This window comes from Armigeres subalbatus, chromosome 3, assembly GCF_024139115.2.
Source record: "Armigeres subalbatus isolate Guangzhou_Male chromosome 3, GZ_Asu_2, whole genome shotgun sequence".
NCBI classification, from domain to species: domain Eukaryota; kingdom Metazoa; phylum Arthropoda; class Insecta; order Diptera; family Culicidae; genus Armigeres; species Armigeres subalbatus.
The window spans coordinates 409,067,403-409,132,494 of record NC_085141.1 but is presented as its reverse complement, the minus strand read 5'-3'; the positions used below and the strand labels follow the sequence as shown (position 1 = coordinate 409,132,494).

Sequence of the window (65,092 nt, the reverse complement as noted above, 5' to 3'; positions counted from 1 at the left end):
TTTTCCGCACAAATAAAAAAATAGATACTGAATAGCTTTAACCGAACCGCACTCGACTCGGTGAAAAAATGAAGACGAAAAAAAAGCGCGAGGTTTTGTGACAGTTGAACCGCTTAATTTATTTGGCGGTATGAGTGTACCGGTAACACACACATGCCCAATCATTCTTAAAAGGAACTTGGGTGAGGCGCTGGATGAAATTGTGGCTTGGCTAAGGTGGTTTGCGTCCTATTCAGGTATATTCCTGTTCGCTTTTAGACATCCTTCCATGTGGGGTGTGGGAACCCAACGTTGGGTATTCTCATGTTTACAAAAGTTGAGTGAAATTTACCCAACTATTGGTTAGTTTCTATTTAAAATTATGTATATTTTAACTAATATTAGGTGGATTTTATTTAATTTCAAGAAAAAATTACTTAATTTTGGGTTCCCACGCTGAACCCCCGATTTGAGTGAAAAGTACCTAATATTAGGAACTTTTTTCTAACCGTGTATGGGAAAAAACCCAAGTAACCACTAAAGCCCGCAGTCCACTGTTTGTCATAATGACAAATATTTGTCAAGTTGATCCGGACATCTATCAAACCGATTAGAAATCGACATGGATATCAGGCTGACTTGACAAATATTTGTCATTATGACAAACAGTGTACTGATAGCTTAAGGCTGTGAACCATTTCACAGCATTATTTTTAACCAAAGAGAAATAACCATCGGAGTGTCAAATTTTAACTAAAAGTTAAACGAACCGGTGGAATGGTTCACAGCCTAAGCCGTTAAAAATGACTTTAATTCAGTTCTATAGTCACCTTAAAGATATGCTAACAGGGCTAATAAGATCTAAATTGAGCTTGAGTGCTGCTCAAAAGCCGCTTTTGGCGAATTATTTGGCCAATATAGTGCTTGTCCCTACTATTTTCCATGCCTATGCGTAAGTGTCAAAACATTTAGACGAGTTGGAAATTGAACGAAAAAAAAAAAAAATGAAACGAAAAATATTTATTTACATTCTGATACGTTCTATCTTTTTCTTCCCGTTGGGTGGGACTCGATGGATCTTTTTGTTATTTTGTTATTAAAATCCGGTCTTGAACTTATGCTTGGACGATGGATTTAGTTTTAGTTGGTCGCCGTGCCATCTGATCCATCTCCAAACTAAGTGGATCTATTGCTGGGAAGGGTTAATAAAGAGAAGGATTCTATCTGCTTTCATGTCAATGGCGAGGAAAATGTAAAAAAAAGTGCAATTCGTGTACGACTTATATATTGTCGGGCCGCCACCAAACCGGACCGCGCGATTGAGTACTCGCGCTGCGACGCGAGTCGCGACAATTTGAAATATTTCATTAGTAGTGCGCATCATGCACGCATGGATGTACTATCATGCGCACTAATCAGAAATGAGTTGCGACGTCTGATAACTGCAGATATTTCATTTTATTGAAAACAAATTTTCGATTTTCTACTATACACGGAATACTATTGAATATAATGAACCACACTACACTTTTCAAGTAAAGCCTATTTGAAAGTTCCCTTCAGCGAGCCTTTCAGGTGGTGATTACTACCCAACAAACAATTTGAGCTGAACAAGCTAGTTTTTAAGCTGAAGAAGCTTATTTGCCACGAAACAAGCTCTTCTTCAGCTTCCAATGTTTGTTGGGTATAAGCTAAATATAAAACAAATCCACAGCTCCTGAAACAAGAATCATGCATTTCCTATACGTAAATGGTAAACATTATCAATAACATTGTTATTGTACATAGCTGATTTTCAGAACTATCTGTTTCAAATGCGACGACATAGCTCTAAATTGGTAATGAAGGTTCTCTTATTCGGCTTGTATATCTACAGAGCTGATTAGCTGATAGAGACAGCTTTTTAAAATTATGGGCGTTATTGTTTATGATTTCACCCAAACGTCATAGATGATAGCTCTAAATTGGTAATGAAGGTTCTCTTATTCGGCTTGTATATCTACAGAGCTGATTAGCTTTACATCTAAGCGTTATATACCGATATACGGCTTCTTCTGCTGCTTGAGGCTTATACAGTGAACGTTCGCTAATTGGAGTTTTTCTAGTTGGGGCGCTTTTTAGTTGGGGGTTCGCTAATTGGGGCGAAACCCAATTAAAAAGCAGCTAAACGTCAGAATGTGATGTCAAAAACGCGTTGACGTTTTGTTTCCGTGTTTGGCGTGATCGATATTTTCTGGCGCGTAAAATTTTCTTTTGTTCAATGCAAAAAGTAAACAACATTGACGCTTGTCAAACCGCCCCAATTAGCGAACGGCATTCGCTAGTTGGGGTGAGGTCGTGCCCCAATTAGCGAACGATCACTGTACTGCCAATAAGCATTTGAAAAACATATATAGAGCTTATAGGCACTGAAAAGCTGTTATATGGTATGAATACGGCTTATTAAAGTGCTTAATGGTTTCTTGGGAAACGAGACGGCAATCCTTGCGGCAATCAAAAACTACTCACCGCACTGAAAACCAAAACTACCCAAAAGTGGGTCCCGCATAATCATGGACCATACGTACACTGAAAATAATCGAAACGCTCGATCCAAGAACCCTTGCACTTGAATGTCACTGTAGCAGGAACTAATAACCCGGTCCCGGTCCCGGTTATTAGTTCCTGCTATAACATTGTTTATGTTTGTTGCAAACTAATATTTTAGTTTGTTTCTACCATACTTGAGGTTGTTCATTATTGTGATATGTTTGATATTTTTAACTTCAATATTAGGTTGTTTCAACTAATTTACCATGTTGACCCAACCAGAGGTTTTGTTTGGTTTGAAAGTAACCTAAAAGTGGGTTTTAGATAAACTAAAAGTTTAGTTTGTTTTGTTTTACCAGGAAGACGGAGCACAATAACCAAAATACCAAATTATCGAACGCGTTCTTTGTAAAATCGCGGATTTTAAGTGTTTTGCAGTTCTGGTTTTTAAATACAGGCATGGACGATTGATACTTCGAACTAGAGGCCTAGTTCTAGAGAAACGCGGATAGGTATGTGCCGCCAATCGAACCGTCAAAAAACAGCAGCCAATCGAGCAGGAGACCGGTCAAGCAGCCAAAATGTTGGCTCAAATACTGAAAACGGCCAAATTCGAATTTATGCCATTTTTAAGTAAACAAAATTGAATGTATTTTACAATAGCTTGCAATAATATATGCAAGTCATTTATAGATTATGAAATGAAATTCCATTGTTCATTGGATTCTATTGTTATGTGATGTGTACACATAAAATAGCGGATTGTGAGATTTTATCTACATAAACCATTTCTTCCTTTTCATTTGTTGTTCTTTGATGAAGAAGATTGAATGCAGTGTTGGCAGAGACATATTTTCTATCCGCGTTTCTCTTATTCAGGCCTCTACTTCGAACTATTATCGATGTGAGTATGACTTCTAATGTGAACCACAATCGATGAATTTACGTTCAATTTTATGTTCATTCCAGGCGTTCAATATATCCGCAGGTCGATCATGATCCACTACAATGACTAGCAGGGGCTGCATTGGAGAAAAACCCCGGTTCCTCGTAACGAACTTCCATTATTTATTTTGCATGCATAATAAATATATACACAGAAAGAAAAATCATTTATCAAATTAAAAAAACCGTTGGTTAAAATGAAAAGTTGCGTTGGTTCTTTTTCGTAGAGAGTCCCGTGTGATTAAAATAAAAGTACGAAAACTTTTGTTACACCCATGCTTCAAAAATGGTATGCGGCTCTGAAAATAAAAGTACAAAACTTTCAAAATGACAACGTAATTGTCAAATCAAAATAGTAGAATAAAAGTTGAATATTTTCAATTTGAAATGAAGTTTTAATTTCACCAGAAAGGTTTTTTTTATCCCTCCTCCATTCAAGTTTTCTTTTCAAATTCAATTGAATCAATCGATTTTTTCTTATTTTATCAATATTTATTCATCTGGGTTGGTTTAAAAACATGCGAGCAACATGTCCTTGGCTGTCGTGTCCACCTAGCACCTAAACCAGCCCGAGAACCAGTCATCGCAGCTCGATTGAAACACTGGGTGCTTTTTTTAAACATGCCATAGTTCTTCTTCCCGTCAAAAATATCAAAGTAAATCTGTGAAGCAAATCAAAAACAAAAGTCTCGCATGAAAATCGTCATCTCAATGTTAACAAAATAAATTAGCGTACAAATTCATTCACGCTATAGCGAAGCACCAGATTTGGGTGGCGATTTTGAGGAATCAGAATTGGTGCACATTGGTAGTATTTACATCGTTTCTTTTAATTAAATATTTGACTTACCTCTTCGTTTCGGAATACCAGCTCAGGGATTTCATTTATTCTTGTCACTGCACAGAATAAAAAGTAATAAAAACGGCGCGAACACCACAACAAAGTTGCGACTATCAAAATTTATCGAAAGCAGCTGTGCCCAAGATGAATACACCACTAGGTGTTCCAATTTGCCAAATTCACGATTCAGCCATCTTGGATTTTAGTATGGGAGAGCCAGCCGGTTTGTTTATGTTTTGCACCGAAAATGAATTTTTCACCCCCGCCTTCTTCTCGCCCATAAATTGGGCAGATTGACACACCTAGCTGTGTATTCATCTTGGCTGTGCCTGTGGCGTATGCTGGTTTCCTTGCCAATGTTTTGTTTTCATTTGCCGCTGTCATGCACTGCGATGAAAATAAACAGATAGATGTATTTTTGTGTTGACAGCTAAATAATTTTTAGGTGGAATGAGAGAACTTTAATTTGTCGTTGAGAACAGAAGAAAAAAAACTTTTAAAACAAAAAGTAATTTTGAATGAGACGTATTTCACTTTCAGTTTTAAAAAAATGAAGCACTTTTTAAAAGCAAAGTGTAAAACTTTCTGTAAAACCACGTTTGTTTTTTGTGTGTATATTTAATGGCGATATTATATGGATATGAATAAAATAATTATCTTAGAATTTTCTTTTTTGTTTAATAAAAGAATAAACAACTGAAACCCAGCATAATTACAACCGAAGCATTGATAGATTCAAACTAGAATACATTGTAGTTTTAAGGCAGATTTTGGTAGTTTCAAACTAAACTGTTTGGTTGAATCAAACAAAATTTTGCTTTATTTTCGTAGCTGTCAAAATCAAACAACCATAATCATGGTTGTTTCAAACAAATATTTGTTAAACCTATCTAAATAAGCCGAGAAATAGCAACCTACAATTTAAGTTTATTTCAACCAGCGTTCACAGTTGAATCAAAGTAAATCATTGTTTGGGCCGAATTCAACCTAATCTTTTGGTTGAAGCAACCTAAAAATTGTTTGTGTTTACCAAAAAAAATTCTCCGTGTCGTTTAAAAAAAAAAAAAAAATAAAAGTCTATAGTATACGTAGACTTTTGGTATACCCCCCGTCCCCCTTCGTACACTGAGCCAAAACATCCACCTTCAATCGACTGATTTGTGTTTCCCTTCTTTTGAAATAGGATTCCTTCCGCAAGCGTATGCTGTCTCACGGCATGTGACATAACCACGTTGAACCGAATGAAAATCATCCGAACAGAAAACAATGCTTAAAACGCTTATTGAATGATTTGTCACTCAAATTTCAGATGCATCTATACTGAACTTGAATCGTCGACATATCGGATGATATTCGTTTTGGTTCGGCTTCACAAAGAAGTTCATTTGGTATTGGAATGCATTGGGTGCATATGAAGGCGCGGATTGGTTGAGTGCCTGCCACTGCCAGCAAAAATAATCGCCATGTTTTGTTTGAACTCCTGCCAAATCAGTTCGTTGGTCCGCTTTATGTTGCATTACAATTAAATTTTAAGTAACTTATACATTATCATTGGGCGTTATGGTAAGATTACGGTATTGTCGCGCTTATCTTTTTCTAGACTTTCGCGGCGGTCTTACTATCGCAGGCTCGACTGCGAAGGTAGACGTCAAGACAGCCGCCGGGTTAAAAGATAGGGAAAATTTTCCCTCTCAAAACAAAACCACGTGCTTTTCGCCAAATGACAGCAGTACTCGATTGTATTAGTGAGAGGCAACCGGAGTCACTGAGTAGATACATGGAGAGTGTTTATCATGACAAGTGCATACGGTGGGTAAGAATTTTATTGACTCTGTCGTGTTTAGTGACTGTTGCGATTACCTGAGAAGCAGCCAGCAGGACGCCGCAGTATTCTATATTTTCTCGAGATGCATAATACGTATAAAAAGCATAATGACGCAAATAAAAAAAAATGCATGAAATAATATAACAACCCGCATAATTGTGGACCATAATTGGAATATCTCTCATATCATTCATGCTGATATATAACAGTATACCTACTATACTGATTGCTGTTCATACAAATTGTAAACTAGCCTCAACATGAATGGTTCTAACAGCATGGTATATTTTATTTGGCCAATCAACTATATGGGTAATAGGCGGTTAAGTATAATTAACATACAAAAATGGGCATTTTTCAGTACATTTTATCGATTCACAACATGTGATACGGTTCAGTTATAATCCATGTTTTTAGGTGAAACAATAAGGAATGTAATATGTAAACAGTAGAATGATATGAGAAAAAAATTTACACACCGTATCTCTTATCTTTCATTTGTAGGAAAAATGTTATTTTTTCTTTAATTTAATATAATACAACAAACACATTACATTTTAAATATGATTTATTGATAAAAGTAACTTAGTCATATTGTATACACTATTAGGTACTTGATTATAAAGTAGCTCCATGCGTCAGGAAAGAATTTCCGCCGGATTTTGGTCCCCGTGTATTTTATATGGAGCCCCGTGTATTTTATACATGGGAAAAATCCGCGGACCCAATCCCCGCGGGGGCATGAGGCCACCTTGAATGGGAGTGAGTGGAGAATCATAATCAACCGAATCCACAGTCGTTTTCATCCACAGTTTTAATTCGTCATGCTTGTCATCGGCTTGGCTTGAGCTTCAGTAGAAAAAATGTTTAAGAAATACCCAAGGGAAGATACAATGAGTTTTTCTGCTTCAGGATATTGAGCCGGCTAACGGTTGCTGTTACTATGCTGGTGTCGACATCAGGAATTCCCGGAAGAAGTCCATATGCTGCGCCATGAAGGCCAAATAAAGACCGTATTTTTATAAATCAAGTACACGATACGCAAATAAAATGTGCATGCCGTTTATAAATGTTGTTTGTTTTATATTATACTGTACAATAAAAAGCCAACTAAAACTAATAATCAGTTTTCAAATAGAAAAACATTATTTTCAAATTCAAATAATTTCAAAACTATCTCGAAATCATCTGATAACCGAATGCATTTCATTTTCACACCATCTGTGTTGGGTAATGGATAAGGGATGACTATCATACGCGAGTCTCGCGAGCGAATGAGAGCTGGCAAATGACGATCATCCGTTAAGGGGCGGGACCAAATACGGTATCAGTTGTTGTTAGGATGATGATTCGGTTCAGTGTAGACTATCGTAGACTTTTTCGAAACCCCTCCCCCCCCCTCAAGAGTCTACGTAGTTTATGGACAGCCCCATATAAAGTTGTTTGAACTTAATTTTCATAAAAATTTACACGTTCGATTTATGTTTTTCGGAATGTAGATTTTTTCAATCAGCTTACACCATCAAGTCTAGTGTACTTCACATCACTGAGATGTTCTTTACAACCTCAGTTCAAATGGCAATATTTATGTTAAGATCCATACTCGATACACCACGATGTGGTATGTATATCCATGAATATCCATAACAAATACACGTTCGACTCGTGTGTTTCAAAATGTAGAAATATCAATCCAAGTTACACCATGAAGTCTGATGTATTTCACATTACTAATATATTTTTTTACAAACTCAGTTCAATTGCCAATGTTTATAGCAAACTAGTCGACCCGGCAGACGTTGTCCTGCATAGTAGGCGATAATGCGCGTTGTGAACTGCCCATGCAAAGTTTCCATACGATTCTTAATTTCAGTTTTTCACGATTTACTCAACTTTAATCGTAATTTTCGCATTAGGAAATATCATATGAACCCGTCGGAAACTTTAACGAATGTTTCTGCTGAAGAAATGAAAAAATCCATCCAGCCGTTTTCGAGTTATGCGGATACGAACACAGACCATTTCATTTTTATATATAAGATTTCATACTTCATACACCACGATCACATATGTTTATCCATAAAATATTATAACTAACCTGTGTTGGCATTCAAACGACACCATCAAACGACGAATATTTTTAAATCGACTGGAGGAACACTGATACAAGGAGAACCAATTCTTTGCTTTTCTCCAGACTGCTTGTTGGTACCGCAGCCAGTCAAGCTCTTCTCATTTGGCCCGGAACTGCAAATACAGTAATCCGCTTTATTCGTTAGGTATCGTAAAGGTATGTTTTAGTAATTTCTCCTTAATTGGGAATCGGAACCCTTTCCAATCTGAATTTCAAATGCTTTGGAAGAAGCTACTCCCGAATCATCATGTAAAAACAACTTTGCCGTTCAAAAATTTCTAATCTCAGATGAGTAAAGTATCCCTCCGTTAATCCGAACAAAATTTGATTATTGGGATGGGATGGAGTAACGAGTCGAACTCCGATTGTCTGAACTAGTTTAGGATTAACAAAGGGGTTCTGTATTTGATCCACATATCTACATTAACAATGATTAATCTTATTTTCATCTTTAACAGATCCAGACGCTTCTAATGACATTCACCACTGCGACCTGCGACCACAGCAGCGGATAGAACTACATTCAGGTCTATCCATGCAGCAAGTGGAAAATTCCGGAACAAAGCAAATTATGTATTTATGTATCAAAGTTATATGTATTTTTATTATTAATATAATATTTACAACTTTATTCAAAAACAAATATTTTCGTTCAGAATACGATTCATGTTATAGACTCGAAAACCAATGAAAGGACGTTGAAACTATGAAGTTATTGTTATTTTCATTGAGTTTTCAGTCTATGGTGGGAATCGGATCTGAGCGAAAATGGAATTAAATAACATCACTAGTTAATTTTCGTTATCTTTGTAGATACGTATTTCAACCACAACTGTGTGGTCGTCTTCAGTGTCTTGTACTTGACTCGACTTCGAGTCGAGTCAAGTACAAGACATTGAAGACGACCACACAGTTGTGGTCGAAATACGTATTTGCAAAGATAACGAAAATTAACTGGTGGAATTAAATGGACAGTACTTAATTCGTCTTAGACGGTTTAATACATTCCACTAAAAGAGCTTAATATATTTTCTGAACATCACTAATTATTTTTGAGAGAAACACGAAATTCATCGGGTCTCAAATAAAACTAAACACAAATTATTACAGAGTTAGGAAATTTCAGTAGGTGGATTAGCCAATCAGGAAATTGGCGCACTAACGCGGCGACATCACGCCACGCGTTGCACCAATCAGGTGTTAGGAAGTAGGAATGTGCATAGTATGCACAATTAGACTATAAAACAGTTTACCTGAGTCGCTCAGGCCCTCTTTTATCATTGTAACGTAAGTGAATAAAGTGCTGTGTAAACGCGAGTAAGTTTTTAAAAACCGGAAACTAGACGAGAAATCCCTAACTGGTGTCAGAAGTGGGATACCGCGTGTGAAAAGTGGTGTTAAAACTAAGTGTTTAAAGTGATTAGCCGAGACAGCGATCCAGAAGCAGTCACGCTTTGCATCAATCGAGGATCATCGATAACGCAGCGACACAGCCAACGGGGACGACATCGAGCAATCCGCCACGTAGCACACATTCTCCGAGCCGGAGGAGAACTATATCAAGCATTCAACCTTTAATGCTATCATCGATTATACAGTAAGTACTAATCCTTTTATCCAACACACTTTATTCAAAACTCGCACAATAATGGCTAAAACACGTGCCGATGAAATTGAGCAGCTCAGGGCCACAGTGGCTGAGCTTAAGTTGGAAATGTCCAACAGAGATAACGCTGGCCCCGAATTAGAATTGGAGGAGCTCAGGACGGAAATGGTCGAGCTTCGATCTCAGCTGGCGGCCGGGTCATCTCAGGGCAGGGATGCTTTTAGGCTCCCCGACCCATTTAAATTTCTCTCTGAATTCTCAGGGAATAAAAAGGAGCTATCCGCATGGATAGAGGAAGTCGACGAACTCTTTAATGATTTTAAAGTTAAAAATCAACAGGAGGATACTCCCTTAGTAGCCTACATATTAGGGCTATTAAAAACAAAGTAAAGGTGAAGCACGCACAGTTTTGTGCGCGAACGGAAACCCGAACACAATTGAAGGTATCAAAAGGTTCTCATCGAGAACTACGGCGACGAAAAGGATTTTATAACAAATCTATCGACGCTCTTCCGCATTAGAAAAGGTGACAAGGGTCACTTAAGATTTTATAACGAGATGAAGGAGACTAACATTCGATTGAAAGCCAACCTTATCTCAAAACCCTTCACGGCACATGAAATTATAGAAATTATCACGGTAGCGAAATACCTAGATAACATTCCAGAGCCGCTTGGCTCTATCATTAGAAATTCTAAACCAAACAATCTGGAGGAGGCGCATCAAGCGGTGCTGCTGAACCAGAACGCGGAAACGCGAACTAAAACGCAAACGTTTTCAAACCAAACCAAATTTCATAACAAGCCTTTTAAACCGCTCAACGGGGGAACGAGCGGCTCCCATCCACCGCAGACCAGCGCCCAGAAATTTAACACCCCGCCACATAACGCAGCTGTTAAATATAGAAAGCCCTTCTTTAACAAACCGAGGGCCGAAACAAATAATACAGAGGAAACTGAGCCGTATGAAAGAGAGGAAGAAGAAGAAAAGAAGAAGAAGAGCATGAATTTGTGGACGAAATTAATTTGGAAGCTGATGAACTAAATTTTCACGCGGTACGCCTAATGAAGAAGAAAACTTGAATTTTATTCCTTACTTTAGATTTCCCACAAGCAAAGGCTATTTGAATTTCCTTATTGACACTGGGGCCAACAAGTCGTACATAAATCCAGAGCACGTAAAGCGCGCTTCTAAACTTAGGCAACCTTCGATTATTAGTAATAAAAATGGGAAATTTGCAATCGACAAGGTAGTACACGCTAATTTCTTTCAGGAAGCATTTGATAAAAAACTTCCTTATCATTTGTTTAAATTTCATAAATTCTTCGATGGCCTAATCGGCTACGAGAACATTGCAAAGATGAAAGCTAAAATCGACTCTAGCAATCATCAATTAGTAATTGGAAACTCGAATTTCTCACTTTCAAAATATTATCCATGTTCAATAAACTTTCATGAGCAGTCGGAGAATATGTTTGAGATATGCACCACTGCTGATGGTGCATTCCTCATAGAAGACGAGTTAAACATAACAAAAGGCATCAGGTTACAACCCGGACTATATGAAGCCAAATGTAACCGTGCCGTTGTACATTTAGCCAGCGACAAAAATATCAGGGTAAATGATATACAACCGCTCGAGAACGAACGTTTCTTTTCTAAACCAGAATGAAACGCAAGTTAAATTAAACTTCCCTTCCGATCATTTGAATAAAGAAGAGAAGCGAGAACTGGTGAAAGCACTTAAGCCCTACAGGGATGTGTTCTTTAATGAAGAACAGAAGCTCACTTTCACACATGAAATTAAGCATAAGATTGAAACAAATGATGAAAAGCCGATTCATCAAAAGACGTACAAATACCCCTATCATTTGAGAAAGGAAGTATCCGAACAGATACAGAAAATGCTCGATTCGGGTATAATTAGGGAATCATCATCTTCATGGACATCGCCTATCTGGGTGGTACCCAAAAAGATGGATAACTCCGGGAAAAAGAAATACCGGATAGTGGTAGATTACAGGAAGTTAAACGAGAAAACTCCCGCAGATCGATACCCTATTCCGGAGATCAGCGAGATTCTAGACCGGCTCGGAAAGGCCCAATACTTCTCAGTATTAGACCTGGCCAGCGGATTTCACCAGATCGAAATAGACCCCAAAGACATTCCCAAAACAGCATTCAATATTGACCATGGTAAATTCGAATTCGTTAGAATGCCATTTGGCCTAAAGAATGCTCCGGCTACATTCCAGAGGCTGATGGACTCTGTTCTTCGAAAGCACTTGGGAATAAGATCCTTCGTCTATATGGACGACATCATAATATTCTCATCCTCCTGAAAGAACATGTAAAGGACATCACGAAAGTCTTAGAGACATTGCGTGATGCGAATCTCAAGGTACAATGTGATAAGTCGGAATTTCTCCGCAAGGAGGTCGAGTTCCTTGGTCATGTTGTTACCACAGAAGGAGTGAAACCAAATCCTAATAAGATAGAAGCCATTCTAAACTGGCCTCTACCAAAAACCCCAAAACAGCTGAAATCATTTCTTGGAACTGTCAGCTATTACCGTCGCTTCATACCGGGATTCGCTAACATTGCAAAACCGCTCACGAGCCAGCTGAGAGGTAAAAGCAAGACTGTAAATTATGAGTCCGCAGGTTTTGAGAATTCCTTCAAAAAGCTAAAACAAATCATGTCTACAGATTTGTTGCTAGCCTATCCAGACTATGATAAACCATTCATTCTTACGACAGATGCCTCCAACATTGCTATCGGAGCAGTACTGTCACAATTAGAAGACGGAAAAGAGAGGCCGATAGCTTACCTCTCACGCACGCTGTCTAAAGCAGAAGAGAATTACTCCGCGACTGCCAAAGAACTATTAGGTATTAATTTTGCTGCTAAACGATTTAGACCCTACCTTTATGGGAAACCGTTTACAATTTATACTGATCATGAGCCTTTAACCAAAGAGCTTAAGCTTACAGACGCCACTGGACGAGTTACTCGTCAGAGGCTGTATTTGGAACAGTATGATTTTAAAATCGTGTACAAAAAAGGGAAACAAAATGTGGTCGCAGATGGTTTATCCAGAATTCCCGCTATCGAATTGAATTTACAAGAACTGACCAATGAATGTTTTCCGAACGATAAATTATACGGCCCTGAAATAATCAACAGGTTTAAAACCAACTTATCATTCGCGTTACCGGCGATAGCCGTAAAAGCCCCCACATCATGTGTAAAATTTTCCCTGGCCAAATAAGACATGTCTTTCATAGGTTGAACTATTCCAAAGAAGAGTTGGCGGACATCGTTAAAAAATATCTAAACCCAGATGCTAGTAATTGCTTATTTGCACCCCTAGAAATAGTTCGACTTTGTGATGAAATCATAAGAACAAACTATAGTAAAAATTTAAAGGTTCATTATTCTAACCTATTATTACCCGATATCGTTTCAGCCAAGGACCAAGAGGAATTCATAAGAAAAGCACATAATTTCAACCATCGCAATCACAAACTAACATACGAGGAGGTGAGGAAATCCGCTTACTTTCCTGGTATGCTAGGAAAAATCAAAGCCTTTGTTAAAAACTGCGAGGAAAGTAAATTCTCGAAATACGAAAGAAAACCGTTCAAAATACCGATTTCAAGAAGGATTTACGATGAGCCTTTTGGAAATGTCTTCATCGACGTATATGTAAAAGAAACGCAGAAATTTTTGACCATCGTAGATTCGTTCTCAAAGTTTGCACAAATATATCACATTCCAAATGAAACTACAGATGAATTAACGGAAATACTCGTCGAGTATTTCAAAACCTTCGGGTTGCCGAAAATGATAACATGTGATCAGGCAACAGGGTTTCGAAATGCTCGATTTAAAGAATTCCTGGAAAGACAAGGAGTCGCTCTTCACTTTGCTAGCGATAGTAGAGGCAATGGAATTGTGGAACGTTTCCACAATACACTGCTTGAAATGTACCTAGCAAATCGTAGAAAAGTTGAAAACTTGACTCTCTACGAAGGATTAGCTTTGATAACAGCGCTCTATAACGATTCGAGACATAGCGCGACTAATTTGAAACCTCGCGAAATCATATTTGGAACTAGTTCATCACTGAAACCTGCCGAAATTAACCTTGCAAAACAAAAGATTATACAAACAGCACGTGACAACATCAAATTTATGGCAACGAGACACAACGAAAACATAAAAACGACGGACGCACAAAATTACGAGAATATAGATTAAAAACAAGTATTGGTTAAAGGAAAGGCGAAGCCACACCCTTCTGGCCACCGATACAGACTAATAGATATAACGACAGACAGACAAAACTATTACTGACCAACAAAATATAAAAACACACAAAACAAACGTTAAAATGCTCTGACATATGGCAATTCCCTTTACAGACTATGTTTTCTGGCGACGGTGACTGAAATTTCTACATGTTCACGGCCTTGGGCAAAATCCTCTCGCAATTGTGACGATGGGCAATGCCAGAGTTAGCAGCAACCACCTTAGAATCCTACATAAAATAGATATGAACATTATGGAAGACGCGATTAAACGAGTTAGATCAGTAACTAACGACAGGGCTTTAAATGATGAAATACTAGGACCTCTGATTAAGTTAAAAATTAGTAAGCTGATAGAAACTCACAGTAAATTGAAACCAGTCACTTCTAAACGAACCAAAAGATGGGAAACCTTAGGATCAGCATGGAAATACATTTCCGGTAGCCCCGATGCAGAAGACTTGAGAATCATAAACACAACCACTAATTCCTTGATAGACCAAAATAACGAACAGATTAGAATTAATTGGCAGTTTGAAGATAGGATCCGTAATATGTCAGCATCTTTATCAAAATTTATTTCAAGTGTTACGACCGAAGTAGTTAATAGAATGAACACAATTAATTTGCTTTTTAACATAGACGAATTGACCAAACATTTAGATACCATAGAAGAAGCAATCTCATTAGCTAGGGCAAATATCCCCAGTAGCCGACTCATCACCGCACAGGAGCTGCAGCTGGCTAAGAATCTCATCACGGATAATCTTCTCGGTTTGGATTCACCAAACGACATTCTCGATATCGCAAGTGCTTACGTCCTACACAATGCTCAACAGATCATTTACGTACTCAAGATACCGAAGATAAAAGCCATAAACTATGAACTATATTACATAGAGCCAATCATCTACAATAGTTCAAAGATCCTCGTCCAGTCAAATTATTTCCTCAAAGGTATCAAGTCATATTCAGTCCAATCACCCTGTCCAAAGCTGAAAAATCTCTACATCTGTCCCACTCATCAACTAAAGCTGGCAGATCAGTGTATTACAAAACTAATTAGCGGAAATTCAGCTCACTGTTCTATGGAAAAGGTATATAAACAAAACCCAATCAAAAGAATCGACGAAGTTAATATTCTCATTAACGACGGAAATATAACAATATCATCAGACTGTTTGGAAGAACCCAAAGTTTTAGTCGGATCATTTCTAATACAAATCTCTAATTGCTCAATATACATGGACCAGGAGGAATACGTCAACAAGGACACCGTTATACCAATAAAGTCCTTTTACCAACCACCGGACTACAGGTAAACACCACTAAAACCATAGATCGTATGCCTTTAGAATTTTGCAGAACTTCCACATGGAGCATCGCGAAAACCTTCGGAAACTAAATCTAACCACAGAAAATATCCAAGGAAGGCTTGACATTCTCAAATTGATCTCTTTCGGATCGATCTCTGCCACAACGATTATGATCGCCGGAGTCATCTTTATTTGGCTGTTCAGAAGTATCATTCTATGCCAGCGTAATACTAACAACGAGGAGATAGTGCAACCAGAACCCAGAGAAGAACCAAATCCCATTCCAGAACCCAGGAAACCGAGGCTTATCCCACAATAACAAATCATCTACGGACGACCGCAGCTGTTTAGTATCGCGAAAGTCGAGGACGACTTTCAAGTAGACGGGGAGTAGTTAGGAAATTTCAGTAGGTGGATTAGCCAATCAGGAAATTGGCGCACTAACGCGGCGACATCACGCCACGCGTTGCACCAATCAGGTGTTAGGAAGTAGGAATGTGCATAGTATGCACAATTAGACTATAAAACAGTTTACCTGAGTCGCTCAGGCCCTCTTTTATCATTGTAACGTAAGTGAATAAAGTGCTGTGTAAACGCGAGTAAGTTTTTAAAAACCGGAAACTAGACGAGAAATCCCTAACTCAGATATTTTCAGATGTAAAAACAATTCGAAATTATGGGCCTACAATTTGGATTCTATTCGTTTCACACGTTAACATCGTGTGGATGGTTTATTAATGGATGATCAGATTCGAATGAGCGAAGTCGTAAGTTTTACACATGACATTTGTCAACATGCGCAAATGTATGTGTCAAACACAAGGCCTGGTCGTGTATTTTTTTTTCAGATTTTGGTTGAATGGATATCACCGTGTATTTATTGTCGGGCCGGCACCAAACCGGACCGCGCGATTGAGCACTCGCGCTGCGACGCGAGTCGCGACAATTTGAAATATTTCATTAGTAGTGCGCATCATGCACGCATGGATGTACTATCATGCGCACTAATCAGAAATGAGTTGCGACGTCTGATAACTGCAGATATTTCATTTTATTGAAAACAAATTTTCGATTTTCTACTATACACGGAATATAGATGAGCGAAGATAAATCCACTGTCTCCAAACGAACTGTCAAACGTGTCTCCAAACGAGCATGACGTCACGATTTCAATGGAAACGTTAAGGGCTGTGACGTCATATGCGCGTGTGCACGGGCAAAAAAATCGACTCAGCCATGCTTTCGCTCATCTATAGATTCTACTATCTATATTTTCAACTATACACGGAATATTATCATCGCAATATCGCAATCATCGACATCATCACCTGCATGCGCAACATTTATTAGGGTCTCGCCGACATTTCTCACCAACACGAACGCAGGTTCGTGGTTGCAAACAATCCCATTTGATTTTGCCGTGACAGCTGCTCGTGGTTGCAAACAAACCGAGTAAAAGTGTGAGTGAAACGTGCGTGTACGTACACGATCGCTGAAAGCCTAATGGGTGGCCCTTGTTTGTAATGTCAAAAAAAAGTCGAGCATTCCACAAAAACAACGCGCATTTTCTTCATCCCGCAGTAATATTTTTCCTAATTGTGAAATTTTCCATGAATTTTCTCGTTTTTCCGATTATAATCGCTTGTCGTTAGAAGTGTTGGTGCTTATCTAACAATTTTTGATGAAATTTGCACTGCTTAACAACAATGGGCATCCGCAAGTGCTTGATTAAAGAGTGCCCTTCGAGCTCGGCACGCAAAGAAGACCGCGGTGTGACGTTTCATCGTATTCCGGCCAAAGAGGATGTGAAACGGATGTGGATAGAAGCTTGCCGGCTGCCGGAAAATTACAAGATAAACAAAAGTAACAATGTGTGCAGTCGACACTTTAAGAAGGCGGATTTTCAAGATTTCAAAGGAACCAAGTACGTACTGAAGAACGGCGCAGTTCCGACGATTTTCTCCTGGTCGGTTGTTTCCACTCCGAAAAGGGAGATCAAAGAGGAGGAACCGAATAAAAAAGAGGAAGTCAAGATAGAGTCAACTGAAGAAGTGGACGAGAAGGACAAACCAGTCGAAGTGAAAATAGAACAAGAATCGTTAGAATCGATAGAAGTTAAGAATGATCCGGAAGAAAAGAAGGATGATGAAAAGCCTAACGATAGCAAAGAAGAGAAGGCGGAAGCACTTGAGATTAAACATGAAGTGGCCGACGATGATGTAGTTCTGAAAGAAGATGCTTTGGTATCGCCATTGATTGCTCCAAAGAAAAAAACACCCGCATCTAAAAAAAAGGCCACTCCCAAAAGGGCATCTTCCGCCAGGGCAATAGCTAATTCCGCGAAAAAGGCACGACGAAGTGATCCAGCGTTATCGTCACCCACAGGCAAGGACAGTAAGAAGGCGCCAGTGTCGCCCAGAAAATCAATGCCCTCGGTTACAGGTGGTGCGCAGTCGCAAATCAATTTCACTCCGGGGACAAAAATTGAAGCGCAGGATTTCGCCGGTAAGTGGCACCCGGCTACGCTTTTGGAGGTGGACACCGAAGAGCGAGAAGTACTGGTCCAATTCGACAAGAACGGGGGGAAAAACAAATCCAATCTGAACGACGAATGGATTCCGATGGATAGTGTTCGCTTGAGACCTCTGCAGCAACCGAAGACCCCGAACGAAAAGATCAAATATTCGATTGGGGAGAAGTGCTTTGCTCGCTGGAGTGATTCTCGTAAATTTCGGGCAACAATCCAAGCGATACTGGAGAACGATATGTACGAAGTTCTGTTCGACGATGGTTTCGTAAAAGTGTGCAAAGTAAGTCACATCAGCAAGTCTAAAAAACTGGAGGTGGCTCCAGAGCTGGATGATACTTTGGGCACGCCGATCAAACAAGAAGAAGAAGGTGAGCTGTTATTTTAATTAGTATCTCTACAATCTTTTTATATATTTTTCATTTTTATTCTAAGTTTGTAAATAAAATACGGTACAATAATTGTTTGTTGAATTGTTTTGAATATTCAATTTTTATTTTTTTTTACTACAGCCGGCGTTGTGGAACCCACGCCAGCGCCAGTGACACCAATTGCTGGGCTCCATATTCCTCAGGTGGCAAAGGTCAGTGACTATCCGGAGATTCCCAAAACGGGCGAATGGTGCTGCCACTGGATGAACGATTTCCCCATCGGAGAAGAAGCGACTGTGGAGGTGGGAGGTGTGAAGATTCACAGCGTAATTGTGGCTGATTGGCGCCTGCCAGAGGGATGGGTTAAACATGTGTACCAAAGAATCACCGCTTTTGGAAAGGTGGACGTTCTGTTGGCTAATGCAGATGGTAAAGTATTCCGATCCCGCCTAGAACTAAAAGCTTTTCTAGCTGAGAAGGGTGAAACTTACGATACTAACGTATATGACTTTGGCCTGCACAAGAAGCGGGCAAAGGACTTGGGTTTCTGTCACTACACACAAGAGTACAAGGATGCATATCTTCCTCTTCCGGTACCAGCTGAACCGGTTCTACTAAATACGGAAATCAATATCGGCTCAGTTAAGGTTAAGATTATTGACAACCTGCTCCAGTGCCCAGAGGAGGACTGTCTGAAGACCTTCCGCAAGGAGAATCATTTGCAAATTCACATCAAACATTATCACAAGGAGCTGGCCAAAGGATTGGGAGAGATACCCAACATGCAGGATTTGGCCTCACTGCGTACCCCAGTTGAAATTATTGATACTCCGCCGAAGATGAGCCGGCGTAAATCGGTCACAGCGTCCACCTCCAAAACATCTCTGAAGGAAGAGTTTAAACGCGAAGAGCTGGATATCAAAGCAGAACCGGGATTGGAGGTTGATGAAAAAGGCGAAGGCAAGAGGTAAGTTAATGTTTCAACTATTCAATTTTTGCTTCCAAGCCAATTGGTATCCTGCTACCTTGATTCATTCTTTTGTGATACATTGATGTTATTTATATTTATTACACATTTATATTTTATATCTTTGAATAGTGAGGAATCATCAGAAACTGTTCTCAAAAAAGAGAAACTCGATTCGGGCGATAAAGCGCCAGATTCCACTAATGCTACGGATCCAAGTCTGGATAAAGTCAATACAAACGTTCCAGTGGACGGAGCTACATTGGGCGCGTTCGATGCAGAAGAAGCCATTGAATCGCTAGCGGTCACCAAAACGGCCAGCAAGGGTCCTACCAAGATCAAAATGTTCTCTAGCAAGAAGAAAAAGTACACCAAGAAGTCCAAAATCGCTGGATCGATTGTCAAGGCGGCCTCGGCGGCCAAGAAGAAAAAGAAGAAGCGAAAGCTGAACATCTCGCGGGCGGCTATGGACTACATGGAAGCGGACGATACCCGGCACTCATTCGCAACGGTCGGCAATGACAGCTTTTTCCGGCATGGATATAACTTCGACAAGGACACCGAGAACAGTCAGATGACGAACGCTAGCATCTGTGGTCAATACGGAGACGATTCCATTAACGCGGCTGTCAGCAGTCCTAGGTTTATTAACGAAAATGGAGAAGTCATCAAAATCGTTTCAATGAAGAAGGAGGAGATTATCAATTGCCTGTGCGGATATGGCGAAGAGGACGGTTTGATGGTTCAATGCGAACTGTGTCTCTGCTGGCAACATGGTATTTGCAACGGGTTCGAGAGAGATACACAAGTTCCGGACAAATACGTTTGCTACATCTGTCGGAATCCGCAAGGCGGACGAGAATCTCGCAAATATATCCACGATCAGGACTGGCTGTACGAGGGTAAACTGCCGGTGGCCAACTACCATGTTCCCGGTTCGAAGAATGCATCGCGGTTTGACATTTTGAAGCAAAGCCACACATTGGGAGGAAATTTACTCGAGCTAAAGCGGTTCATGCATAGTCTGAAGGTAAAAATCAACATTGCAGAAAAGAAAGACCACCCCAAAATGTATCTGTGGTCGAAAAAATGGGAAAGCAGTCCACCCCGAGGTGGGAATGGAGATCTCTCAGGAATCGTTCCATTGAACAGTGAGTATCTGCGTAGAAATCCGAGATGACTTGCCAGAATGATTCGTAATTATTATTTACTTTTATATAGGTTCCTTCACATCAGCTGGTACGCCCCAGACAATAATGAAAACCGAACAGAAACAGGCCAATATGCCGCACATTCCTGTTCCGGAAGCACCGATCGATCCAGCCGAATGTCAAGCAATTCTTCTGGAGCATATTCAGAAGCAGCAGAATGCAGCAATGGCTCGATTGCAAGCAATAGAAGCCCAAATAATCGGTAATAAAAAAACAAACTTTAACTATTCAGCCGTTCTAATGTTATGTGCTAACTATTTTAGCTCTGGAAGCGTACGATGACAGATCGGAACTGCTGGAATCGCCCACGGCCAAGAATTATCCGAAGACGAAGCAGACAATTCACATGCTGCTTAACGATTTGGACAAAATGAAGAAAATTTCCGCTATTCATCGTAGCGCTCAGCAGCCACCAACTTACTAATCTTTATTACATTTAAGTCAATGTTCGTTCAATAGAGAATGACGGGCGTTAAGATTCGCTTCAACTAAGTTTTTGATTGCATTCGAAGTCATAGGTAGTTGAGTTGGGGTATCCCATGTTGAAACGGCTCCCACCGGTCGCCAAGGATTATCTGCTGAAGTTATTCAACGAAATCTGGGAAAACCGCACATTCCCAGACGGAGTGGAGAAAGAGCTTTGTGGTGCACATTCCAAAAAGCAGTTTTGCGGGCCGATGTCTTTAATTTCTTGTGCATCGAAGACTTTCGAATGATTTGTCAACCGTCGCCTTAGAAAGAAGTTGGATGCCGGTAGAAGGTTATGACATGGTGGCGACATCAGATTGCTCCAGACGCTCAAGGTTGCACCGAAGCGGCCGTCGGTACCGAACATTGTTGATAATGGATAGTTTTGGGCACAGTTTAACCATCACCAGATAGTGGTCACAGTCGATGTTAGCGAAACGGTATGTCGAATGAAATGCTGTTCATCAATCAGAACGTGGTCGATTTGTGATTTTGTCTGCAGGTGTACCGAGGCAGCGAAATCAATTTGTCGTAGGCTTTTTTTTTCGGGCAGTTAACAACACAATTCCAGAGACCACTTGTCATAAGACAAACTTGTACTACTATTGGATTTAATTCCACTACTTAATTGTACCTTTGACAGATGACGTATTTCAACCTCAAGAGTAAGGCCGTATTCAGTGTCTCGTACTTGACTCGACTACCCGGGATGCGATGACATTATCGAGTTCGCGAGCGTAAGGCAGAACATCAGTAAGGAACTGAAACAGAACCTTCGCTTCGGATGCTCCGCCAGGCTGTTCGAGTCGCAAGACAAGAATAGGATGCGTTTATCAGGCGGGTGGTGGGAAGAAAGAAGGCCGAATATGGTGCCCAAACCGATGCCTTCTCTTCCCTTGGAGGAGCGACTATGGCCCAAGAGGCGAATGATTTCTCCCTGTCGGACAATGAAGAAAAGACTGCGCCTAACCCGAAACGGCTGCGACCATAAAGGCCAAACGTCGTCTGTACGGAGCAGATCGGGGTGTAGAGGAGCCCGAAGGGCGTCGACCCGAGAAGGTGACTTCTCGGCCCAAAAATACGAAAGGCACCAACCAGGCGCAAGTTGCCGGGCCGCAAGAGGGTACCAGCCGGCCTGTGCCATCGGCACAAGGGACCGAAAATCCCTGGCAGCTGGTCAGTAGGGCAAAGCGGAAGTCGAACGCATCTCGACCCGCAAAGAAAGCTAAAGACAGAGGCGTGGCCTTGTTGGTAAAAACTAAAAAGCAAAAGTATGCTGAAGTCCTTAAATCGATGCAAGCGACCGGAGTGCTTCGGGAGCTGGCTGGACGTGCGAAGCGTCAGACGCATCAAAAGGTCCAAGAGGTCTTGGGTGACGATGCCGAGGTGAGGTCGTTGTGGGCGAAAGTGACCCTTCAGTGCAAGCAACTGGACGAGGTCACGAACGCGGACGACGTCGTCTCTGCCGTCAGAGACCAGTGCGGTACAGGGATCGAGAAGACCTCTGTACGCCTTACAGGCGGTCCCTTTGGCACGCAGGTAGTCTACCTTAGGTTACCGGTTACGGAAGCCAAAAAGGTAAAGGCGCGAGGGAAGTTAAAGATCGGCTGGCCAGTGAGCAAACTCCAGCAGCCTTCAGTGGACAGGTGCTATCGGTGGTTAGAGTTGGGGCACAAGTCCTACAACGGTAAGGCCACATAACCTGTGTCATCGTTGTGGTGAGGAAGCGCACAAGGCGCGATAAGGCGATAAGTGCCTCATCTGCGCCAGCAAAAAGCAAGCCTGTAACCACGTTATGGGTCTTCGTGTGCCATCGGAGACAAACAAGAAGAAGCCGTGCAAGTAACATAGCCGAATCTTAACCACTGTGCAACTGTCTAGCAGCTGCTGTGACAGTCGGTCTCGGAGTCGAGGACCGATGTCGCCCTCCTGTCCGATCCGTACAACGACCCTGTCGATAACGGCAATTGAATGGCGGACGGGTCTACGATGGCGGCTATTTGCACGACGGGACGGCACCCGATCCAAGAGGTGGTAGAGTAGAGTGGGGCAAGAGTACGCACTTAGTTTTCAATCGAACAAGCTTCTGCATATCAACTCAATGTCGACGATACGTATACTCTTGCTTTATATTACCCAGTGGAAAAAATAATGGAATTAATTTGGACATAAACTCCCCTCCCTCCCAGAGACAAAATTTTTAGAAGAAATTTTTTTTCAAACCCTCTCGAATTAAAAAGAAATGTTCAGAACCCCCCCACCAATTTTCTGGCTACGCCACTGCTTCAGCTTATCCATATTGTGGATCTTAACACTTCGGAAGTAGTCTTATTTCGGCCGGAAATACTGGTTTGACATCAGAACTTGCAGATCCATATGCATACTCTTACCCCACTCGTTCCTGCGTACTTTTACCCCACAGCCCCAAAATTTGTTCAGTGAATGGCCTTGACCTCTTGGAAAAGCAACCGGATTGGTGCTCTGCACCATAAAGTACTCTATAACGGAATCGAAATCTTGGTCGGATTGCACTCGCTCATCCTGAAACGATTCAGCATCTTCGTAATGCTACACTCCTGCGACAGTCTCAACATTCCTTTGCTACCGGTTTCTCAAATTCTCATCTCTGCTTGCAGAAGCGAACGGAAAACATGTTTCGTCGAAACGGACATCACGAGCAATCACCACCTTCTTGCTTGTCTTTTTCCAGAGGCGGTATTCACTGGGAGCGTAGCCGATCATGACAGCCTCCTGACTCTTGGTATCCAACTTTATGCGGAGTTGGCCAGCCCACGCGATTGCCTTGCATCCAAACACGCGTAGCTTCGACAGATCCGGCTTGGATCTAATCCAACTTTCCGCCGGTGTGGTACCCTTCGACAACGCTGCTGATGGGCTGTGGTTTCGCACCACATTGACTTCGGTATCGATGAATCAATTAGGATAGTCCTCACTTTTCCACCAGCGTCCGATTTAATCGCTCGGCTACGCCGTTGTGCTGAGGCGTATAAGTGACGGTCGCTTCGACCTGGATGTCCTTTATTTTGTAGAAGCTTTTTGCACGGTCGAACTCACGGCCTTGGTCAACGATGAGCTTCGAGATGCGCAAACTAAAATGGGCGGTCACCAGTGCTCCATACTCCTGGAACTTCTCAAATACTTCCGATTTCCGCTTCATCAGGTAGATCATGGCGAAGTGCATCTTGCCGTCGATAAACGACACAAAATTCCTCGATCCGTCCCAGACTGGTGGATAGGACCGTTAACGTCCAAGTGAATTCGCTCGTTGACGAGTTCCATCGAATGGGTCCCGACACTGCTTACCCTGGGCGCACGCAACGCAGAATTGATTCTGGTCTGGCTTGAAGTTGATCTTCTTCTGCACGATTTTGGCCATTCCTCCTTGGCCGAGATGCCCCAGGCGACGATGCCACAGTTCGTTTCGTTCCACCTGGCAAATGTTAGCAGTTGAGTTACTCACCTTGATATCAAGCTCGTACATGTTGCCCTTTATCGGAGCAGTAGCGATGATATTGCCATCTTTCTTCACCACCGCTTTGCCCTTGAGGAACAACACTTCAACGCCAGCTACCGACAGCAGGTTATTGCGAAGGTCCGCGATGTACAGCACCTTCTGCACATTCAAGAGCACGCTATGGTTGCTATAACCATTTATCTCTTCCTCTTCCGTCGCCATCAGATCCGCTCCATCCTTGGCCACATATATAACCACCGGGCACGGCAGCCTTTCAACCGAATGGAAAAATGTTTTCACATTCACCAAATGGTCACTTGCGCCCGAATCCAGCTTGAAATGGAAGACGCCACCGTTTGACGTGGAAGGCTTGTCACGGTTCACCATGAAACTCACCCCTTTCTGGCTCGTGGCAGCATGCACTTCCTTGTCCTTCTTCATGTGGCTGATCTGGCCGCACCCCTTGACCTAAAATTTGTCACTACGCTTGTGACGCTAATGGCTCGCAAACGCCGCCGCCCTGTTGTCGACGGTTTCGTCCATTGCTTGACCAAATCCAAATTGAGGTCAACTTCCTTAATGTTCTCCAACGCCGTTACGAGGGATTCGTACGAGTCCGGCAAACTTAGGAACAGCTGGGACACAAGATCTCCATCCTCCAGCTTCACACCGGCCTTTTGAGTTGCCTTACCAAATCGTCGAACGCTAATTGATGGGTTCGATGCTTCCTCTTTTATCCGTAGGCGACCTAGTTATTTCCGCAGGAGCGTTTGACTGGCCACAGACTTCTTCGCGAAAACGTCGCTCAAGCTCAACTACATCTGATTCGCGCTGCCTTTGTCCGGGACAACTCCCAGATCCACATCCTCCAGGAATCCAATCAATCCAGACTTTTCCTTGTCTGCTTCCGCTTCTGGCAAATCTTCCGTCCAGGTCCGCAGCACGCCAGCCGAATCCAAAACATCTTTACGCGAAAATTGCAGTTTTTGAAACCAGGTCTACCGGAGTACTGGTAGATTCCTTGCGCATTTTCCTTCGGGGTGCCATTAACCTCTTGTAGCAGAGAAACACGGATTTAATGCGGTTAGGACTAGGTATTATACTAGGTAATATAAAATTGGGAATAACTTAACTTGGTTGGGAACGAACTAAACTTGCATGGGTGAAATTTTTTACTTTTATACCAGCTGGTTATTTATTTGTTGCAATGGCTACCTTGACGACAATGCTCGGTTCTTTGTTGGAATCCTGACAACGACGTCCAACGCGGGTCTCGGCGATCACGGGTTACTTTGTTTTTCACATGTTTCCAGATATGTTTTACTGAATAAATGTAAATTGCCACTTTGTAGCTGACCAAAATGACAATACATAATAAATAGTCTGTCTGCTGAGAGAACCGGTGTTTAGTTGAATCTCCCGCAACAATCTGCGAACAATTCTTAGATTGAACTTCAACTGGGCATCGCAACAAAGGCATACCCAAGGCTCACGGGGACGAAATAAAATAATATAAATAAAAGTCAAGTAAATGTCAACCTGGGAGATAAGTGGGCAATCACCCGAGATGAAGATCTTTCAAGTCAGTCTTGAGCACTGCTCGGGGTGCGCAAGCATGCAAGTACTTGCAGAGGACAAAGACAGTATATATAACGTTTAATATTTTTATCTGCGACGAATATGGTGGGCGGTGCTTCTATCTTACTTTAATGACAAAACTTGAAATTCAATATGAACAGTATTAGATTTATTGCAAACATAGAATAACGAAGTGCTAAACACACTTTAGTTTTGCATGAACCTTAGCTAGTTATCTAGTTAAATGAATCTGAACTAGTTATCTAACCCTGACCGACCATCTTCTGCACCTTCTCGTACAACAGTTCCATTCGTCCCTGCATCACCGGTTGCCCCTTCTTAGTCTTCATGGTCATCATCTTATGTTTGCGTTGCTTCTCTTTCTGCTGGCGCTGATGCTCAACTTCTTGGTCCTGCTTATCGAATCGTTTGATGGCACGAACTTGCGCTTCAACCCGTTCCGGGGCTCGGCAATAGTCCACCTTTTCCGGCTTCGTTGTAAACAGCGAGTCCAATTCCTGGCTAGGCCGTTGCCAGTTCTGTTGTTGAGTCTGCGGTTTCTGATTGTGACCGGGTTCCCCGCGTGGTTCATTGCCATTACTGCCGGCACCATTGCGTTGTCGCATTCCTTGGCTGAGTTTGTTTTTCTTGAATGGTTTACCTCTTTTGAACTGCGGTTTTCCATCCCTACCTGGAGCACCTTTGGCACGGCCATTATCTGCTTCACGAGGTGCTCTCCATTTCTTTCCCCCAGGAGCTCCGTCACGTTTGTCATATTTTTCCGGCTTCGTTGTAAACGGTGAGTGCATGTCCTGGCTAGGCCGTTGCCAGATCTGTGGTTGAGTTTGCCGTTTCTGATAGTGACCGGGTTCCCCACGTGGTTTATTGCCATGACTGTCAACACCGTTGCCTTGTCGCGTTACTTGGCTGAGTTTGTCTTTTCTGAATGGTTTACCATTTTTGATTTGCGGTTTTCCATCCCTTCCTGGACCACCTGTAGCACGGCCATTCTCAGCTTCACCTGGTGCTCTCCATTTCTTTCCCCCAGGAGCTCCGTCACGTTTATCAAACTTTTTGAAGAATCGATTGTTCTTTGGTTTATCTTTATTGTTGAACTTTTTATCGGTTCCGGCACCCTTTTTGAAAGAGCCTACAATTTTCGGATTTGTCTTCATGGTGTTCCAGTACTTTTTGTATTGATCCTATTAATCAGTGCAATATAAATAATATAATAATTCAGTCCTTCTCGTCCTTCTGGACTTGAATTTTACGTTTTACCAATAATCAAATATTTACTCACAAAAGCACGCAGTTTATGAGCCTCATGACAGCTACAAAACGCGCACATAGAGATGTCGCAAATTATTTGATTACTTCGATTAATCGATGTGATAATCGATTAATTTTGAATCGATATCTTCCCAACAATTCAAGACAAAATTTCCAAAACGACTTATCTGCTTTTGTAAACAAAGATTCAAACGACGATTTTGACGAATCTGATAGCTCTCCCACGCAAACCAACACCATCAACAGGTAGCGGAAACCTTCACCTACCTATTGGTGGTGTTGGTTTGCGTGGGAGAGCTATCAGATTCGTCAAAATCGTCGTTTGAATCTTTGTTTAAAAAAGTAGATAAGTCGTTTTGAAAATTTTGTCTTGGATTAATCGATTCAATGATCGACAACACGGAAGATTGGGAATACCCATTAAAAGAATTCCATTTACCTATTTTTTATATCAGTACCAAGTTGTCATAAAATGGGTATTTTTCCAGAAACAAATAAAGGGTACTTTTACCCCAATGATGAATACATGTTCTCGGATAGGAAATGCGTATTGTCGGCGTAGCACCAAGTTAGAATTCGGAAGTCGGGACTTCCGAACCGAACTTTCTTCCGAAGTTTTAGGGTAAAGTGACCAATAGTGGACCCCCAACCAATAGTGGACCCTCCAGCCATTATTGCATTATTACTGCACAATGTCAACTTTTCGCTATAAAATTCTATCGAGAGAACCTACCTTACAGTCCTATGATTTGATTACATTCGTTTGAAATGCTATGGAAAGTCAAATATGATTTTTTACAATTCTATAAAAAATAAACACGAGAGTGTCCATTATAGGAATATTTTGGGGGGTCCATAATAGGGAAGAAGGACGTCCCGAAACGGGACATGAAAATCAAATGAAGTGTCGACTATAGGGAAGCAATTTCCTATCCTGGACCCCCAGGGTGTCTACTAAAGGGCGAATTCAGTTAGAATTTAAAATGTTAATTTCAACGAATAACGTTATGTGTTTGGGTGTTTTATGTATGTATCGTGAAGAGGGGGTGCAGAGCTTGTTGTTAGATAACAAGCAGAGTTAATATTTTGAAGATTTCTAAGCCGTATGACAGAAAGAGCAAAATTCCGCTACTAGGGGGTCTACTATTGGGCATTTTACCCTATTTGTCAAACTAATTAATGCGTTGTTTAGCGCATCTTTGGGCGAATCAAGCGCACTACTTCCGAAGTTGGGAAAGTTGCTTGTATCTGGAGAAAAATCCAACTTCGGTATAAAAAGCGGTATAAATTTATTCCGGATACACAATAAATTATCCCCATCAAATTCAAAACTGAAGTCGTCGCCATTTTCGTTTGCACGTTCTTGCATTCAGCCAAGCTGTATCCGAATTAATTATCTTTTAACTGAACAAGATTGATTTTGACGTAGGACTACGTCTGTGTTTTCTATATTGGGGTACACTTTACGATTGCGAAAATCTGGGACCGTCACGAAAATATGATAGACTTTAAACTTTAATATCTAAGCCGCTTCTCGATGGATTTTAAATTTTTTAGACCATTCGATCAAGGATGAGTCAACGCTTCTTTGTATTTATTTGAAAATACTGATTTTTAACTATTTATTATCGATAATTGATAAAAGTTTAGAAATAGGTAAACTAATCAATCACATACATGCATCACTAGCACAGACATCAAAATGCGTGTTTGGATCTAATCCTCAGTTTAAACAAGATTTTACGCATAGCAGACGCATCAAAGCGATCTTAGCGGAGAGAACACAGCATCACGTAGACGCTATTAACATTTTCAAAGAAAATCCATCGCATTGGTGGTGGTGCTCGATGTGTTGCTGCAGATCATTCAACCTCAACGAACCAGAATTTCATATGAAGAAAAGGTTGACCATAAAAATAGCACTGTGGCGATCCCGCACCGCCAGTGCCGATGCTGGAAATTTATTACAAATTGTGGTGTCAGTTAGTTGGAAAGGAACATTTGGAAAAGAAAATTGGTTCTTCTCAGGACCAACAGTTTATAACGAAGAAAGAGTTAATTGCGAAAATAGACTGTTTCGGTGGCATCGGGTTTGGCGTGGTAGCTTGGTTGCTGTTAGTGATCCCATCCTATCAAATCAAATTCGCTATTTACGATTGAGTTTTGAACTTTGAAGAAAGTTTATTTCGGATCAACTTTCTTTTGTATAAAATCCATGAAGACGCCACTTTTGTGAAAACTATCTACCTACAGCAACTACCCATTAGTGAACGTCGCTTGGACAGACAGATGTCAAGAGATAATGTTTGGTGATATGAAGAAACTTCGTCTTGAGTCAAATTTCTGTTGTCATTCCTCTCAACAATACGCATCTTAGATAAACAACATCTCATAACCAAATTCAGAATCTTTCGAGAAAGTTTTATTGGATTCTTAGAATTCATAATTCTCCGAACGGTCCGTTGTCTGTGGAAACCCGATCGAAATGGCTCGCGCGCGCGGAAAAGCGGCTTTCTTATATCTAATGAAGTAATCCCATTAGCCCCGCCCTTCTTTAATCGTTATGAGTGCACATTATATTTACACCATATCAGCTCACAAAGGGCGGGGCTTACGGGTTTAATTTATTAAATACAAGAAAGCTGCTGTCTGATGCGCGCGAGCCATTTTGATCGAGATTCCACAGAAGGCGGTTCGACATTCGATGCAGCGAAGCGGACACAGCAGCACGAAGTGGGTGGCAGTGTGGCAATGCTGAAAATTTGCACAAGCGATTGTATGCAGTTAGTTATTGGAATGGGAATTGGAACAAGAAAATTGGTTCTTCTCAGGACCAACATTTTACGAAAAGGAAGAGTTAATTGCGAAAATGGACTGTTTCGGTGGCGTTGGGTTTGGCGTGGTAGCTTGGTTGCTGTTAGTGATCCCATTCATTAAAATTCACTACATCATCTCCCTCCGACGCGCTATCAAATTCGCTATTTACGATTGATCTCATAACCAAATTCAGAATCTTGCGAGAACATTTAATAGGATTCTTTGAATTTGTCATTCTCCGAACCGTTCCGTTGTCTACGGACTCCCGATCGAAATGGCTCGCGCGCGCCGAAAAGCAGCTCTCTTATATCTAATTAAGCAATTCCATTAGCCCCGCCCCTTCATTAATCGTTATGAATGCACATTATATTCACACCTATATCAGCACACAAGGGGGAGGGGCTAACGGGCTTAATCTATTGAATACAAGAAAGCTGCTGTCCGGCGCGCGCGAGCCATTTTGATTCGAGAGGTTTGACATTCGAGTAGCGGAACGGACACAGCAGCACGAAGGAGTGGGTGGCAGTGTGGCAATGCTGAAAATTTATTTCAAATTTTAGAGGCTGAGCGAAAAATCATCAAGTGGCGGTCGGACAGTTGCAACGCAAGGGTTCGACAAGCGATTAGATGCAGTTAGTCATTGGAAAGGCGCATTGGGAAAAGAAAATTGGTTCTTCTCAGGACCAGCATTTTATGGAAAGAAAGAGTTAATTGCGAAAATGGATTGTTTTGGGCGGCATCAGGTTTAGCGTGGTATCTTGGTTGATGTTAGTGATTCCATGCAATTAATTTGAAATTGCATCATCTCCCTCCGTCGCGCTTTCAAATTTGCTAGTTACGATTGAGTTTTGCACTTTAAAGAAAGTTCATATCGGATTGTCGGATCAACCTTCTTTTGTATGCATAAAGACCTTTTGGAGGACACCATCCTCAAAATGGCTGAAATAAAGGAGAAATAAGCAGAATCAGAAGTGGCGTGAAACCAAACGCAAATATATTGTCAGATTTTCTGGATATGATACACTGCGCGGCGTTTGTAGTGTTCCCAAATGGGTACTTGCACAAAACTTCACGCGGCGAATGACTGTCGAAAGGTACGGCCGCGCCAAACGATACACCGCAATGCTATTCACCCATAAGAATCAAGTAAACGGGGTGGAGAAAGCGCGGCGGTACCTTTCATGAAGGGTTCGCCGCGTGCAATTTTGAGAAAATCAGGCAATATTTATTTGAAACGTTTGGTTTTCGCCCGCGATGTAAGCGTACGTGGCAAAGTAAGGATTGTGATGTCCCCGACTGAAAGCCAGTCGAGTGGCTTCAGCGGCCGATGAGTCATGTTAATTCCACGGTTAGAGACTCAAAGTCCATCCAACTGGGAACAACTATTCAACTTCTTGATTCAGTTGGCCTCGAGCAGTTTGCTCAATGTTAATAAAACGACACAAATTATTATGGCAAATACCATCAATTTTGAATAGCTACGTAGTCCTACGTCACCTTTGCGTACAACCCGATTGGGCTGCACCTTTGAGTTTTTTCGATTTGACAAACTCAAAATTCTATCCAGCTTTTCGCGCACGGTAATGGCGGCTCTGCTGAATTAGAAGTGTATCCGTCCAAAAGATATTTTAGTTACTAGATAAAGATTGTCGCTGTCGTCGCTGTCCGGAACATCTTTTGCTGGCGAGGATAGGGGAGCTAAATGTCAAAGAAGAAAAATCCATACGATTTGACAGGTATGTACCACACATGTTTCGGACAGCAGAACAAAGGGAACCGAAGCGACAATCTTTATCTAGTAACTAAAATATCTTTTATCCGTCCCCGTACTACTTTCCCGAATAAAAAATACAGTAGAATTACAATACAATTTATTGTAACACTACTATTAATAACATTAAATTGGCAATAGATTATATTGTAAATGAAACCATAGAAATACATTAGAATGCATTGTTATGAACCATTTACTCAAACGTAAATGAAGTTTACGCAATAGAATGTACGGGTTGTTAAGTATCGTAACTATACAAAATCTGAGATTTTTCCATACATTTTTTTCGTCACACAATAGAGTGTATATAGTTAATATATTGTTGAAATATCCGAACAAAACTGTTCAAAATACAATGGATTGTATTATATTTGTATAGTAAAACAATACGATTTTAAATTTCTCAGTTGTGACAGCTTTATTGTTCAACAATGCAATTTAAAGGGAAAAAATGCATATTTGGCGCTATGAGGCAAATATTGTTATATAGTTTATCCAGCTTTTCGCGCACGGTAATGGCGGCTCTGTGGGTTTAAGGGTGTATCCGTCCCTGTACTTCTTTGACATCTGGCTTGGGTTTGACATTCCGTTTTCCTCCTGTTCCAGGATGAGGAGAGAGGGTAATCGAAATGTCAAACCCAAGTCAGATGTCAAAGAGGTACAGGGACGGAAACACTTAGAACCCCGTATAAACCCACAGAGCCGCCATTACCGTGCGCGAAAAGCTGGATATCCAATGTAAAGAAACGTTTAAAAAATTATCAATGTATGAAACTTATGTACGAAAACGTTCCAAAAACAATTGCAAGTATAGTTACATTAGAGAAATATGTTGATGTATTGTATCCTCAGTTTTGATACAATCTGTGCAACCATCAAGAAACAATGTATCCTATTGTATACCGTACATTTTATGGTAATTCAATTGTTTACACTATTGAACCAATAGTACATTTTTATCCGGGTTGACATCTAACTTGGGTTTGACATTTCGATTACCCTCTCCCCTCATCCTGGAACAGGAGGAAAACGGAATGTCAAACCCAAGCCAGATGTCAAAGAAGTACAGGGACGGATACACTTTTAAACCCACAGAGCCGCCATTACCGTGCGCGAAAAGCTGGATATATCCGATTTTGTGAATTTGAGTTGAAGCAACTCAAAATAAAATATCTTCCTCTGGCACTCAAAATTGAGTTCGGTGGCCTTTTAACTCAATTTTATCTTGAGCCACCCAGCAAGGAAGGTTACTCTAACTTTAGCATAATGTGCATCTATCCTGTTAGATAGTTACACTAACATTCTCACTAACAGTTAGGGTAAAGTGAGGCTAAAGTTACGCTAGAATGACACACTTTTGTTAGGTATGTTTATGCTTCGTGCATAATTTCATCTAACCTGTTACACTCATGTTACATTGTTAGATATGTTTCGCTTTGGCCGGTTAGGCAGTTGTTGGGGTACACGGTTAGAAAAAAGTACCTAATATTAGGTACTTTTCACTCAAATCGGGGGTTCAGTGTGGGAACCCAAAATTAAGTAATATTTTCTTGAAATTAAATAAAATTCACTTAATATTAAGTAAAATATACTTAATTTTAAATAGAAACTAACCAAAAGTTAGGTAAATTTAACTCAACTTTTGTAAACATGAGATTACTCAACGTTGGGTTCCCACACTTTAATGCCCTTGTTGAGTGGTTTTGCTCTTCATTTTATGACAACAAAGGGAAGAGGGAGGAAGATGCAAGAGAAAAAAGTACCTAAAATTAGGTACTTTTTTCTAACCGTGTAGTTTCGGGTGGGATTTCATGCTGGTTTATTTACATCTAGCTGTCAGCTGCATGCAGTTATTACTATTTTGAGTTAAACTGACCCAAATTTGAGTTCAGTCGGACGAGCGTGTTGATTGTTTTTAAATTTTTTTTTACAGTGTATCGTACACAAATTTGACGTTTTGCATCTATGCGCCGCCTCAAAAAGGGAAAGCAAACAATATAAAATCAACCAAATTTGTTTTGGACCAAAACTTTTGGTTCGAAATTGGAAAAGGTCGGTAGGTAAAAATTAATATCTTTTATCCCAAAATTAAAACAAATAAATCGAAATCTTTTTTCAGCATCTAACAAAAATGACGCCCAGTTGTGTGATCTGTAACGATAGCCAGCAGAAAAATTCCCAATGCCGATTGTTCCCGTTTCCCGATCCTTCATCACAAGCAGTGCAATTTCAAAAATATCTCGCTGTATGTGATCTGCAGGAACAATGTCCTCAGACTGATAATCTTCACATCTGCTCCACCCACTTCTCCGCCGAATGTATCGATCAAGAAGGAAATTTGATCGAGGGCGCGATGCCTACAACCAATCTCGAACGGATCGAAATTGAAACCTATGCTGACGAGGACTTCCAGATGTTGGAGGAGTACGAACCGTTGTTCAATGTCAAATCAAAGGATCCTGAATCCGTTTCAGCGGTATGTAAAGTTAAACATATCGTAGTTCAGCATTTTTATTAGGTGATCTTCTAGGTCTCTTTGACTTCTTCAATTCAACCGTCAGTAATGGAAACGGAAACCCTTCTTGTCCCGAAGACTGAACCTGTCGAAGAGGCTGAAGAAAATGTTACATTCGTAGAAGCTGAAATTAAAACAGAAGCACCGGATGTAGACGAAGGCATTCCAGATCCATTTGGAAACGTAACTGCAGCCGATAGTGTGCAAGAAAGCGATCCTAAATATTGCATTCTTTGCGGAGATCGAGAATCGAAAAATTCAAACTGTCGGCTTTACATTTTCCCGAAGAAAATTCCCAAAATCTACCGCAAGTGGATGCTTGCCGCTAGGTTGGACATGACGCGATACCAGGACAAGGATATATACAGTTGCCAGAAACATTTTCCGGAGAATGGATTTTTCGCCGATGGAAAATTTATTCAGAGTTGGGCTTCTCCCAAATTAAATCTACCGGCACGATTGAAAACTGTTGCACCGAGTTTGACGAAACCAACAGAACCACAGGTTATTTTCCTCAACGAACCTGGTCCATCTTCTAGCGGAGCTACACGCTCCACTGGGCCGCAGATTGTCATCAAGTCTAATCCGGCGAACAGAAAAAATGCCGAAGCATTGAATATTGACCCGGACAGTTATGCCAAAACCTTCGCTAAGGTTGTTATGGAACTAATGCCGCGTAAGCTTAACTACAACGGTGAAGAGCGGCCAGTTACTGGAACAATTGTATTTCAATCAAATTTGTTTTAAGTACCAAGACACTAAACTAAAGCTGATGATTAATAAATTAGTATACTAACGAGGAGTTTCGGACTAATAATGTTCAACAGTGTTCTTGTATGTACACGCATAATATTGTCTACCTTATCGTGCGGAATTGTTGAAACTCAATTGTACTGAACGGTCCAAATTGTTCCAACGGATAGGTCGTTCCCTCCGTTGGTGAGTGTACCCTAATTTGCCTCATGTGTGTATCGCGCCCATTCTGGTGATTACTGATCACGGCGATCTGAATCATGAACGTCCTCATAGGGATATCTCGTACCTCCTTAATCGGAATACACACCCACCCGGACGGTTCGCACAGATCGACTACTTCAACTTCCTGCAAGTCGTTGAAGTGTGTACCGCAGCGGATGGAGATCCGACTCGGTGTGTAGCTCTCGTCCAACTTGTAATCTGAATAAATATAGATTTGACTTACCGTCGTTTTCCTGGGGAACTGGATGTTGACCAAATGCGGCAACTGTCCGTCCGATTGCCAGTAGGTCTCCATCGAGTTGTCCCGTAACTGCTCCACACCGAAACCTAAAGATAAACAGGGATACATTTTGCGAGTTGTTTGGCGTTCCTGATATTATAATACTAACCTGGTTTACAGGATGACAAGCTCCATACAGCTTGAGAACCAACTTCGCGGACGGTACCTGACCGTTCCTCGGTAGTAGGACAAACGTTCCCGCCGGTTTTTACACTCATCGCCAAAGGTTTTTTTAGAAGTTCCCGAAGAACCGCGCACAGATGCAAATGTTTTGTTTTGCTCCGAGTGGCTGGCAGGGTGGCCAGATTATTTTTACTGGATTATCGGTAGAAGCTTACAGATTTATCGGTAGATAAATATTGTACACTCTGGAAAAAATAAAAACCAAATAGGTTAAAAGTCATACTAACTGGCTATTTGCCTGGTTGACCCGCAACATTTGAAAAGGGCCTAAGCCAAAACATAAACATTGAGAAAATGCCGTTCGAAAAAAATGCATCACAATTTCTATTCCTATTTCCCAGGTTTATGATATTTTAAGCAGCAAAAGCTCCTAAAAGCACATAATCAGCACTATCTATCCATCCTTAACCTTAATTGCATCGAAAACATGCAAAAATATGTCGAAATCGTTAAAATAAAATTTTAAGTCTATTTTCATTTGTTTCTCCGGAATAGGCCTTCTTGATAAGTCATTCTGCATTTGCTTGTCATTCATAGACCCTTTGTTTATGGCATTTTTCGAAAGTAAACACGGGATAAGGCTTTTCGGGAGGGGAAATTTTCTTTCTCCGAGGTCGGGCCGATGACGGTTCGGAAAAAAAATCCCGTTATCGGCCCGAAGTTGGAGAAGGCTTATCTCAGACAGAAAAAAACGAGTGGCTTGGCCGTTTTTTAGGGTGGACCTACACATATTTTGAAAATAACACGTAATAGGCCCAATTTTTTCCAAGTAATTTAATTGAAGATGCGAAACATTTTTATACTATAAGTAGATATTAGAGGATGCTATCGAAAGGTGTTAAAATTGAATTTGTTTACTTTTCATTGTAGGCCCTAATCAATTGTTGAGCGAGATACAGATGCAAATGTTTTGTTTTGCTCCGAGTGGCTGGCAGGGTGGCCAGATTATTTTTATTGGATTATCGGTAGAAGCTTACTTCTATTGGCAGATTTATCGGTAGATAAATATTGTACACTCTGGAAAAAATAAAAACCAAATAGGTTAAAAGTCATACTAACTGGCTATTTGCCTGGTTGACCCCAGCTTAGTTTAGGTGTGTACTATACCGCGTTAGTATAACTTGGATTTATTGGGAGTAATGTATAAGTTGGCTATAATCAACATTAGTTTAATTTCATTTGGCTGAAATTATAGCTGGATTCTGCATTGAACGAATGTTTTGTTTTGATTATAAAATAATGGAAATGAAAATATAATCATAAATATCAGTTTTTATTTCGCGTTTACATAGTTTTTCAACGCATCTTATAGCTAATTCTTAACAAACATTATAGGTATTAATAACAAATAATTAGGTATTAATCAGACTGAAACCCACTTTTTGGATTCATAGAATACGACACACGGTAGATCGTTGAGTTTTCATAGCATCTAGATTATTCTTGCCACGGTATTCCTGCAGCCTGCTTATTAAATAATTCGTAATCCTACTAGTTTCAGGGAACCGTTTATCCATGTGATTCGATCCTGGACATCAAAGGCAGCATTATCAATTCTCCGGCATTGGCTTGAATTTGAGTTTGAGCTTGGCTGACCGACATTATTGTTTCTCCGGCATTGCCTACAAAATAACATTTCGAACTTATATTCCGTGGAACGTAAAAGAAAGCGTGGACTGGTGTAATATTTGTTCTGCACAACTTACCTTTCACGCATGTATAATGCTTCACTATCGCCATGCATTTATTTTTTTAAATAAAAGTTTAACTTTTAAATCTAAAGAGCGTTCATTTATCATGCTTGAAGAGAACTGTCAACACCGATTATACTAACAAAAATACGTCCACCCAAATCTTCACTAGTTTATTTTGTATACAATGGTAGTATACGTGTTATACTAAGCAATGAATAAATCGCATAAATAAGAAAATAGTATAGATTTTATTCTTTTAATGGTTTTTTAAATTTCTGAGTGTACGTGGATTTCCCTTTTGGACCGTTCGAAATAGTCGCTCCTTGAACGGTCGTTAAAATCGCCATTTTCACCTTCACATCCGTTTTCATAGTAAGATCTGTCAAAATTGACAAGTCTGCCACGTGCTTTTTGTTGTTTCCCTCGGACTTCTATTTCTTTTTCCGATGTTTTGACATCTGTTTTGGCAAAAGATTGTAGCAGTCAGGAAAAGTGTAAATAATTTTGTATAAAGTTTATTATAATTAAGGTAGATTGTAAGCATTTCCGTCTTTCAATCGCCAATAAACTGTACATATTTGTCCCTTGACGTATGCAAACGGGCACTATCAATCAGCCAAGCTCTCCAAGGTCGAAGCCATTTGTTTTCTGGATAAGGTGGGAAAGGGATAGCAGCGCGACTATCTTGTCAAATTATCAATCGTGCCGATAAAGTCACGACTGTACACAAAGGGGTCGGGAAATGACGTACTTCCGGTTGTGTCCGAGTCCCACCTTCCTTAATACAGTGATCGTTCGCTAATTGGGGCACAACCTCACCCCAACTAGCGAATGCCGTTCGCTAATTGGGGCGCTTTGACAAGCGTCAATGTTGTTTACTTTTTGCATTGAACAAAGGAAAATTTTACGCGCCAGAAAATATCGATCCCGCCAAACACGGAAACAAAACGTCAACACGTTTTGACATCACATTCTGACGTTTAGCTGCTTTTTAATTGGGTTTCGCCCCAATTAGCGAACCCCAACTAAAAGCGCCCCAACCAGAAAACCCCAATTAGCGAACGTTCACTGTCTGAGGATTCACAGACTCGATCATTTCGTCCGTGACTTTCCGTAAAGCTAGAAGTGTTCGCGTTTGTTAGTTAGTGTTTCGTTTGCCAAAAGTAGGTCCTATTAGTGACGTTAAATGTAATTGATTAATTAAATAATTGTTCGTTCAACAGTAGGTTAAAGTTAAGTGTGCGGTGTGAAATTGTGTGCGATAGTGGAAATCAAAGCCAAGATAGAAGGTAATCCATCGTGCTCTAATTGTGCTAGTTGTGCCTGTGCTTATTTGTTTCGTCTAGCCATATTGGCTTGGGCTTCTCACCCGCAGAATTTCCACGCACCCAAGCGCGATACCTGTTCCCCCAACTGACGGAAAATTCCCGACCACCGACTACCCGTCGGAAGTTGACTGGTCCGTCACCATACTGGGGTGACATTGCGCATCTCGAATCGAATCACTCGATTCGTAAGTTTTTCGATTCGTTTCGAAAAAATTGCGGCATTATGTATTTCGTTCGACTTCATTCAGTCGCAGTACAAGATTTCGAATGGTGTTGTACTAGTTCAATCGAGTATGTTCTGTCAAACGGAATGTAAACAGAGAGAATAAGAGATAGCTGTCTCCGTGTTTAGTATGCCGCCTGCAGGAGAGACAACCTTCAGCGCATGGCGAATGTGAGTAAACAGAGAGAATAAGAGTAATTTCATCTGCGTGTAGTATGTTGCCTGTTGGATAGGCATCCTTCATGGCATGAATTGACAGTTAATTTATAAACAAGCAAATTGTGCTAGATGACTCAATATTATTTATTGAGCAGTTGCAACCGATTAAAACATTATGCCGATACGACATGTTTTGTAAATTGAGATATTGTTACGACATAAATTATAAGTTTTATGTTTATTCGAATTTATGCCACAGATCCAATTTTGAGCTAAATAATTTAAAGCTAAAGAAGGATTCAATAATAATAAATTTGGTTTGATGTTTCTATGTGTTTTAGTTAAATGCACTTGAGTCATCTCATGCGCGTTTTTTTATTTAACTCATTTATTTTTACGTAGATTGTGGAATAAACACGTTTTTACGCAGATTTTCCTCATGGATTTTTCACGCGGTTTATCGAAATCGTCAAGAAATACGTGAAAACTTGGAAAAACCGATTTTAGTTGAAGTCGTTTTTACGCGGATTTCGGGATAATTAGAAATTGCATATTGTCAGGGAACTGTAAAAGTAGGTATACTTATGACATTGCTTTCCTCAAGAAACAATAATAAAACATTTATTCTCTTCTCGTAGAGAAATAATAACAAATTATAATTAAAAACTTTCAGCAAGAAATGACTCTCGAACAACATTCGAAAGCTAAAAAGGTGACGAGTGTTTTTCATTCGACTTGAGTCGTTTTTCAGTGTGCTATCGAGCATCCATAATGCCAAAACATCTCGTTATTCTTGTACCTCCTCGAGCATACTCGAACGACAAGTCGTTTTCGAGATCGAATCGAAACCCGTAATGCCAAACATGTTCGACTCGATAGAATTACGTTCGAATCGAGATGCACAATGCCACCCCTGGTCTAAGGGAGCTCTGGGGACTTCCACGTGGACGAAGTCCACCAGCCGGTTAATCCAACTGCCGGCAAAGCAAGCAACCGCCATCGCTTCATTGAGCAGCGATCGCCAGGAGCATCGACCCTACCCCGTAGGTCATCGACTGTAGTAAGTCGCATCGAATCGGTGAGTCTCCAATCCAAGTCTATTTTTGCATGGAGTGCGGCGTCCGAGGAGGGCGCAGCGGAGGGATATTTTTGTGCCAGTCTTAGACTGAAGAGCCATCTAATGTGCTACTAGGGCCGTTAAATCATTTTTTCGCGAGTCGGAAAGCCTGCCGACCAACGCTTGGGTCCGCCATCACGGACCCGTGAAAATGCGTGCGTGAGCCCGTTTTGCCACCACCGAAAAATCCCGTCGAGTAGTAGGAGCGCAGACTAGTCAGCAGCTGCGCTGCCTGGAAGAGTGACGTCACGTAAACATTAGGCACAGAGCACAAGTCAGAATATAGAGAGAGCTAGGGAAGAGAAAACGCACACAAAATAGGAGATAGACATGAATGGAACGAACACAAATATTAAACGAATGAAACACAAACCCCGAACCAATATGTGCCCCTGTTAGTATAAGTAAATAAATAACTGTTATTCAAATAAAATGTTTCTATGTGTCTCCCTAGCCAATAAGTTAATTGATTGTGTTTAACGTCACAGCGCGAATTGTTTGTAGTTTCGAGTCCCGTCCTCCAATATTGAGTTTGACTGTGGGTTGTTTATGTTTCTTTCAGCTTATTAATGGTTATTGGTGAGAGGAGAGAGTCTGCCGATGATGAGAGGCGCACTCCCACTTAGAGTGTATTAGGTTCTGGTGGGCTCTCACCGTCTCTCTGAGTGGCATCGTGGCTGTAAAGCATGCTGCGATAATTAGGGTGATACCGTTTGGCAAGATTTAGTTCGTAGCCAGTTGGAACGATCCGTAAATCCTATCTGGAAAATAAATGGACTCGCCCTTTGGGAGTCTCATCCGGGCAAATTAACTTGGGCCGTGGTCTCCTTAATGGAGTGGCGCTTAAGCCACGTGTTTTAAGGACGGATCGCTCCTTGCCGGTTACAAAATGGCGCCCCGTTGGGCGCCATTTTGTAACCGCACGATCCGTCCTCACTTACGATACAACGCTCAATAAGACCACAACAACGGATGAACTCTCTCTAAACGAGTCCATTTCTTCCCGATAAAGTTATGGATCAGTCCAACCAACAACAACGAAAAGTGCCAATTCGGGTCCACCCTATCTTTCCTCTATACCGTAAAGCCACACCATACACTCAAAGAGTCTGTCGATGATGAGAGGTGCACTCCCACTTAGAGTGTATTAGGTTCTGGTGGGCTCTCACCGACTCTTTGAGTGTATGGTGTGGCTGTACGGTATAGAGGGAAGATAGGGTGGACCCGAATTGGCACTTTTCGTTGTTGCTGGCTGGACCGATCCACAAATCCTTATCGGGAAAATTAAAATGGACTCGCCTTGAGAGAGTCTCATCCGGGCAAAATAAATTGGGCCGTGGTCTCCTTAATGGAGTGGCGCTTAAGCCACGTGCTTTTAAGGACGGATCGCTCCGTGCGGCTACAAGATATTTTAGTTACCAGATACTCGGGTTTCCGAGCCTCTTGGAAGGAGGCTTCCGCGCCTCTTGAAAAGAAGCTTCCAAGCCTCTTGAAAGGAGACTTCCGAACCTCTTAAAAGGAGGCCTCTTGAAAGGAGGCTTCCGAGCAGTGTTGTAAAATGTCATTTGCATTCGTTTGCATAATTTTCCCAGAACTTTTTTCAGTAGTTAGCTATCAACTATCAAGTATGACAAACTTATAGCGCCTTAATGTGGCTACAACTTTGTCTAACAAGACATTGCTGTAAATATGTAATCTGGGGCGTGGGAGGCAAAATGTCATTCAAATGACATTATGTCAAATGACACGTGACATTTTGGAGAGATTTAACTCTCTAGCCTCAGATGTTATATTTAGAGCAATGTACCCTTGGACAAAAATATAGCACTACTCAAGCGTAATGCGTACATCTAAAATTTGAAAGTAAATTTGGCTTCTGAAGAAAGTTATGAACAAATTAGTCAAATGACATGCAGATGACATTTTACAAGCCTGCTTCCGAGCCTCTTGAAAGAAGGCTTCCGAGCCTCTTTAAAGGAAGCTTCCGAGCCTCTTGGAAGGATAGGCTTCCGAGCCTCTTGGAAGTAAGAAAAGTATTGTCAGATTCTCTGGATGTGATACACTGCGCGGCGTTTGTAATGTTCCCAAAAGGGTACTTGCACAAAACTTCACGCGGCAAATGACTGTCGAAAGGTACGGCCGCGCCAAACGATACACCGCAATGCTATTCACCCATAAGAATCAAGTAAACGGGGTGCAGAAACCGCGGCGGTACCTTTCCTGAAGGGTTCGCCGCGTGCAATTTTGACAAAATCAGACAATAAAATGAGAAATGAGTAGTAAGAAGTGAAAATTGAGAAGTTTGAACGAGAAGTGAGAAATAGCCTGTAGTGACCAGCTACCCAGACAAGCCATCGTCCAACACAAACCAGAGTAGCATCCGAGCAGCAAGTCCTCGCCCGGTGCGTCGCCATCGACATCGCGGGACAGTTTCCGGCGCTTCCCATCGCATCAAAAAGTAGCCCCGCCGGTCGTCTGTAAGCGCGGCCATTTTGTTGGCGCATCGTCCAGCCATATCGCCCGGTGGATCGCCAAGCGCTCACCCGGCGCATCGTCAAACCCTCGTCCGGCGGATCGCCAAGCCCTCGCCCGGCGCATCGTCAAGCCCTCGTCCGGCGGATCGCCAGGCCTTCGCCCGGCATATCATCAAGCCTTTACCCGGCGCACCATCAAGCCTTCGCCCGGCGGATCGTCAAGCCCTCGTTCGACGCAGCGTCAAGCCCTCGTCCGGCGCATCATCAAGCCTTCGCCTGGTGCATCGATAGGCCTCCATCCAGTACGTCGCCAAGCCCACGCCCGGCGCCTCATCAAGCCTTCACCCGATACATCGACAAGCCTCCATACCGTACGTCGCCTGGACTCGGGCACGTATGCCGCCCCGGCCTTCACCCGGCTCATCCTCCAACCTAGATCACCGTCAAGCTATCGTATAGGCACATCGTTCAGCCTCCATCCGGTACGTCGCCAAGTCAAGTCGCGGGCCTGCGTCAACGTCAACCTACCTGCCTCCTGCTACCCATTCGCAACCGGATGCCGGTGATCTACAATAACCGCAAGTACCCCCCCCCCCCAATGTTTTGTGACGTCACTCTATCTTCTTGTACGAGAAAGGCAAAAAGATGGAAGATTGAAGAAAAAACATAGAAGAAGGAAGCATGAGCATTATGACCGCACAATTCGTAGTTGCTACTCCGTGATTGACTGAACTTGCGAAATTGTATAGAGAACACAATGAATGGGGCTTGGGATTAGCTACCCATTCATAATGTACACGTTTTGGGAGCTCAAATATTTAAATTCAATAACGGCGCCGGCCACGTCCTTACGGTAATATAGGAATGGAAGGATTGTTAGTCCGACTCTCGTTGCTATAGTGATCGTTCGCTAATTGGGGCACAACCTCACCCCAACTAGCGAATGCCGTTCGCTAATTGGGGCGGTTTGACAAGCGTCAATGTTGTTTACTTTTTGCATTGAACAAAAGAAAATTTTACGCGCCAGAAAATATCGATCCCGCCAAACAAGGAAACAAAACGTCATCGCGTTTTTGACATCACATTCTGACGTTTAGCTGCTTTTTAATTGGGTTTCGCCCCAATTAGCGAACCCCCAACTAAAAAGCGCCCCAACTAGAAAAACCCCAATTAGCGAACGTTCACTGTACTAGAGACCGAGTATACCTACTATACCTCTGCATCTCCACGATTGTCTTGGGATAGGATATCGTTTTAGTTACAAAGGATAATTTATCTGGATTCACTTTGGTAAGCGATGCGATCTATGGGATGGAAAATAACACTAATACGAGTTAAAAGTTAAAACATGCACACCCGGTGGCAATTGATCTGGAAAACCATTCTTAGAGCTGAATAAAACTTGAAATGTTACTTGGGATATGAAAACTGAGGAGATTCGCGTTTTGGACGACCGCACCGAAGCGCAGCACTGTATAAGGAAAAAGGAAAAAGAAACTAGGAAAAGGAAGAAAGGTAGAAGAAAGAAGAAAAACAAAGAAGAAAAAACAAGAAAAAGGAAGAAGGTAGAGATAAGAAAGCAAAAGTAAAGAATGAAGAAGGAAGAAGAATAGCAAAGAAAAATGAAGGATGAAGAAACTAGAAAAAAGAAGTAGGAAGAAGGAACAAGGAAGGCAGAGGAAGGAAGAAAGGGTTAAAGAAGAAAGAAGGAAAAAGGAAGAAAAAATGGAATAAGAAAGAAGGAAGAAGAAAAAAGGCAGAAGGATGTAGGAAGAAAGAAGGAAAAAGAAGAAGGAAGAAGAGAGAAGAATAAGGAATATAAAAAAGAAAGTAATTTTGGCAGGAATCAAAAACCACATACAAGAACGAAGAACAATAAAGTCTTCACTTGTTATAAGACGAGTTTGTACAATCCCATTTAATTCCACCACTTAATTGTACCTTGACACATACGTATTTCGACCTCAACAGTAAGGTCGTGTTCAGTGTCTCGTACTTGACTCGACTCGTACTTGTCTGAGAAATGCCTTAGAAATTGTCTAGTCAAATCCGAATCAGTATGACCCGAAAACCTTAAGTGTGTGCTAAGACGAGTTTATACAATCCCATTGAATTCCACCACTTAATTGTATCTTGACAGATACGTATTTCGACCTCAACAGTACGGCCGTCTTCAGTGTCTCGTACTTGACTCGACTTCGACTAGTCCAGTCGACTAGTGACTAGTCGAGTCAAGTACGAGACACTGAAGACGGCCTTACTGTTGAGGTCGAAATACGTATCTGTCAAGATACAATTAAGTGGTGGAATTCAATGGGATGGTATAAACTCGTCTTAGGACAAGTGAAGACATTCCACTAAAAAGCTCAAAATAATTTTCTTAACTTAAGTGTGTGTTTGTTTGAGAACTGTAGAAAGGATAACGAAATTTATGGGTATCACTAGATGTTGTATATTTCAGCGGTCAGGTATGTCATCAAACGCAAAATGGCACACATCAAAAGAAATAGAATTTTCACTAATATTAAAAGCAGTTTCAGGCTGCCTCTTCGTTTATTGAAATAGCTGGAATACAAAAAATTACTTTCAGAATTAATACAAACTAAATATATGATTGAGTGTAATTCTGGGCTTTTTTGAACATGCGAATACGAATGAGAATAATTTTCGTTAATAGCTAAAATCTGAGAAAATTTTGTTCGTAGCAATATAGGGCCAGCGACTCAGGCACAAACTACATTTTCGTAGTTCATAACCAGGTCGGAAGTGGAGGTGTTGCACAGGCTTTCATCGGCAAGAGTCGTCAGTTGATCTATCATTTCCCTGTTAATCGGTGAGAAAAATAGATTACGATTAGTTTGTGTTGAATGAACTATTCATTTTTTTTCAATAACATACCATGTGTCCTTGCTTATGTAGCAGAACGCTTTCGGAAGTGGGAAGCCGTTGAACGGGCTTGCAACCGGAATGGTGTAAGCTCCCATGTTCTCGAAGAGAACCCAGTCGTCCACCTGCAATTCCGGTAGGTTGATGGTTTCAATGATTTGATCCAGCGCGTCACACGATGGTCCCCAGATGGTAGATTTATAAGTCCTACCATTGTATTGTCCCTTCAGAATGGGCTTCGGTAGCTGATGATCGTACAAGATACAGTTAAACGAGGCGTAGACGCCATCGTTCAAATAATACATCATACGATCAATTACTCCTGTTGCCGGATTAAGGCAGGCACGCTTTGATTGGACATTGGTGATCAGAGTGAAGGCTGACGACACGTAGTACCGGCCGGGCTCAGAGATGATGCGCACCGATTTATCTGGAAAGAAATTATCCAAGGCTGTGTTGACGATCATAGCCACTTCGTCAATCGAGGTGCCCTTGTCTCCGGGGAAACCACCGCCGATGTCCAATAGATTGAACTCATATCCCAGTTGCTTAGCGTAGTCAAACAGTTCTCTTGCGTAGGAGATTGCCTTGTAGTAGACTGGGAAGTCGGAGCAACCCGATCCAACGTGGAAGCTGATACCGACTACGTCCAAGTTCATACTTTGAGCGGTCTTGATCAGGCGTGGAGCTTCCACCACGGGATCACATCCGAACTTCTTTCCCAATGGGCATTGCGCCTTTTCCGCCTCGCATCGGATGCGAAGCACCAGCTTGGCGTCCGGGCAGAATTTCCTAATCTTGTGCAGCTCGATATCGCTATCGAAAGTCATTGTCTTGACGTTGTTGACATTGGCGTAGCGGAGGTGCGAGCTCGGTTTCATCGGGTTGGCGAAGATGATGCGATCCGGGCTGACGCCGAGTGCGAGAATCTTGGCGATCTCACCCTTGGATGCGCAATCGAAGCTAGCACCGAGAGCGGCCAGCGTAGCGCAGACCACTTCGGTATCGTTGCACTTGACGGCATAGTGCGGTACCACGCGGGGCATCTTCTCGATCCAGGCCTGATGCTTACGGACGATATCGCCTATATCCATCACGTAGAAGGGTTCCTCAGTCGAAAGCTCGTTGGTGAGCTTATCAATGATGTCTGGCACGTTGACCGGACCGTTGACGATATGGACCATTTCGGTTTCGTTTTGGGTGAGGAATTTCATGTTGATTAACTAATTTAGGGTTGTGGAATGCTTGCTTGTGAGGTAGAAACGTAGATTTCAGGAGTCTTTAACCGTTGACACGTGAGCGTGTGTAATAGTCTCAAAAATTTCAATTAAAACGAACTGCAATAAAGAAGAGAGCATTAGTGAGTGTTGTAAAACTTTTTCTGGGTAGGTTTAGGAAACTTACGAGGCAGCCAGTCTCGGTGGGGGTTAGCCAGCGTTTTTAATACGTGTCACCAGGGTGGATCTCCCTGGAAGTGGTCAGAGCCCGAACCAAGGGCTAACTGACCTGTGATTTTATTCTGTAAAATAAGAAAAATATTTTATTAGTTACAAAGTTGTTTTTTGGGTTATCGAGAATATTGTACATTGTATTGTACATATGATTAAAACTGAATCCAATTCCAAATGATATCAAGAATTTTGTTCGGAAAGCTTAGTACATTTCAAGTTTGATTCTATCATGGAGTCTAAGTGTATTGAAGCTGGCATTTCTACGGTTTTATTCTCATTTCCTAACTCCCATACAGTTCGAAATTTACTAAAGATGCTCTCATACCTATTCCTAATCAAAATAGTGAACGTTTGTGTATTTTTTCAGAATTAAAGCAAGGGATAAATGTGTTGGAATATCAATACGCGAATCATCAATCATCAATAGTCTACCTCAGGTATTTAATTCAAACCATCTTCTGAACCTTGCCTAGCTAGGCTAGGTCATTCACTGGCTGTTGATCTTGCTTTGTTTATCCCACACGGAAACGAGACACAATGATGAGCTCATCGATTTCGTTTCCGCGATTGTCCAAAAGTAACAATCGCCGTTTTTGGCGCCTTCCGTTATCAAAATAGCGATGCCAAACGGCACCCAGGTACATAATGTGTATTGATAGCCCCGCACAGACAGGCTTTATTGAAGCGGTTCCCACTCTTATCAGAAGTTTCATAAGCGATTTTTTTTAATTGGTGTTGTCCATCACCATTGAAACAAACGGAGCATGTCTAGCGCCGCCTCTCGAGATCATCACGCCGCAGAAGGACCCCCTTTCAAATCGTTGAAAGTTGTTGAACGCTTTCTGAGTAAGAGCAGCCGAAACTGATAGTTCTGCGCGAACTCAGAGAGAGAGAGGCGATGTTCATTTACAAGGCAGCTGTTTGCAATTGATCAACATGCTATTCGCACCATGTGGCTTGCTGTTACCAAGGAATTCGTCGTGCAGTGTTTAATCGGAATCGCTTTCGTCACCAATGAATACGATACGATACGATAGATCGAGAGATATAAGCTAGCGACGTTTTTATCGCCTAACATTCTTCTTCTTCTTCTTGGCATTATATCCCCACACTGGGACAGAGCCGCCTCGCAGCTTAGTGTTCATTAAGCACTTCCACAGTTATTAACTGCGAGGTTTCTAAGCCAGGATACCATTTTTGCATTCGTATATCATGAGGCTAGCATGATGATACTTTTATGCCCAGGGAAGTCGAGACAATTTCCAATCCGAAAATTGCCTAGACCAGCGGCACCGGGAATCGAACCCAGCCACATGTGATTCATGGAACATTGACTGCCTTTTTTCAGCAGGATTATTTGGATCTACTGATATGACCATGAACACTGGAGGCGCCAGAGTTCTGGTAATGGTGGGGCACCAGTTTGGCGTAATTGGTTCTTTAATAATACAAAATTCCTTCCGAAATTCCTAGAGGAATTATTCCGGAAATTTTGTTAGACGATTTTTTTTCCAAAAGTTTATTTAAGATCGAAAAAGGAAATAATAAAAAGGATTTTCGGTAAACTTTCTAACATAAATTTCAAAGAAATATCCAAATAAAATTTCCAAGACAACTCTTAAAGTAACTTCCTAATGAATCCAGAAAAAAAATCCAAGGGAATTTTGGAAGGTTTTTCTGAATAAATTTCCGTATGTAATTCTGAAGAGTTTTCCGAAGGAATTCTGACCAAATGTCCAAAGAAGTTGCCAAAGGAATTTCTAAAATAAATTCCGAAGAAACTATTAAGAGAAATCGTTAAGGACTTTCGGGGGGATTTTCGAAAGAATATTTCGATGCATTTCCAAAAGAGTTTCTGGATCTATCTCCAAAGTATTTTCCTGAGAGTTTTCTGAAAGAATCGCCCAGAGAAAAGAATGTCTGAAATTCCTTCTGGAGTTCCTTAGGAAATTCCGTTAGGAATCCGTTCGGAAATTCCTTTAGGAATTTGTTCGGAAATTCGGGAGTCGAGCGAATAGACTGTTTGATGGAATATCAGGAGGAATTTATGAAAGGATGATTTTCTAAAATAACTCGTAGATTTTCTAAAGGAATTCCTTTTTGGATTTAGTAATCAAGCACTGGAAGAATTTCCGATTGATTACACAGAAAAATTTACGATGATATTTCTGAATTCTGGATGACTAACCGAATTGAATTCTGGGGGTATTTTTTTGGATAAAATCATGAAACCTCATCTGGATGATTTTGTTTTTTTTAATTTCTTGAGAAATTACTGGAAGAATATCTGAAATATATTCCGAAGAAATTCCCAAATCAATTTCTTAAAAAATCCCTGGAGGAAATTTCGAGAATTCTTGGAGAAATATCCAAAGAAATTTTTGCAGAAATTTAAGAATGTCGGAAACTTTTTCAGTATTTGAGTGGGAAATTCCGTTCGGAAATTTCTTTACGAATTATTTTAGGAATTCATATAGACTTTTTTTACATTCTTTTCCGGAAATTCTTTTGGAAATTCCTTCAGAAAATCCTTTAGGAATTCCTTTGTAAGTTCTTTTGGAAATTTATTTGAAATTCCTACTGAGAATCCTTCGGAAACTTCTTTTAGAATAGCTACAGAAATTGTTTCAGGAAAAAATGGATTCCAAACTGCTTACAGAATTCCTGTGGAAATTTAATTCAGAACTTCTTCAAATTTTATTGAAGAGATTGCATTTTTCTCAGAAAAAATGCTTAAGAAATCCCTTCCGAAACTTTAGGAAGAAATTCTTGGTGAAAACGGTGAAAACGAAGACGTGTATTAAGGAGCCGGATGGACATAGTCAGCGACGATCAAGCTGTGGAAGGACCAAAGCTGGATGAAGTAAAGAAGATTCTAAATGAGCTGAAAAACAGTAAAGCTGCTGGGAAGGACGAGATTTTGGTCGAGCTTCTCAAACTTGTAAGTAAAACAAATAGTTTATTCGACAAAACTTTTTGTAAAATCTTTTTGATTACCTCTCAATGAAGAACAATAACAATGTTCATTTGCCTCAGATTTTTACATTTCTCGATGCTTGATGGCCGCTTTGCTATAACTCTGAATGTAGGATCCCTTATTTGAACCACAAATGAATCACGAGAATCAAAATGTTCTTCAATTGTTTTGGTGTACCCAACCATTCGTCAAACTTCTTCGAAGTTATTTATCTAAAATTAAATAATTTTGCTGGTATTTCTTTACACTACATTATTCACAAAATGGTACAAATCTTAATGAATCGTTATCATAGTTCATATAAAGTATGATATCAACGCAATGATATACTTTGACAAAGTATTTGAAAGATGAACATCGCTACATCTTTACCATCAAATTAATCACAATAACGATATGAATATTCATGAAACGTTATCAGATTTCTGATAAAGTACGATCTCAACTTTATGATATATTTTGACAACGAATTTTACTGTCGAACATCGCTGCACCTTCATTACGTTTTAGTCCATCGATTCATATCGTTGGATACCAAAACACCGATGGATATTTTGCGGTTTGTTTACATCTGAAAAATTATGATTAAGAAATTTTCTAAAAATGAACGGATGTTGAATGAAACGACACTCGGATTTCAATTCTAAAAGCCGTAATATAGTTCCAATTTACGAACCAATTAACAGCAGCTGTCATTTTATGTACGCATTGAAGTAAGATGAATGTGAGAATGGTGTTAAGTGGGAAATAATCCCCCTATATGCAAGTAATATGCGAATGAAAATTTCAAGTCTTAGCATGTTGATGCAACTTAGCTGCTTACAATCATCATTTCATTTTGGGCTAGTGGTTAAGTTCTCTGGGCAAATTTATAACATCATCACTTCTTCAGGTTCGATTCCCGATTAAGCAAATAAATAAACAAAAAATGTAGAAGCAAACCTCTGAAAAATCTATTTTTTTTTTGTTGGAAATTTTGACAGGTTGGTAAAGTAGAACTGTAAAAATAAATAACTATTTTGGTGGTATCAATTGATATCGATATTTTGGAAAAGATCGATAACAATTTTCCGTGTTTTAACTTTTGATTAATTTAAAATTCTTCATGAAATGGCATCGATCGCTATCGACGGTTGATATGAAAACCTTTAACGATCTATATGAAGAATTTTAAAGAAAATTGAAGAAATGGTTGGTCGGATGCGTCATTTTATCTACGTATCAATCCACTTTGCAATTAGGCTTTCTGCGAGCGTGTACGCACACGCACATTTCACTCACACTTTTACTCAGTTTGTTTGCAACCACGAGCAGCTGTCACGGCAAAATCAAATGGGATTGTTTGCAACCATGAAGCGTGCGTTCGTGTTGGTGAGAAATGTCGGCGAGACCCTAATGCATGATTAGACCACTGACTGCTGGCGAAACCAACGACTTTGTTCTATTTTACTTTGGATCCAAACTGGATAGTGTTATAAGATTATTCGACTCAGCTCGTCGAATCAAGATGATGTGTGCGCAAGAAATATCACTCATTTTATTTGGCCCTTATTTTGTTTCATATTAAAAATTGACTGGACTTGAGAGTTATGAACAAAATACTATATTTATAGGTAAAACATGCGCCAAAAATTCACTCACTGTGAAGGCAATTACCATTACCGATTCACCCTCAACATGTTGCATTCGCCGGGCGGCAGCTTTTTCTTCGTGATTTTCCATCAAATAGATGGTTTATGCGCTTGAACTGGGACCTCATAGTTCCACTCTGAGAACTTGTAGGTGAGTACATTACAATTCCTACATCAAAATGTGTCGTGTATCAGCTTTGTTTCCATGATATTCGGTCATATAGATGGTTATGCACTTGTTGGTTAAGGGGGAAGTACATTCTGGCGGCCTGAAAAAGGTGATTTTTGGAAGTTTTTTTTAAAGATGATAACTATCAATGTATGACAAAATGGAATACATTTGTTTATTCTGTCGTTTTTTGGCCTACATTGGGTAACTCCTTCGGGCGCTACATCAGGTGCAGCGCAGCATCTCCGTCGGAAACATGATGATCGGTGCACATCATAGCACCGTTGGAGCTAGAATAAAATCGATATTTTTCCCTTAGTCAACAATAATTTTTTTGTCATCGTACGTCATCTTTATGCCGAAAATTCGATTTTACATCATTCAAACTTATTGTGCCTTGCAACAAAATGACAATTTTTGTGATCATTTTTCAAGGCTCTGCGCAATATAAATAGCACGTGCTATCAAAGCATTTACCACCAGAATCTAACACGTGGTGGTCAAATTTTCAAAAATATCAAAGCAGCTTTTTCTGGAGGTATATTTTTCTTAGGCGACTATCTGGCGCTTTTCGTTGCGATGTTTAAAATAAGCGGAGGAGTTGATTTTGTTATGAGCGGTACAATATATGATTTATTTTATCGTCTTCTAACATCATAGTGATTAAGTAAAAAAATCTTGGGATTGTATACAAGACACGACCGCTCGACGTAAAACCAAATATAGTACACTGAACAAATTATTCCGCTCTATATAGAAGAGAAGGAACCATCTCACCGACAATACTACATAGCTTTGGTAACCTCTCCCACTCTGTAAGGGAGTCGGGATCCTGGACCACTGGACACTGGACCACCCCAGTTCAAAAATTGATAATACCCCAAAAGGTCATTTGATTTCACGAAATGCTATAGTAGTTGCAAGTAATAATTTTCAATTCGTAACCATCTATGTGACTTGGCTAGGATTGTGTAAAAAACGGGTTCTGGTTCTCTTCCTTGGGGATCTCTTCCTTGGGGGCATATATAGTGTAAGATTGTTGCTCATTTCCCGAATTAAACTCAAACTAAAATTTAAAAGTGTCAGTCTGGAAATACGAATTTACCCGTGGTGAATCGTTTAGATTTTTTTTCTTCTGTATTTCCATTAGTTTCAAAAAGGGTCTGTCCATAAAATACAAAGATCAAATTTTTACATTTCAACCCCCCTTTCTTCTAGTAGGCTTTTGTAGACTTCTCCAGAACACCTTCCCTTCTTGATGTCTACGTAGACTTTTCCAAATTTTTCCCAAATATATCTGTTGTGCAATACGAAGCAAAATGGAGATCAATCACGAGTTAAGTTATTCAGTTATTCAAATCCATCTTAGATAATTGCTGCGTCAGTTACGCTTAATTTGACATTCACAGGGTAGAAAACTTTGGAAGTCATCTAGTCTGCCATGATCAAATGTTTTATTTTTGTTAAATTAGCAAACGTCTTACGTAATGGTTTTTGAACCGATGCCCAATTAAAGGTTCCTTTAAAATTGGTTGTGCATCCAGGGTGTTTACTGAACAGAGAGTATAGCCTAAAAGAAAAACCTATATTCGAACCTGAGCAGTTCAAGGGAAACGTCAACTATTTCTGTCTGCGTCTTTCATTACACAGTTTCATTACTATAAAATAAGATGATGATATCACCAGAAATCTATAATTACTTTATTCAGCAAAAGTTTTAGAAGTTGTGTAATAAACGTTGGGGAGGTAACGCCCATATATATCAATCAGAAAAAACATGAAAAGCATCGGTATCGCCCATACCATGTTCGCTTATCGGCCAACAGTATAATGATAGATGATAACAAAAATAATTATAAGGACGAACAATATATAGAGCGCTGCACGATTCCGGTAGCAAATGTCACTTTCTAACAACTAGCTAACCAACGCATCCTGAAAATCCTGGATCCTTCTTCAAATCTTCTAAATAGAACAAAACGAAAATTAAAATTAATCCTCTGTCTACGGCTACTGAAACCAGTTCTCGAAGTCAATGAATCACATATAGTAGCTGGTTTCATACCCGCCGCTGCCAGCATCCATGCGCTATCGTATATGTAAAAATAGCCAGCATGAGTTCACCACCTGAAGTTTGTATGGCGAAAGACATCTAACGCAAATTTTCTCAACAGTACGAACATTTCACGAAACAATATTTGGTACCAGTTACATAGAAAGGTGTCCGCTACTACGTCTACCAAATATTTTTTTGATGAAGGTGCTTATTTCCGAGATATTAAACCTTAGATGCCTTTCGTCATACTGATTTCCAAAAGTTAACCCCTAGTGTGCCGCTGGAAGCACGCTCAAAGCAGGCGATTCATTAGTGGAGTTTCCGGTGAAATCGATTTTTGCATGGGCACGCCGTTGTTTGAAATGTGTCACATCACTGACCTATGCTTTCTCCGGTCAGTTCAAATTTGTAGAGGTCCAAAGAATTTCCAGGGCAAGTTTCGAAAAATTTCCAGATAGATAACCCTAGTACAACTTCCCGTTGGATCGAAGTGTGCCGCGCTAGAGAGTAGAAATGTTTTGTTTTGCTCCTGTCAATTTTTGTTATTGAAGCTAAATAGTTTCCCTTCTGTAGGGAAGGTCACGGATTAAAAAAATAAATACATATTATCAATTGAAGTCGTATGGACTAAACCACGATGACGTCACGCGTCGATTTTCAGTAAGAAGAAAACCTCATCTGAGGGCAAAGTTTACAAAAAATGAACATCAACGTGAACATCCGGTGAACTAAAAGCTCCGAATTCACTCAAATGTTCATCGACCCGCAGCGGATGTCATTTTTTCGAGCGAAAAGAAGAAGAATCGTGGAAAAAGAAGGCGCTCGTGGTTAAGTCCATAGGAAACTCTCAAAATAAATGAGATTGTATAAAAAATATTAATAATAATAATAATAATTTAAAAGAATCGGAATAAAAAAAGATTATTTTTTCCAAAAAGGCATGTACAGGCGAGATGATGGATGAATACATTTGAATCAGGCATAAGGTATTCAAAATAGATGGTGTAATTGAAGGGGCATGATGAAAGAATAATTGGTAGAAACGCTACTCGTCGAAAAGCCGGTCCTAGAAGCGTTCTTTTGTGGTTTTATCACACATAAATGGATCAATTTGGTGAGATTATTTCAATACATTTATACCAAAATCTCAATTTGAAAAATAAACTAAATACGCGCTGGATTGCAAATCACGCGCTGGATTGCAAATTCGTTTATAGATCTCTCCGTGAAATTTCCGATGCTTTCCTTGATATTGCCATGCAATATCCAGTTGAAACTAAGACTAAACGGGCTAAAGACTAAACTAAGACGGGCTTAGTGGTTATATGGCTACTGCTTCAGCCTCCTACGCAGGAGGTCGTGGGTTTAATCCCAGGCCCGTTCCATACCTCCTACTTTGTATCTTTTCATATGTTTCTCATGTTCTAGCAATCGCTTTCATATCGTTTCCATCTTTAATCGTATACCTACAACTTGATTAGTTCTAGCAGGTAGCTGTTAGAATTCGAAATGAGCGAAAAAAGTTCGTTTCGGCATCCAATTAGAATACTACACCACCCTTTCATAACTATCACATTGGCAACCCGTTAACCAAGACGAACCTCTGCCATAAAACCTTAACCCCAAGATTCCAATAAAATTCCGCAGGAGCTCGTGGCAAGTGCAGAGGTGTTCTCGGCTTGCAGTGAGCGAGTGACTGCATCATCAATTCCTTCCCATCCCCGATGACCGTGAGGACGTGGCCAGCGCCGTTATCGACTATCCAAAATACTAGAGCTCTCGGCCTGTGCACATTGAGGTTGGAGAGCAAATCCCATGCTTCCATCCATTGGTTCCCTGTGCAATTGCGATTGTTCTGGTCGATCGCGGAGTAGCAACTACGAAATGCACGGATCATGCTCATGCTCATGCTCATGCAATATCCAGTTGAAACTTCGGAGAACTTTCCTTAAAAATAAATTGAATGAATTTTCCATGGCAATCCCAAAGAAATTGCCGTAAGAATTTCGAGAAATTTCCAGTGGAAGAATTACCTACAGGCATTCCGAAGAGTTCCCGTGGATATACAAAAAAAATCTCGCGGAAATCCCAAAAATATTCTCATGGAAATTCAGAAGAATTTCCCGTGAAGATCAAAAGACATTTTCTTGGTAATTCCAAAAACCGCGTAAAACCAGAAAACCGCGTAAATAAAAATAAACGCGTTGAAAACGACTTATTTCACGATTTTCTTGAGTTTTCCGACCTTTAAAAAAACCCTTTTGGAACTTTTTGGAAAATCAAATCAATTTCAAAATGCGCCTAAATCCCAAGATCCGCAAAAGCCACGTAAAAACGCGTTAAAAGCGACCCCAGTGCACCCAAGCACAGCAAATGCTTTTTGTTCCAAAAATAAATATGACAAATTTGATCACAATTCCGCATCTAATGTTGTGAAATGTCTATTAGAAATTGTATCGATCGATCATCAACATTATGAATCATAAGGTCGAATTAACTACCACGAATAGTTCATCAGTGCTCGACAAAAAGTAGCAACGTATAAATTTTACATGGCATGATATAAAGGAAGTAAAAACAGAAATGCCTTTAAAACGTTATATTTTTTTTTCATTTCAACAGAAATATAATTAGCTGCTTTTTTAAATAAAATGGAATATATAAATCGAGACAACTACCAATTTTGTGTGCCATTAAAATTCACGCCCAAACCAAGATCTTTTGAAAAAAAGATCCTAAATGTTTGTTTTATTACAAAAATATACTTCATTTTCAATCTAAAATTCAATCTAATTTTTATCTCGGTGACAGATGGCGGTCCTCTGCTCCCCTATTAGCTTTTTAGTTGTGCTGCAGAAATTTAGTACGTATATTGTTGGATGATATTTGTTTATCCATACTTGCTTACAACGATTTTCAAGAACGGGGTTTTCAATCTACCTTCTGATTACATATTTGATTTCAATTTGTAAAACGGTACAACTTGATCTTACGTATTCACGATCCGCGTGTTATTCGGCGTGAAGTCCCTATCACGTGTGTTGTTTGTTAATAGTTATTGCGCCTTATCAAAATTCTCCATGGTCATTGGTTTTATTCGGTCGTTTCCGCAACCAAACCTGAACAGACTATGCATGGCTAGAAAAAACCAGTGATGCAGAAGCGTCATCACATGGGGCTTGATTTCACAGCCGTATTTCGCCTAGCAACCATTTGATGATTCTCTGTCGAGCTAATCTCCGTATCCCGGTTACTGAGTGGAAATATTTTGAGGAAAGCTCCTTTCGTATCGTCCTTTCTCATTATTCTGCCTTTAGCGTCCTTCTATTTTTATCAGTATTTTTTCATCAAACTGAGAGGTAGCCATTTCTAAAAACAAAATTCCGCTTTGTTGGCAGTTTTAGGAAGAAGAACATTTTCAACTAACATGTTTCCCTCTTCTGGATTTTCTACCTCTGCATCGAAACGATCGATACGCAAACAGAAAATATAGCTTTGGTGAGTCACCATAGCAGACGGATGACACACGTACCTTTAGAGAAATTCTCGAAACTTTTCGTCAATGAAGTTAATTATTCAGCATTGGTGTTAACTGTTCACGACCACTCACGACTACCATGCGAAAAACGGAGGGATTTCACGAAATACACAACAAAGAACGATCCGGTTCACGTTTGTTTCACTGTTTGCAATTTTCTTAGCCGTCTTGTGACCACACTTTGATACCAATCAGATTTTCACTTTTCGCAAACTATCAAACGTATCACTTTGGAACGCCGTCACTAACCACACCGAGAACTGAACTGAACTGATTGGCAAATGCCTGAACAGCTCTAGCTTATAGCAGCGAACAGCTGAACTGGTGATACTGTTGGTTGAGAGTTATTATCCGCTTCTGTAGTCCCGTTCGGCACGGAGCAAGGCTTTTATAACAGCTCTGAGAGATAACGAACGAGGAGAAGCGCGCCAGCGCACCACGTGCTCTCTTCCATTTGCCCGCTCTTTCTTCGTGGATCACTACTCTCTCTTTCCGTTTTCTATTACGAAGCGTGATTGGCTGTGCTTTTTGGTGTGCGGGTAGACGATTAATCGTGATTGGTCGACAGAATGAGCCACGGAGAGGATAAGAATTGAGATAAACATACATGTTGATTATTAACATGTTTTGTTACAATGTTTTTATCCGTATTTGGTATATTCTGTTTCCGAAATGCAAGTTTTAGTCTAAATATGTCTAATATTGTAAGTTTTATTTTTTGTTTTTGTCACGAAAACATAAATAGCTCATAGTTTGGTTACGGTTTTGCCGTAACCAAACTATGAGCTGTGATAGATGGCAAATATAAATAAAATTTTTAACGACTATAAAATTTATTTGCAGTGCTAATCAGTTTTTGGTGAGAAGGCCTAGGGGTTGAAATTTAAATAATGAATAAAATAGAAAAAAATCATCAAGTAACTTTATTGCCATCCTAATTGGGAATATTATTAATGTTCGATTTTCTTATAATTCTGTAATAAAACTTCCCAAAATCTCAATCAAAACTTCATATACAAAATTGCTGGATTCTTATACAAAAAATGTGAGTTCATCATACAGATTTTGTAAGAAAAGTAGTGCGTTTTTACCAAATATCTAAACTCTAGAGTCTTGCAATGCCTTGGTATGGACCAAGTTTTTATCCAGATTATACTAGGTTCTTGTACAAAATTGTAGTTTCATAAATATTAGGTTTTTGTGTCTAGTAAACTGATTTTATTACGAACCATTGAAGCATCAATCTGAAGCAGTATGTGTAAAAAGAAATGGTTCTTTCCCGTGTTTTTCTCGCTCTCACTACATATTCAGATTAGTTGTAAGTTAACGCTCTCCTTGTTGTTTGAGATAATGCCGAAAGCCGGCTAGATGTGGTTTTGTTTACAACGATCGACGAAGCGTGGGCTGGAGTTTGTTTGCCTGCGGGCCTTTTTCATGAAGAAAATCCGTTTTGTAATTGATTGTTCATCGTTTGTCATAATGCTTAGCGCTGGAGAAACAGTCAGACCACGTTGCGGCTTGTTGCCTGTTTGGTCGCTGCCGACCGAACGATACACAGCCCGATGACGGCGAATTGTATAAATCCTTTGGTATGAGTAGGTAGAGAGAATATGGCTAGCCGGCAGACGAACGGTCTCTCCGACACTGGCGGATGCCACGCCGTTGCCAATGAGGGTTGTTGCTTGGCAAACAGCTGGCTGGCTATGCGAGAGCAAATCGCTTTATATTTAGTTCGCTTGATACTGTGAGGGCTAGTACCGTTGAGGTAAAGTCCTAATGTTCGGAGGTCGAATCAATAAGTCCGGAAATTTGGAACTTTGAGTTGAAGGGGGTTCATCTAAATTGATAATTTTCGAAACAATAAACTAGAAGTATACATATAATATATGACTACAAACGATTCGGTATGAACCGGTTGTTTTGGTCAAATTGTATCACGATCATTCGCAGTTTGTTTGGTTTAAGAACCGTTACAATCTACTACAAGATAGTCAGGGGACATTTGGCATTTGTGGCTTTATTGTTTACTATAACATTATCTCAACCTCAATTTAGTCAAGAATCCTTTCGAGTGGGAAACCTCGACTTGCTGTGCATAATGTAGGTCAATGCACGATATTACACAAAACATGCTGACTCATGTAGACGTTTATTAACACACTTTATTCTAGGGTACAGCGAAATACAGAGTGTAAATGCGTAATGCATAACATAGAGTGGACTTGATCCCCCTTTTGTATTGACGAGGTTTTCGCATAGGCTCACAATTTAAAATTTTAGTTGATTCATGTGAGATAGTTTGTAAATTGATGTTATTGAGATTTATGTGTTGTCAAAACTTTTAATAATAGGGAGGGGTGGTGCGTGATTCTCTTTTTATGACATCTGCTTCAAATTTGTCAAATCTATAAAAAAATAGACACCTGAAAATGAATTTATATATATTTTTGGAACATTTCACCAAATTTTCATATTGGTGAAATTTATGATCTACATCAGCTGTTCTCAACCTGGGGTACATGTACCCCCGGTGGTACCTTCGCTGACCCCAGGGAATACCTTGGATGAAAATACGTAATGGTGGACGTATTACAATTAAAAAAAAACTTATTTGCATAAGTATGGAAATCTCAATTGTTTTCCAAAATTTCCCAAAGATAGTACAAACACTTCATCCAGTTGCATTTCCATTACTTGGTAGGGTAACTGTCCTAATTTGGACCCCTAGAGGAAGTGCATCCCAATATATGCTTATATCTATTGAAATACAGAATCGGAAATGACACCATTTCAAAGATGAAAGTCTTATTCATGAAATAGAAATTCAAAATGAGCTTCAGCTATTGATAAATCAGTGAAATTTGCCATTTTCTGAAATGAAAATATTCTTCGTTTTGGACAGTGCAACATATTTTGGACCCCCTAATGTACACATTTTGGACACCCCCAATTTAGTCTCTTCAAAGTCGAATTTTTAATTTACCCTGGTCCATTGAGTCGAAGCCAAGTCTTATCTTTCGATTGGCATGCATCAATGAGAAGATTCAAAAGATATTTTAATTACTAGATAAAGATTGTCGCTATCGTCGCTGTCCGGAACATCTTTTGCTGGCGAGGATAGGGGAGCTAAATGTCAAAGAAGAAAAATCCATACGATTTGACAGGTTTGGACAGCAGAACAAAGGGAACCGAAGCGACAATCTTTAACTAGTAACTAAAATATCTTTTGAAGATTCCTACGTTTTAAATTCACAATTTCGACAAAAACTTATTGTGTACGTTCTGAGATTGTCAGTCATGTATACTTTTAAGCGTAACGCATTGTAACGCTCGCCTTCTTGAAATTTCATCCAAATATCGCTTTTTCGCACGCAAAACCAGTGAAATGTTAATTTCCTGAAGACAAAGGGGGAATTAGCAGCGGCATTGATTTTAGTTCAGAAATCAGAAAAAATGTAGCCAGGAGGGTCCAAAATGTGTATTATTAATTGGTTACCCTATTTGAATGCAAACATTGCAAACTAATTGCGAAAATGTTTGCACACAGCACATGCCGTACCGACAATAAAGTTTTTCAGTGTTACGGTTATGCGATCACTTTGCTTAATGTTACAAAACAACTTGGTAGTTTTTTCGAGTTTTTTTGGAATAAACTTTCTTATTTCACCTGGTCAGCTGGAAGAACTGGCAATTTGGAGTTAATTCATGAGCTTATCTCAAAATCGACAAACATGCAAATGTTACAAATATTCGATCATGGGCAGCAATCTACCTGATCGAAACAAGATTATGCATTATGTTAAGAATATACTTCTCAACGAAAATATTAAATTTGAAGGTCCAGAAGCCTGATGCATAAAGGTTTTAAAAACACTCTTGGAAGACTCCTTCCAAGTAGGGCGTAAGCCTTCTTTTGAAAGACTCTGAAGGCTCCTTTCAAGTGGTTCGGAAGCCCTGTTTCAAAAGATTTGGAAGCCCCCTTTCATGAGGCTCAGAAGACTACTTTCAAAAGACTCGGAAGCCCTCTTTCAAATGGCTCGGAAACTTCCTTTCGAGGGGTTAGGAATTCTTCCATCGAGAAGGTAGGAAGCCTTCTTTCAAAACGCTCAACAACTTCATTTCAAGATGCTCAAAGCCTCCTTTCAAGATGCTCAAAACCTCCTTTCCAGAGGCTTGAAAGACCCCTTTCATGAGGCTCGAAAGCCTTCTTTTAAGAGGCTTGAAAACCTCCTTTTGAACTCGGAATTCATTCAGCAAACCCTTACAAGTGGCTCGCAAGCCTCTTTACAAAAGGGTCGGAAGCCAAGTTTCAGGAGGCTCGGAAGCCCCCTTCCCAAGAGGGACTTCTTTCATGCGACTCCTTGAAAGACTCCTTTCATGCAACTTGGAAGCCTCCTTTTAAGAAACACGAAGACCTTCTTTCGAGGGGCTCGGAATTATTTTTTCAAGAGGCTTGGAAGCCTACTTTCGAAAGGCTTAGCAACGTCATTTCTAGATGGTCGAAGCCTCTTTTTAAGAGGCTCGAAAAACCTCTTTCATTAGGCTCGAAATTTCCCTTCAAGAGGCTCGGAAACCTCCTTTCGAGGAGTTCAGAATTCATGTTTCAGCCAGCCCCTTTGAAGTGGTTCGAGAGCCTCTTTTTAAAAGAGTTGTTGGGAGCCCCCTTTCAAGAGGCTCGGAAGTCCGCTTTCAGGTGGCTGGGAAACCCAATCGAGGGGCTCATAATTCTTTTTTCAAGTAGCTTTCAAAAGGCTCAGCAACGTCAATTTAAGATGGTCAAAGGCTCTTTTCAAGAGGCTAGAAAGACCCCTTTCATCAGGCTCGAAGTCCCCTTTCAAGATGTCGTATATTCTGGCTGATTTTCAATATCGGAAACCGCCTTTCGAGGGGCTCGGAATTCCTGTTTCAGCCAGCCCCCATTCAAGTGGTCCGAAGGCCTCTTTTCAAGTGGGTTTGAAACCCCTTTTCTAGAGTCTCGGAAGCCTACTTTTAAGAGAATCGGAAGCCCCCTTTCAAGTGGCTCGAAAACTTCCTTTCGAGTGGCTCGGAACCCTTCTTCCAAAAAGCTTGGAAGCCTACTTTCAAACGGATCAGTAACGTCATTTCAAGATCCTCAAAGCCTCCTTTCAAGAGGCCTGAAAGACTCCTTTCATGCGGCTTGGAAGCCTCTTTTTGAGAGGCTCGGAAACTTCCTTTCAATGGGCTCGGAATTATTTTTTCAAGAAGATTGGAAGCCTACCCGAGCAGCACAAGTCAGACAAAAATGGTTGCAGGAACTTAATTGTGATTGAATTCGGTCAAATATAAGTTGCAGTAATCGTTATAGAACATGTGTGCTGCTAGAGTATTTTCAAAAGGTTCAGAAACGTCATTTCAAGATGCTCAAAAGTCTCTTTTCAATAGATTTGGAAGCACACTTTCAAGATAATCTTATAAACTACGCTTATTTTTATTTATAGGGAAATAAGGAGGTACCTCAATATATACAAAAGCACGAATGGGTATACCACAAGAAAAACATTGAGAACTGCTGATCTACATCATGAGACATTAGACTGGTTCAACATATTAAGGGTAAAAAGTTGTTGAATTGTACCCCTGGATTATGCCTTTGGGTGGAAAAGTCAATCTCTGAAATTTTCAGCTCAATTGTTGCTTGTTGCATAAGCTGGCGTATTTGTTTTGAAGTTTGTATTGGGGTTTCAGTCAAAATACATAGCCACTTTGTCGTTCTGGACATTTTTGTGGAAAGTCTGATTGAGCCAAAGAATGTACAAACGCGATCTGGATTGGCTGTAGGTTATTCGCTCGAAACAAATGATTCATATACTTTTTCTTGTTATTCCGCAACGAATGCTATAAAAGAAGGTTCACAAACTATTTACACAATTTCTGGAAGACGCGTGCATTACAAAGAGTCATCTACACAACACGCTATTTTGAGAAAACGTGTGCTATAATAGAAGAAGTCATATACTCTGTCGATTTATTCTAGGATAGCGTGCATTACATAAAGGCCTCAACTCTTTTGTAGCCTGTTCAAATTACGAGGTATCTCCCGTAATGCCCGAATATAAGATGAGTGAACTTTTACATCAGGATTAGTAATCGCGAGGTTTCTACGCCAAGTGCCAAGTACTTCTATGCCCAAGGAAGTCGAGAAAAAATCCAACTCGAAAATTTCCAAGACCGGACTGGGAATCGAACCTGGCTACCATGAGCATGGTATTACTTTCTAGCCGTGCATCTTACCGCACTGCTAAAGAATGGCTTCTGAGTAATATACTGTGTCGAATTATATATACAGGGAAATGTGCGCGTCAACATTTACTTTATCGATTAATCTTCTTCTTCTTATATACCTACAAAAAATTTATTTCTGTCTGTTTGACCCTTATAGACTCGGAAACTACTGAACCGATCGGCGTGAAATTTTGTATACAGGGTTTTTTGGGCCTGGTAAGGTTCTTAAGATGGTTGAGACCCCTCCCCGCTCTAGAAAGGAAGGGGGGGTTCATAAAAATAAAACAAAAATTTCTGAATAACTTGACACCTCCCGCTTTAGAAAGAGGGCTCTCAAACAAATGATACACAAATTGCTGCATAACTTGAGAACAAATCAAGCAAATGGAACTGAATTTGGCATGTGAAGGTTTTTGAAGACAAAACATATTTTTATGACGGTTCGTGACCCCTCCCCGCTCTAGAAGGGTGGACTCCAATACAAATGCAACATATATTTCAGCATAACTCGGGAGCTTATCAAGCATATGGGACCAAATTCGGCATATAGGTTTTTTTTTAAATTCAAGAAATGTTCGAGGCCCCTCCTAGCTCTAAAAGGCGGGGGGTGGGGGGACTCCCATACAAATAAAACACTAATTTCTGTTCTACTCGAGAATTAACCAAGGAAATGGAATCCAATATGGCATGGGATAAGAAAAGAAGTTTTGACGTTTGCTTTGCCAACTGGAATCGAATCGCAGAACAAATAATATTCTTAAATTGTGAATATAAAATAAATGGTTATGCAAACTAAATAATTTTGGGGAAGACGAAGTTCGACGGGTCTGCTAGTTCGAAAATAAAAACACGTGCATTAATAGAAGGTGTAATCTACTATTTCATACAAATATTCGTATGAAACGGACGTATGGCTGTCGCGATGATCGGTTTAGTTCTCACCTCAGTTTTTGGTGACACAAATCTCAATAAATATACTAAACTAAAAATAAACTGAAAATCACTTGTTCACGCATACATACTGCAATGGTGCAAAAACGAAAAATTGGTTTCCGTCGTAATTTTTTTTTGTTGAGTTGTGGTTATGAGACAAATTTGTAACTCGGTTGCTCAGTGATTAAGGGGATAGGAAATCTAAAAGGTCGTACAATCAGGCTAGCTTGATCTCTCACTTCACAAATAAACCACCTTTAAAACTAATCATTACGAACGATATAAGAACGA

At 40.5% G+C, this 65,092-nt stretch overlaps 5 protein-coding genes and 1 long non-coding RNA gene across 8 annotated transcripts; 3 read left to right on the top strand and 3 right to left on the bottom strand.

Moving 5' to 3' along the window:
- Nucleotides 1–17,005: 17,005 nt before the first annotated feature.
- LOC134227114 (uncharacterized) lies at nt 17,006–21,052 on the top strand. Its single transcript, XM_062708392.1, has 5 exons — nt 17,006–18,386; nt 18,528–19,353; nt 19,486–20,504; nt 20,575–20,766; nt 20,828–21,052. Exons 1-5 carry the CDS (start codon nt 17,195–17,197, stop codon nt 20,986–20,988), a joined length of 3,390 nt encoding a protein of 1,129 aa, XP_062564376.1. The 5' UTR covers nt 17,006–17,194; the 3' UTR covers nt 20,989–21,052.
- A 5,180-nt stretch (nt 21,053–26,232) lies between these two features.
- LOC134227112 (ribosome-binding protein 1-like) lies at nt 26,233–27,450 on the bottom strand. The gene is made up of 2 exons (XM_062708388.1): nt 27,386–27,450; nt 26,233–27,287 (listed from the first exon to the last, which is right to left on the bottom strand). Exons 1-2 carry the CDS (start codon nt 27,431–27,433, stop codon nt 26,349–26,351), a joined length of 987 nt encoding a protein of 328 aa, XP_062564372.1. The 5' UTR covers nt 27,434–27,450; the 3' UTR covers nt 26,233–26,348.
- A 6,458-nt stretch (nt 27,451–33,908) lies between these two features.
- Nucleotides 33,909–35,298, top strand: LOC134227111 (uncharacterized). 3 transcript variants are annotated; one of them, XM_062708386.1, is made up of 3 exons: nt 33,909–34,018; nt 34,086–34,442; nt 34,497–35,298. In XM_062708386.1, exons 2-3 carry the CDS (start codon nt 34,098–34,100, stop codon nt 35,226–35,228), a joined length of 1,077 nt encoding a protein of 358 aa, XP_062564370.1. In that variant the 5' UTR covers nt 33,909–34,018; nt 34,086–34,097; the 3' UTR covers nt 35,229–35,298. The 3 variants fall into 3 exon arrangements, with proteins under 3 accessions (XP_062564370.1, XP_062564369.1, XP_062564371.1); XM_062708385.1 differs by having other exon boundaries at nt 33,920–34,022; XM_062708387.1 differs by having other exon boundaries at nt 33,980–34,026.
- A 12-nt stretch (nt 35,299–35,310) lies between these two features.
- Nucleotides 35,311–36,042, bottom strand: LOC134227113 (anaphase-promoting complex subunit 10). Its single transcript, XM_062708389.1, has 2 exons — nt 35,849–36,042; nt 35,311–35,786 (listed from the first exon to the last, which is right to left on the bottom strand). Exons 1-2 carry the CDS (start codon nt 35,955–35,957, stop codon nt 35,338–35,340), a joined length of 558 nt encoding a protein of 185 aa, XP_062564373.1. The 5' UTR covers nt 35,958–36,042; the 3' UTR covers nt 35,311–35,337.
- A 2,667-nt stretch (nt 36,043–38,709) lies between these two features.
- LOC134224170 (uncharacterized) lies at nt 38,710–39,446 on the top strand. Its single transcript, XR_009982859.1, has 3 exons — nt 38,710–38,779; nt 38,840–38,905; nt 38,963–39,446. It is a non-coding gene; the product is annotated as an uncharacterized LOC134224170 (long non-coding RNA).
- Nucleotides 39,447–45,429: 5,983 nt separating this feature from the next.
- Nucleotides 45,430–58,003, bottom strand: LOC134227110 (ornithine decarboxylase-like). Its single transcript, XM_062708384.1, has 4 exons — nt 57,620–58,003; nt 47,208–47,322; nt 45,816–47,140; nt 45,430–45,740 (listed from the first exon to the last, which is right to left on the bottom strand). The coding sequence occupies exons 3-4, from the start codon at nt 47,015–47,017 to the stop codon at nt 45,641–45,643; spliced, it is 1,302 nt and encodes a 433-aa protein (XP_062564368.1). The 5' UTR covers nt 47,018–47,140; nt 47,208–47,322; nt 57,620–58,003; the 3' UTR covers nt 45,430–45,640.
- Nucleotides 58,004–65,092: the final 7,089 nt, after the last annotated feature.

Bases quoted from the DNA above. Each gene is read 5' to 3' on its own strand.
- LOC134227110 (XM_062708384.1), bottom strand. From the start codon at position 47,017: ATGAAATTCCTCACCCAAAACGAAACCGAAATGGTCCATATCGTCAAC. The intron at 45,741-45,815 runs GTATGTTATTGA...ACCGATTAACAG, and splicing joins TACATAAGCAAGGACACATG to GGAAATGATAGATCAACTGA.
- LOC134227113 (XM_062708389.1), bottom strand. From the start codon at position 35,957: ATGAGTGTAAAAACCGGCGGGAACGTTTGTCCTACTACCGAGGAACGG. The intron at 35,787-35,848 runs GTTAGTATTATA...GTTTATCTTTAG, and splicing joins CTTGTCATCCTGTAAACCAG to GTTTCGGTGTGGAGCAGTTA.
- LOC134227114 (XM_062708392.1), top strand. From the start codon at position 17,195: ATGGGCATCCGCAAGTGCTTGATTAAAGAGTGCCCTTCGAGCTCGGCA. The intron at 19,354-19,485 runs GTAAGTTAATGT...ATCTTTGAATAG, and splicing joins GAAAAAGGCGAAGGCAAGAG to TGAGGAATCATCAGAAACTG. The intron at 20,505-20,574 runs GTGAGTATCTGC...ACTTTTATATAG, and splicing joins AGGAATCGTTCCATTGAACA to GTTCCTTCACATCAGCTGGT.
- LOC134227111 (XM_062708386.1), top strand. From the start codon at position 34,098: ATGACGCCCAGTTGTGTGATCTGTAACGATAGCCAGCAGAAAAATTCC. The intron at 34,443-34,496 runs GTATGTAAAGTT...GTGATCTTCTAG, and splicing joins ATCCTGAATCCGTTTCAGCG to GTCTCTTTGACTTCTTCAAT.
- LOC134227112 (XM_062708388.1), bottom strand. From the start codon at position 27,433: ATGTGCGCGTTTTGTAGCTGTCATGAGGCTCATAAACTGCGTGCTTTT. The intron at 27,288-27,385 runs GTGAGTAAATAT...ACTGATTAATAG, and splicing joins CTCATAAACTGCGTGCTTTT to GATCAATACAAAAAGTACTG.